The sequence below is a fragment of the Benincasa hispida genome, chromosome 4 (genome assembly GCF_009727055.1).
Source record: "Benincasa hispida cultivar B227 chromosome 4, ASM972705v1, whole genome shotgun sequence".
NCBI classification, from domain to species: domain Eukaryota; kingdom Viridiplantae; phylum Streptophyta; class Magnoliopsida; order Cucurbitales; family Cucurbitaceae; genus Benincasa; species Benincasa hispida.
In genome coordinates, this window is record NC_052352.1 from 60,643,888 (window position 1) to 60,715,976 (window position 72,089).

A 72,089-nucleotide genomic window follows, 5' to 3' on the forward strand; every position below is an offset into this window, starting at 1 on the left:
TAGATAAAGGAGAAAAGATCGACTTGATTTTATTAATGTCCTTCAAAAGTATATATATACAACAAATATAACTAAGCCCTATAAAAAATAGAAATAACAGAATAATAACAAATTATGGTTACAACTAATATTTCTCTCGCCCCCGTGGTATTTCATTCATGTCTTCACCTTGGGCTATGAAGTCCTCTCATTTTCGATACGTATGTTTGGAAGTGGTTTTTGAAATTAAATTATTTTTTCATGTTCAAAATCACTCACAAACACGCTTTTGATCACTGAAAATTAATTTATTATTAAATTTTACACTTTTAAATGTAATTTTTATATTATCAAAATCAAAAGCATTTTTCTGAGTGATCTTGAAAATGTCAAAAATGATTTTAACAATTTTAAAATTACCCTCAAACATACTTTTAGAAGGTAGGCAGTTGTGTCTTCCAAGTGGCCGAAACCTAAAGGAATTCAATTCTCCCATTTTTTTAATCAAATCCTACAACAACACAAAGAGAAGGATGAACTAAATAAAGATCGAAAGAAAAAAAAGAAAAAAAAAAGTAAGTTTGTTTTTTTTTTTTTAATGTCTTTTTTCCTTTCATTTTCTCAAATTTCCCTTTTTGGCTTACTAAAAGTGGGAATCTAATTCTTTGCTTGTTTTTTTTTTTAATCTCTTTTTCCCTTTCCTTTTCTCAAATTTCCCTTTTTGGCTTACTAAAAGTGAGAATCTAATTCTGTGTTTTGTTTTCTTTCAAGTTTATTGTTGATTCAATCAATTTGATTGTATGCTAGTTGTTACCTCCCACCATGGGAGACAGATGGGAATGGGTTAGAGACTTCTAACCTCCTGTTAACTATATTTAACTATATTTTCTTTTATTATTATTATTATTTGGACAATATGTGAGATAATAGATCGAATCTTATACTTCGTAATTTATAATACATGTTAATGTTGGTTATGTTAGATTCATGTTCTAATTTATTTTTGTTTCAAATGTTTATTATTTAGGTCTCATTTAAGATCTCCGAGTGTAGTAATTGAAAGGTTGTCGTGACCCTCAATCATATGAAATCTATAAATCGATCTACAGCTAAATACTTCCGGTACTTATTAGTGGATTGGGTCGAACTCAATTTCTCTCAGCTAAATTTATAAAAACAATAAAATAGGGGGTTTGGGTGATTAAACAAGGAAAGTAAATGAAAGATTATAAAGACACATAAAGAAACTGTTGGAAACGACAGAGCCCTCAGAACGACGAATTGTAAACCGTCAAGACACGACGGTCAAATGAAGAGCAACTCGTTATAGGCTGAGTCGCGGAGCTCGCTCTCTTAAAGACATTTCGTTTGTCATTGGGGTACAAATATAATGTTGTTCACAGTTAGGGGGAGCATTTAGTTTGCCATCTACACAAGTCTATCTACAGGTTGAAGCAAGCCTTTAGACAGTTGTTTGACAAATTTTCAAGTGCTCTCATTCACCTTGGCTTTACTCAGTCTAAATTAGACTACTCATTATTTGTTCGAGGTTTTGGAAATTCTTTTATTGTCTTGCTGGTGTATGTAGATGATATAATAATTATTGGTGCTTCATTGCCAATGTTGAATTAGTTGAAAGAGCACCTTCACAATGCCTTTAAACTAAGGGACTTGAGATTTCTTCGATATTTTTAGGTTCTTTCAAAATACTAAATGTCGTTTGATTTTGGGTTAGTTTTGACAAAACCTTATTGTGTTGGGGCTATAGATTCAGGTTGTAGCATAGTTTAAAAATTGGAAGCGTGTTGGGCGAGGTTGCAAAGGTTTAACTTTGGTAATTTGTTTAAATTCAATTAGACCCCAAGGAATAAGTTGAAAGCATTGGATTTATTGTTTGGGCTGGAGTGGCTAAATTAAACATCGTAATTTATGTTATAGGCGGGACTCTGGTCTTCCAAAAATATAAAAGGATTCATTCCTTGGATTAATTTTGGGGATTTCGAATCAAGGTAAGGAATCTTACTATTGGAACTGCCCATGGGCCAGGCACTAGATGTATGCTAGTATGATAGATGAATATTATGACAGAACGATGACATGATAGACTAATAGTATAGTATAACTGATGCATATTCTTGTAGGAAGAATTGAAAGATTTATTTATGCATGTAGATACTTGAATACTAGCATGAGATGATATTTGATTCCATGAGGTTGTATTTGATCTGTGAATATTGAGGCATATATGTATGCTGTAAAGCCGTGAGGTTGAGGCGTATATGCATGTCAGAGAACCTTATTGTTATAATTATGATGTTGAGACTATGATAGTGATTTTACTGATTAGTTAGATGCCCACCAGATATTGTGTTTCTTTCGAGATTCACCAGATTGTTTTTCCTTCGGGATTCACCAGATTGTGTTTCCTTCGGGATTTATCAGAGGTAGTGGTCATATTTAGCTACAGTAGGATAGAAATCAGTTTTTCATCTATGTATGTTTCCCATGAGAATTAGGGCAGTTTATATGTTCCACCAGAGGTAGGCATTTAGAGAACATAGATGCCTAACCTAACCTCAGTAATGGGGTTTCTTACTAAGTATTTTATACTTATTCTTTCTCATGTTATCGTTTCAGGTAACGGTAGAGATGCACCGACGATGGACAAGCAAAATTCGTGATCGAGCCACTGGGACCAGTTTTATGCTTCCGCTCATGAGACTTAGATTTCCTTTCATATTTTGCTTAACTTTCAGTTTTGATATTTGAAACTCACTATTAAGAATTGTTTTCAGACTTATTTATTAACATTTATGATTTATGGGTACCCTATTGTCGTTTTTAATATTTGCATTTAATAAAGAACTTTTGAACTTACCTTATTTATTTAGCATTTATTTCACCATAAAAGAGTGTCATTTTAAGTTCTATGCATGCATGTATTTAGTAACAGCCTAACTTAAGTCCTAGGGGGTCGGGTCGTTACAACTGATCCCTCTAATGAACAATAGGTCATAGTCCAACTATGACCAAGCCCCTCTCGAGCGAAGAGAAGGTGTGACGCCACATTATTCAAGTCTTGGAATCAGACCTTAATATCTACTTACCCAGACGTTAAGGAATGAGTGAATTCCGTCTTGTGTAGCTGTGTTCTTAGCTCTCTAATCAGAAGAATCCCCAAAATGGTAGGCTTATTGAGTCAACAAACTTGCCACTCTCACTCATACAAATCAAAGGACCACCTTCATAGGTAGGAGTTCATAATTCACTTAGGATTCAGGTCATGTCACCTATGGTCATCCTGGTGAAATGTAAGTCTTTATTATGAATGATGTTATATAATGAAACTATTCATTTCATGGTCTGGTCTTACACAAACTCTTTTGTATAGAACACCCTCGCTCACATGTCTCTACATAAATGATCAGGATCATATCATTTGTAGCACTTTACAAAAATTGTAACATCTACAAAGTGGGTCGTATTTGTAGTGTCACTAGGGTAAAGTACCTAATCTTATCCATTTACTACAAACCATTTAGGTTATCACTTAAACATAATTCACATGTATGTCTCTTCGTGCATGCTTAAGCTAGAGATGATAACCTTGAATGTTAGTTTATTGGTTTGTGGGTTAATGCTACTAAATATCGAATAAAAGATCTCATATTTTATTAAATAAATAAAATATTTGTACATTACAATTACAAACTACAGGACCTATGAGATTTAGGGCATCAACCCCAACAATATATACATATATATATATATGTGCATATGCATATATATGTATCCAGATATACATATATGTAGTGCATGTTCAACTTGTTCCACGACCGTTAAAAACGTGTTGTACGGTTGTTGATTATATAAATAATAGTATTTTGTCTACAATAAGTGCAATAATTACATATAGCAAATTGTAAAATATAATTTTATTTATTGAGCTCAAATGAGTATTAAGAATTTGGAAAAGTATGTGTGTAGTTGAATGGTGAAACAAAAAGTTAAGAAAAATAAACAAAAAAAAAAAAACCAATAAAAAATGTATGCTTTTTTGTTGTAAAATACTGCACCATATATTTATAACTAACTCAACTCGTACACTTCAAACATAGACAATCTGACTTATATTAACTTTGTTCCCCAATCACAAATAATTATTATCCATATATAATTAGTACTATCTCAACTCAAACCAACTCGACGTGTTAAATGCACTCTAAAGACATATATCATCGTTTGAAAAGAGATTCAAATGTTGGCTCTCATATGTTTGTTAGAATTAAAACAATAATATTAATAATGTGTCAAACCATTTAATATTTAATGTTGATATTGATATTGATAAACAATAATAATAATAATAATCTGTCAAACCATTTGAAGTTTTATATTGATATCAAGATTGATGAACTAATGCTATTGGACTAAAAAAGAGGAAAGTTAGGAATTTCCAAGGTCTTTCCCAAAGAATCCTTTGTTCTTCCACATATGGCTCAAAGTAATGGAGGAGAAGCATAGTTATTTTATTAGCCCAAAATATGAATATTTAATCATCCCACAAACTATTACTTTTTGAGTCAAAAAGTTTAGGCCTTTTTTGTTACACTATATAAACTTAAACTCAATTCATTTTTGCATAAACATTGCCTTAAGTTGAATTATATTACACAATGGGAGGCAAATGTTTCAAATCTACAAAGCCAAAAGAAGTGGCAAATGAGGGGTTCATACCAAAAGGGAGAAGGAGTGACCGACTTTACAAGTGGGATGCAATTCCTAATATCAATGAAAAAGCCAATGAGTACATTGAAGAGTTTCAAGAGAAACATGGCTTAAAAGGTGATTATATTGTCAAATCTATGTCATTTCTATTCTTGTTACTGCTATGTATCTTTTTGTATTATTCTTCCTTATTTACTAAACCCTTCGATTTTCAATTTGATTGCGTCGATACATATTTGACTAGTTTGATACTTTTTAGAATTCATAGATCTATTATAAGCAAAATTGAAAGGCTAAGATTCTATTAGCCACTAGGGGTGTTCAAGACACCCATTAAACAAAAAATTAAAAAAACTCGGTCAATCCAACCTATAAACGTGTTTCAACTGAGTTGGATTCATTATTTTATAAGAATTGTTTGTGTTAAACAAATTTACAACTCAAACAATTAGATTTGATATAAAAGATATCTCAGCTCAACTAATCCCACCCATAAACACTCTTATTATCGAGAGAATTCATGTTATGTCCAAAGATTGTTGATTTTTAACAATGTTGAATATGTCAATTAAATGACCTACTAAACAATAACTTATTAGTTTAAAAGTATATAGATTTAGTACACACTTTTTAGACAAACATTAAAGTTCAAATTTAAACATGTAAACTAACATTTTTTTTGTATATATATTTTAATTTTTGGTTGTGTTTTTTTTTTTTTTTTTTTTCTTTCCATTATAATATTTTTCAAAGGGTGAACCATCATGGATTGGCTTAATGATAAATAGGGAGACATGACCTTGATAAAGAGCAAAGAGGTAGTTCAATCCATGATAGTCATCTACCTAGGATACAGGTTTACTTGACACTCAAATGTTGTTGTAGAATATGTTGTCAATTTTGTTTCTAATTGATCTTTGAACTTTCAAATTTGCAAAATATATGTTTTTATTAAACATAAGATTTTAATTTTTTGTCCAATAAATCTTCAACCTCATCGGACATCCTTTACAATTCTCATATGTATTAAATACGAAATTAAGAGAATAAGGTTCAATTAAGCACAAAATTTATAAAATTTTAGGTCTAGTAGAACAATTAATTTTTCTTTAATAAATAACTTACTATACTCAATATCTATTAAATAAATACAAAATTGAAAAATCATGAATATATAAAATATTTTAAAATTTCAAGGATTTATTAAGGACAAAATTAAGGTTCATCAACCTATTATAAAATTTTTAAATGTCCAAAGACCAATTAAACACAAATTAAAAAAAATGTTTGGTAACTATTTAGGCCACGTTGGTATCCATCAATTTTTTTCTTAATTTTTAGATTTTGAAAATTATGCCTACAAATACCCTCTTTCATATCTAAATTTCTTGCTTTGTTATCTACTTTTTACTAATGTTATAAAAATTCAAACTAAGTTTTGAGGATTAAAAAAAGTAAATCTAAAAATTTATTTTTGTTTTTGGAATTTGGCTAAGAATTCAACTCTTTTACCTAAGAATGATCCAAACCATTATAAGAAATTGAGAGGAAATAAGCTTAATTTTCAAAAACCAAAAATCAAATGATTATCCAACAAGACTTTTGTAACGACCGGACCCTTACATATTATGGTCCAACCGCTACGACATGCATACTTAGACTTTTCTATCATAAGATGAGTTTTGGTAAAAATCTCAAAAGAACATATCTAAGATTTTATTAATTAGGTAGAAAACTATATAAAAAGTTTATTTTACAAAACATAAGGATCCATAAAACATTAGTGTAGTGATACAAAAATGCATATGCCTATAATAGTGAGTTTGATGGTTGGCCATTTGAGCGACATCCAATTCTGCCACCTACGCTGTGTCCTTACCTACAAAGTCTGTAAAATAGGATGAGTATATAATATACCCAGTAAGTAGTTCTCACATAGGGTAGTGACCAAATGTACAATCACATGCAACATATCCTGAAAACATATGATTGGGACCGAAGACATATAATAACATGTGGTGGTCGGTTATGCTTCTAACGTAAATTTCTCCGCTCTGATAGGAAAATGAGGACTTAGGCGGAAACTAACCTATTTGATGATTAGCGGGTCATGCAGTCAGTAGGGCCAAAGTCGCATCTAACATCAACCATTAACATAAACATAAGATTGGACTAGAGGGGTGCAACCATACATACCCTGTTATTCCTTAGCATAATCTTGACATACAATTGGGTCTAGAGGGGTGCAACCATACATGCCCTGCTAGCCTTAGAAGTATAACCTTTATCTAATTAAAATTTAATCGTATTTCATCATTGTGAACAAATATAATGCATGGGGTTCCTTGTCGATAAACGTATTTTAAACATGTAATGCAACCTAACAATAACATAATTATGCAACATATTAAAGGTACACTACCATGAAACACTTAAAGAGAGGGTGGGATAAACTACTTACCTTAACTACCATCCTAGTTTTTCCTTATTATTCCTTATGGTTTAATCAGTAGAGCTTTCCCTTTTAAACCAGAAGGAAATTTGGGCAGTATTTCCCTTGCGTTTCCTTCTTCAAACTAACAAAATTACTTTATCCTTTTCACACGATTTTTACTACTGAGTTTTGTTTGAGAACGAGTTTAACTTCCAGCTCAAAGCCTCCTATTTATAGCCGTTTCCAGCTCTTCTCTGTGTGACAACTCATCCTACAAATGGCTTCTTTAAAATTACTTAGGTTTAAGAATTTCTCTTAATAAAACACCTAATTTTGGCTAACGTTTGTTCTTACGTCTTCAACCTTTGTTTGTATTCAATTTTAGGGTTCTCCATGTATAATATATAAGATCATGGCCAAATTCACCGCATAATCCATGCTTCTATCCAAATCTCGCTCTCTCTCTGTTCTTAGAATTTCATCTCTCCAGCTTTCTTGCTGGTTTGGCTCTCATGGCTCTCGCTCTCGTTGGTTTTACTCTCGTGGCTCTCGCTCTCTCCCACTTTCTCGCTGAGAATCTCGCTCTCTCCAATTTTCTCTCCAATCTCGCCAGTGTGGCTCTCTCCTTCTTTCTCTCTAACTTTGCTCTCTCTCAGTTTTCTCTCCAATATTTCTCTCCACTATTTCTCTCCAATCTCGCTTTCTCCAGGTTTCTCTCCACCAATCTCGCTAGTTTTACCGCTTGTGACACGTGGATTCCACTTCCTTTTTTTTTTTTTTTTTAACTCTTTCAAGTTTTAACCGTATAATTAATTCACCTCCAATTCTTTCAATGAGCAGTGCTCAAACAAAAAGTTATCTAATTTTGTCTCTCGAATTAGCTAGCGTCCAACTTCTAATTAATCCTCCCTGATTTTGCCCCTTATTCATTATTTTTGGATAATTAATAAATTTCTTAATTTTTTTTCCAATTCTAAATTTCGACCCGATTTTCCTATTAAATTTATATATTTTCCATTTTTAATTATATATTTTATTTGTTTTCCTGCTTTCTAAATTAGGGTTAGGGTATTACATTTACCACCCCTTTAAATAAAATTCCATCATGCTTAACATTTGATATTTAATTTCCTGTAGTGTATGCGTACAAATTTGAGTTGTTACAACTTTAGTTTTTTTTGGTTTTGGTTTATGAAAAATAAGTCTAAGTTCTTAAAAACATTTTTTAGTTTTCAAAACTTAGCTTTGTTTTTTTTAAAATAATAGTAAAAATTATATGACAAAGCAAGAGATTTAGAGATGGAAGAGATATTTATATGTTTAATTTTCAAAAGCCAAAAGTCACCAAACGACTCTTTTTTGTAACCTCTTAGGTCCCATTTGGTACCCGTTTCGTTTTTTATTTTTGGTTTGTGAAAATTAAGCCTATTTTCTCCCCATTTTGTACAATGATTTACATTTTTCTCAAGTACAATTATTGAATTTTTAGCCAAATTCTAAAAATAAAAACAATTTTTTAAAAGTTTCCTTTTTTAGTTTTCAAATTTTGACTTGGTTTTTTTAAACCATCGATAAAAAAGTTGATAACAAATGAAGAAATTTGGAGGTGAAATAGTGTTTATAGGTTAATTTTAAAAAACAAAATGGTTAACAAATGGGGTCTTAGTTTTTAGTTTTTAGTTTTTGAAAATTAAGCCTATAAATACTTCTTTCACCTCTAAAATTTCATGTTTTATTATCTACCTTTTACTAATATTTTTAAAAACTAAGTCAAATTTTAAAAATTAAAAATAATAGTTCTTAAATTTTGTTTTTATTTATACTTAGAAAGATACAAATCATTATAAGAAATTGAAAAAAAAAAACTTAATTTTTAAAAATGAAATGGTTACTAAAAGAGACTTAAATATAATTTAATCTCTCATTTTTTCATAGCCATCTATAAGTCAATCCTCCATATTTCTAATCGTGGTTAGTTTTTCTATATATATTCTCATGATTACAAAAAGTTAAGGGGGAGTTTCAAAAATAGAAAAATAAAGGAAAAGTATTTACATAAAATAACAAAATTTTAATCTTCTTTAATAGATGTTGACTTTTATCCGTGTTTTTTTTTTTTTTTTTTACTATTTCTATAAATAATTTGACCATTATTTCTATTTAGTGTAATAGGTACCTAACTATATAGCAACTATGATATATTATAAACAAAAGCCAACAACCAAAAGAATCCATTTGAACTGTATTTTGTAAACCTGCTTGATCGAATCTCTTTATCCACCCATCCTTTGCATTATATATTAGTTTAATCAACCTGTCATATGTTAGCATTAAGCTCATACGACAACTCTAACTGACAATGAAATTAATTAAGGCCATATTTATTTTCCTAAAAATATGATACTTCAATACTAATCCAAAAAGTAGATCATATTTGATTATGTTTTTTTTATTATTTATCTTTATTCTGTAATCGTAATGAAATATGAGGTTTACAGCCAAATTCGTAATCAACAAACACAAATCAATTACGAAGTTAAAGGTGATCAATCTGATTGTGTTTGAAAAGTGTTTGGGACCCACTAGCTCTTTTCATATACTTTTGAACGATTTTCTAATTTTTACCCTCGGATACCGTTACCATATAAATACTATTGTTACTATTATATAAGGAGAATTATGAAGCTGTCACAGTTACTGTTACCATTACAGATACCATAATCGATTGACCTTAAATGATAACGATAATGGTAACGGGAACAGTAAGAAGACAATGATACTAGACAAGGGCAAAATAAATAACCTCAATTGAAACTAAATACCTTTGCAAAATGGCCAAGTAAACGTGATCAAAAATAATTGAATTACGTTTGCAATTGAGACCCTTTACGATTGATGGAAACTACAAATTAGTAAATATGACCTAAAGTCAAAGAATTAAAGATGTATTCAACATTTAGAATAAATAGAAATAAACAATAAATTTTAGTTAGAACAAAATTTGGATGTTGTCTGGGTTGCACTTATCTTTGTGTAGTCCAAGTTGTGCAACTCGGGCAAGCAATTGTTCAATAAAAAATTGTTATGTGGCATTTTTTTAAAAAAAAAATTGTATGTAAAAGAAAAGGATGCATAGGATCTCAAGTGCAATCTAGGATTCACCTAGTCATTGTCTTTTTAGTTATATATGATGCATGTTGACATGTTTGGTGTTTTTTTTTCTTTTTTTTGTATTTTTTTAATTATTTGTTTCTAACTTTCTATTTTCAAAAGATACGTGACATGTTTGGTGACAATTTTTAGTTTTCTATATTTCAAAAATAGATTATGATCGAAATAAGGTCGAGAAGGGGAACAAGATCACTACTCGAGACTACCATGAAGAACATCGCCAACAAGTTAGAGTTCAATTACGTTTAGAGACCAATTAGATATCGAGGACAAGGGGAGGGAATATGGGTGAAAATGGGAAAGGATTCTACATCTTCATGTTTGGGAAAAGATTTATAAATTTGGACAAGTTATTTCCATGAATGTTCATAGTAAATATATGCATTATATACTCTGGTAAAAGTGAATTACTTGTTATTATTGTTACTATTATTTACAATATGTTTTGTAAAGCAATGTGGTTGAGTTAGGGAGGAGTGGCAAGTCTTCTTTTCAATTCATTTTGATGTTGTAACTTGTCACCTAATTAAGAGAGTGGAAGGAATTGATTTGTTTAGCGTAACGGATTAGGGAGTTATTTGTATGTAGGGATGGTGTTAACACCCTACATCGTTTATGAAAATCAATTACAGTATTTTGTCTTTTATATCCAAATTCTCAAATAAATTAATGTCAATTTAAAAATATTTGATTTTTAAGTATCTCATTTATTGGAGACAATAACCCTTTAAATATCTTTACGATAGTATGATATTATCTATTTGGGCATAACCCTCATTACTTTACTTTTAGTTTCACTCGAAATGTATCATCTCATTGGAGATAGTTGACCTTGCTTATATACTCATAGTCTTTCTTTTATCTAGTCAATGTGAGACTTTAGTTATATTCTCAACATATCATGCTTACTATTCTATATTTTAAAGATAACATATGAATTAATAATTTTGGATGAGACACATTTTCTGCATTTAAAGGATATTAGAACATCATTCTCTTATACATAGTTATCTAGTTTCTGATTTTTTGTTTTGAAAATTGTGTTGGTTTTCTTGTCATTTCTTTAGGATGAATTTCTTCTTTCTTAAGAGAACATTTAAATTCATAACCATTTGTAAAAATCAAAACAAGTTTTAGAAACTAATTATTTAGGCTATATTTGATAATCATTTAGTTTTTGATTTTTTGTTTTAATTTGAAAATTAAATCTATAAACACATTTTCCACCTATTGACTTCTATGTTTTGTTCTTTATATCTTAAAAGTGTTTCCAAGCTGAAATTTAAAAGGGAAAAAAAAATAGTTTTTTAACCACTTGTTTTGTTTTTAGAATTTGACTTAAAAATACAAATGTGCTTATATAGAAAAAAAGAAAATCATGATTAAGAAATTGTGAAAAAAAACAAGCATAAATTTCGAAAACAAAAAAGCCAAATAGTTAATAAACGGGATCTTAATTTTTAAAACTTGACTCGGATTTTGGAAACATCCCTAAAAGTGTATGCCCAAAAAAAACCAAAAACCAAAAACTAAAATCTTGTTTAACAACGATTTCATTTTTCTTTTATGTTTTTGAAATTTATGTTTTCGTTTCTTCCAAGGTTTTCAGTTATGATTTCCACTTTTGTTAAAGAAATACTTGAATTCTAAGTTAAATTCCAAAAACAAAAGGTACTTTTTTTAGTTTTCAAGCTTGATTTTTTAGAACCTTAAATAGTTGAATGTTGATAACAAAACCTATAAATTTATAGGTAAAACTAGTGTCTATAAGTTTAATTTTCAAAAATAAAAAATAAACTAATTATCAAACGAGATTTTAATTTTTCCAATTTTTTTGTTTGGTCCTTATCGGAAATTCTTTACCTTTAAGAAATTTAATAAATTTCTAAAAGGAAAACATGCCTATAAGGATAGAGAGATAACATAATACATTACTTACTAGGTTTTATATCACAATCCCAAAGTGATATCTTTAACACTTATTTTAAATTTTGAGGTTGAAATAGTGAATTTCACAGCATGATTTGTAAGATTGGTAGGTTTCAAACATTCTGAACATAATTCTATGTCAATGTTAAGGTAATTGAAGATGATTTAGAGCTTTCAAATCACGAGAAGAAGTGTTGCAACTAAAAAATCTAAGAGGACAATGTTCACAAATTGACAACAACGTCTCAATGACCCAAATGCTAGGGGTGTTTAAATAATCCGACAACCCAGACTACCCAACCAAAAATATAAGGGTTGGGTTGAATTAGTTTTGTTTTTGGGTTGGGTTGGGTTGGGTCATGGGTTGGCTAAAAAAATTTTGGGTCGACCCAACTCAACTCAATTTTCTATATATAAATAAAATATCATATATATATTTTTCTTTGTTTAAAATTTGATTATTTTGTATTGATTAATTTGTGAATTTTAAATATATTTTTTAAAAAATTATTATGATATTTGTCTTTATTTGAAGTTTACAACAAATATCTTAGATATAATTGATATTTAGCACTTGAATTTTATGAGATTTTAGTTATTAGTTATGTGTTGTATATAAATTTACATATTTTTTAATTAAAAAAATAAATTATAACCCGACAACTCAACCTGAAATTTAAGGGTTGAGTTGGTTGGGTTAGAGACTTTATTTAGGTTCTTTGAGTTGCCAACCCAACCAACCCGAATTTTTGAGTTAGTCCAAAAAATACCCTCAACCTAATCCAACCTAACCCATGTACACCCATATCAAATGCATCAGTCCAATAGACTTGACTTGAGGCCACTGCATCGAGACGGAATATAATTTTTGAAAAATTCTGAGAGCGTCTCAACACTGTAACCTTGTTTTCCAACTAATTTTAGAGACTTAACCCTATTTCAATTTCTACACTTTTTTTTTTGTGAGTTTAAGGAGACTTTTCATTCTTTTATTTACAATAGTTTTGAAATTTTGGATTAGATTTTGTATTTAAATATTGTGTAATTTTGTTAGTTCCTAGAAATAGTATATCCATATGCATTTTCAAATAATTACCATGCATTTTAATTTAATATCCTACCATTTTTTAGATAAAAACTGTATATATATTATAAATACTATACAATAATAAATGTCATACTTAGTGTCTAATGTCAAATGTCATTGTCTCATTATCACATGTGTTAATTATGTGTCATTCAACCACTTATGCATAGTGTTCAAGTGTGACACTTTTTACTTGTCAAAAATTTTCTATAAATAAGTGGTCATTTGTGGATTTTGTAGAGATATATATACTGATAGTGGAGATTTTTTTAAGAAATTTCTTATTTTTTTATTATTTTATTTATTTATATATTATATTTATTAATATTCGTGTTTCCGTTCATTTTTCTCCAACAAATTCATAATAATTTAAATATCTTTCAAAATTCGAGTGGTTTTACTCATCAATTTGATGTTAAATAACTCTTAACTTCAGATGTGTTACTACATTGATACTTCATAACTCAAACACGGGTAGAGAAGGAAAAAGAACCGCGCGTCATCATTTCACCTCTCGCCTGCGATCACCCGATAACTCCTCCTCCAGCCGCTGCCCTTCGCTGGTCGCCGCCCTTCACCGCCTCCACCGATTGTCGCCGGCCACGCTTCGCCCGCTGACCTGGCCATCGCCTCCCGTCACCGGTAACGTCGCTGCTCTGCCTCTTCTTTCTTTCCTTCTTTTCTTTCTATCTTCTCGATTCTTCTCTTTCTCATTCTTTTCCTTTTCTGATCACGCAATCAGACACCACAGCCGCCACTCTCACCCATCCTTTCTGCCATTCTCTGTTCAGCGCTGTTTTTGGCACGTCTCCAGTCGCTGTTGCCGCTGATCGTGGCTGTAGGTAAGGGTTTGGAAGGAGTTTTGAGTTTGTTAATTTTAAAATACCCATTAAGTTTTAGCCTAAGTTTTGCTTTACCATGGTTTTTGGACGTTAGATTTGTGATTTAGAGGAATTTAAGGCCGCTGTCCAGCAAGGGATTTATATTGGGTGACATTTCGGTAAATTTTAAAGCCTTCAAGTCCTTTAAAATCTTATATTGGTTGCTGTATTTGGGTGATTAACACTTAATTCTGCGTTCTTGCCTAGATTCAAATTTCAAGCTATATAATCAGTAGAATTTGGTGAACTGGATAAAGGGACTTTTGGGCGGAGCATGGTTTTTGCAAGCTAAAGGGAATTTACCTTGATAGTTTTTGTTTCAATCTAAGGTAAGTGGTTCTCTGATGATGGATTTAGAACTATTGTTTTTCCATGGAATAGCACTATATGCCAACCTAATGTCCATATGATATCATATTGTGATACTGATAAGCATGTTTGATTATTGGTTGTAAGCGTGTCGTGTACATTGACACTTCGTGTGACGCAAATGTCCATAACACGAGCTCTGTGTGGGTTATGAGTTATGTACACCGTATCTGTGTGATGTGTTATATCTCATGAAATATTAACTATTATGGGTTATGTACACCATATCTGTGTGACGCGGGTGTCATAACATCTAAGCTTATGTTTTGTACCTTGTATGTGTGCCATATGCATTTGAACATTTGTATGATGTGTCTGTGTGACGAGTATTTATATAATACTCACCCTTTACGCTTTTGTTTCTCTCCCACATAAGGGCCGTGTTTGAGGCAGTTGATAGGACATTGCTAGTTGTGCCATGGGGACAGGGTGTCATGACCTTCCGCATCACTAATTTATCTTTACCATTTTCATCGAACTATTTAAGAGTATGAGGGCTAGTCTTGATTTGAGACATATGTTTTTATTACTAAAAGTTTGTTTTGTTTAAATTGTTATTTTAAAGGGATCCCTTTCAGCATCTCAATTTCCAGAATCTGAAATAGCACAAAGGGAAGATTATGGAGGAAGGAAACGAGGAAGAGAACTTACAGCAAACCGCTCACAAAAAGAGTAAGACCATTATCAAGATACCCTCTTATCAAGAAGTCATCGAGAGCTCACAGCCAAAGTCACAATCCTTCTCCCAAGCCTTTGCGTTCCTCAAATCCTCTGAATTTTACTCTCCTCCTCCAAAACCAGCATCTGCCTCCTCCTCTCAATCCTTGTCGGCTTCTGAGATCACAAACCCAAGGTGCCTGTTTCCCCATTTCCTTTTCAAAGTCACTGTTTCATTCATGGCATCCAGAATTTAATTTCTTTTTCTGCCCTTTTCGTCTTTTTGTCTTTTTATCTCTCTCTCTCTCTCTCTCTTTTTTTTTTTTTTTTTTTTTTTTGTGATATTGTCTTTTGGGTTAGTCGGATTTCAATATGCTTTTTGTGGTTTTTTGTTGATTTCAGAAAAAATGATCAACTAGATACCTCATCTTCTTCAACATCAGCTTCTACAACTACTCCAAATAATAGCTCGTCAGTGCCGAGCTCTGTTAGTCACAATGCTATTCTTGTGAGCAATAGACAGGTGAGGTTGTTAATATAAGGAACTTGCTGGAACTCTCTTAATTTGAATTGGTAGTTTGGTCACCGTGTTTCTCCATTGGTGGATTTTGTTGGCAGTTTATAAATGGTTTGGATCATAATGTGGGGATTATGATACGCGATTTCATTGGCTGGCTGTCTTGTAGCTTATCTTTGCATGGTAGATGCGTCAATTAATTACTAGGAAGATTGAAAAATATTACATGATTGTTAAGTCATGACTTACTAATATCAAATTTAGTGATGATACTTCTAAAATGTCACCATTCTATCAAACTAGTCATGAAAGTAATATTGTCAGAATTGATTCTTGTGATGAATGTTCATATAGAAGGGTTCAGAGACATGATGGAAGATTTTTTATATGATAACCCTAGCAATTTGAAAATTAGGAACTATTTTGTCGAACCTCTAATATCAAATTCTAAAACCCTCCAAATCAATTTGACGTCAATCTAAAGGGAAAGATTAAAGTTGGATTACCTTTTGATCGAAGATTAAGAGATAAGGAGAACTAGTTCCTTACTCAAAGTTTCGAACACTTCACAAGCAAGTTGATCAATCCCTCTTGAGTGTTCTTGGCATGCAATCTTGGCTCAAGAATTGCAAAGTGGTGATGAGGCTCCTTCATCTGCTAGAAGGTTTTCATTTAGAAAACCCTAACAACTTCAGAATTTCGAAAATTCAGTATTGTGTTCCATTTTACCCCTTAAAACCTATCTTGTTTAACCAAAGGGACTTAAAAGTCCATTCTACCCCTAACTCAAAAATACTAAAATCCCAAATAAGACATATATGGGTCCAAAAATGAAAACACCAAAATAAAATATGCTTGCAAATAAAATAACACTAATGAGATTTTATAAAGCTCAATCAATTTTATCTTGTAGCATCAAATGGAACCTATCATAGAGCTTCTGATTAGTTGTAGTTGTTTGAATCCCCTCAATTGAGTTTATCTTTATTTGTATGCAAGAATTCAATACTACTAGTTTTTTGGCTATTGAATGGGCGATTGGTCTTGAAGGTAACACGAGAATGTCCTGGTTCATATAAGTTTCAAGGTTGGTGAAGGCATATCTCAAGAATTTGCTCCTTGTTGATGATAAAACTCTTTTAAGCTAGTGGTGAGAAATATTTTGGTAATCTTAATGGAATGTGGATGGTCTCTGAAGAGATCTATTGGGCTAGCATTAATAGATTGAAATCCTCAAGCCAAGCAGTCAAATTGTGATGTGCATAAATTAGCAAATAAAGTCAATTGGTTGGTTGTAAAATGTCCTATTCCTCCTTTGTTATTTTGGTTTTCCTTTTTCTGTGACACTAGGTAGAATTCCTTATTGGGTTGGTGAGAGTGATCAAGTACAAAAGAAACTTCCATGTTAATTCTTGAAAAAGGACGTAGACTTAGTTTAAGTCTATGTTATGGATAATAAACATTCTCCAATTTACCGTTAATCTATGTTATAGATACTAAATATTCTCTGACTTATTATTAGTCTATGTTATAGATAATAATAAATATTCTCCGACTTATTGTCAGTCTATGTTATAGATAATAAATATTCTTTGACTTACTGTCAGTCTATGTTATAGATAATAAATATTCTCCTCCATTTCCCCTTCCCTTTTTTTTTTTTTAATGTAAACAACTGCTTTCATTGGAAAAAAAAATGAAAGAATACAAAGGCATACAAAAAACCAAGCCCGCAGAGCCCCTAAAGAAAGGGCTTCCAACTAAGAGAAATATTTCCAAGGGAATAATTACAGAAAGTGTTCGAAATTGAAGCCCACGGAGAAACATGAAACCTCACCAAGGACCAAACCTCACTTTGGTCTCTCTCCCTACACTAAACACTTTGTTGTTCCTCTCCCCCCAAAGATCCCACAAAAGAGCACACACCCCCGCAAGCCAAATAAAACGACCTTTCCTTTAAAAGGCGGATGAAGGAGGAACTCCCCAAACATCGAACAAACAACCCTTTGACGAGCGAGCACAAAGCCAAACTCTTGAAAAGAATCATTCCACACAGATCTTGCAAACAAAGGATGCAGCACCAAGGACCGATAAGCGAAGGCATCTTTCTCAAAAGCCTTTCCACTGTCAAGAGCCTTTCCATTTTAGAAACTTTGGTGTTAACTGAAATTTCATTTTGAAAGTCTTCCAGAGGACAATAGGTGTCATCTTGTCTAATGGGAGGTTGTGCCCTTATAAGTCAGCGATGGGGTACAGGTGTTGGGAATTTAGTGAAAGTTCTTGGAAATAAAGATTACGAGGATGATTAAATTATTCACTTGGTTGGTTTTGTTAGGGGAGCTAATACTGTTTGCACTATGGGGTTCTTAGTGAAAGTTCTTGGAAATAAAGATTACGAGGATGATTAAATTATTCATTTGGTTGGTTTTGTTAGAGGAGCTAATACTGTTTGCACTATGGGGTTCTTAGTGAAAGTTCTTGGAAATAAAGATTACGAGGATGATTAAATTATTCACTTGGTTGGTTTTGTTAGAGGAGNCTGTTTGCACTATGGGGTTCTTAGTGAAAGTTCTTGGAAATAAAGATTACGAGGATGATTAAATTATTCACTTGGTTGGTTTTGTTAGAGGAGCTAATACTGTTTGCACTATGGGGTTCCGTCATTCGTTATCTAATAGGGAAACAAGGGATATTGTTGCTATACTCTCTTTATCTTGGGCTTTTTGGTTTTCTGATGGGAGAAGGGACTTTTGTGTGTAGTGCCATACCCCTTTAGAGGGCTTTTCTTGTAATTCCTTTTTCTTTGTCTAGACAACCCTTCTCCCTTGAGAGATTCAGTCTATGCCTCGATGTAGGGGATGAAAATCCCCAAGAAGGTTAAGTTCTAGTTTTGTCACTCATTATTTGATAGGGAAATGGGGATACTGTTGTTCTTCTCTCTTTATTGGAGGATTTTTAGTGTTTTGATTGTAGAAGGGACTTTCGTGTGTGGTGCCATAATCCTTGGGAGGAAGTTTTTGGTAATTCTACTTCTAGTTTTGTTGCTTGTTATCTGATAGGGAAAGGGGATATTATTGCTCTTCTCTCTTTATTGGAGGGTTTTCAGCCTTCTGATGGGAGAAGGGACTTTCGTGTGTGGTGCCCTAATCCTTCAAAGGAAGTTTTTGGTAATTCTTTTTTTTTTGTCGGTCAAGCCTTCTCCCTTGAGATATTCGGTCTATGCCTTGATTGGAGGATGAAAATTTCTAATTATGTTAAGTTACTTATTTGGCTGGTTCTTCATGGTGGGTTAATACTTTAGACAGGATGTCGAGGAGGATGCCTTCCTTGATTGGGGTTGTGGTGCTCCATTCTGTTTAGGAGAACTGAAGTGGACCTTGATCATCTTCTTTGGCATTTTGATTTTGCATATGCTATGTGAATTTTTCTTTGATAAGTTTGGTTTTTTCTAGCTAGAGAACATGATTGCTAAGAGGTGATTGAGAAGTTTCTTCTTCATCCTCGAAAGGAAAGTTCTTGTGTTTCGCGGGAGTGTGTTATTTTGTTGGGTCTTTGGGGTGAGAAGAACAATAAAACCTTTAAAGGGCTTGAGCAAGCTCCTTATGATGTTTGGTCCCTCGCCAGTCGCTAGGTTCCGTATTTCCTTGTGGGCTTTGGTTATTGAAGCTTTTTTATAATTATCCGCTTAGTTTTATCTTGCTTGGAACTTTGGTTTTTTGAAATTAGAAGTAAAGGATAATTACATTTATATTTAAATTACGAGCAAAGACAAGAGTTAAAACACCCCAATTTCTAAACATCAATTCATGAGCTTGCTCTACTGTTCTTGTATTTCGTCTCATGTTCCTTTCCAGCCACACAAATCGAAGTATGGCAAAGACTCTAACCTACCAGAGATTGCAGGATGTGTTTGTTGGGATATTGGCTTCTGTTTATTCTATGGAGAATTTTGCTCGTGGGGGAAAACAGGATATTTTATGGTAGGAATGTCTTTAGAGATAGCTTAGAGCATTCACACTGCAGCACCTCACTCTAGACTTTTACCCTCTCTTCAAGAGGATCTGTTTAACTACGATTCACTTTATTATTAATGTTTTTCTTCCTTTCTTCTCTTTATCAAATGGATCGAACCTGCAACGTGGAGCATTGGACCTAGCTCAGCTGCCTACTGCCCCACTAAGCCAACAAGCTACCAAATTATCTGGGTTTTTATTTTATTATTATTATTGTCTTTAATGTTGCCAACTTGCCCAATGCCTAAGGACATCTATCGTCCATCTTTTTTGTGTTACTTAACTATTGGTATTCCTCTATTCTCAATGAAAATGTTTCTTAATCTAAAAAAAAAAAGAGAGAGAAATAATGAATATAAGCTTTTTGGCTTATTACTTCAAGTTTATTTTATTTGAAGTTTATGCCATTGGTATGTCGTTAATAATAGTGAATTGGTTCATCTCATGTTCTCTCAGAAGGGAAATCCCCTTCTCAAACACGTCAGGAATGTGAGATGGGCTTTTGCAGATGTAGTACCTGATTACTTACTTGGACAAAGCTCTTGTGCTCTCTATCTAAGGTTTGAGTTTCATTCCCTTTCTATTTACTCTACTCATGGTATCAAAAGAAATAAAATTGAGCTCTCTAGATTTAGAGTGTCCAGTGTGCTATGAGCTTGGTTTGTCTGACTTGTGTGCAACACTGGCACTCATAAACGGTAGTTTCTGAACCCTTAAAGACGTTCCTACTAGGCTTCTATTAAATGTGGTTGTATTTGCATATTAGAGTTCTGGTATGATGGAAACATTTTATTGTTTTTATAAGAACCAAACTTTCGTTGAGAGAAATAAAAGATTGTACAAGCCATACGAAAAACAAGTTCACAAAGGAAGCCCAACATTAACTACATGAACAAACCCCTGTCCACCAAAATGAGATTCAGCTGGTAATTACAGAACACCCAATCATTGGGCGTCTATAAAGAAGACTTAGACCTGACCAACTCCCAAAGCCCCTCCCAAGATCCCTTATCCCCTCTAAAGATTGTATTGTTCATCTCCAATCAAATTCTCCACAAAATAGCAAAAAAAAAAAAAAAAAAAAAAAAAAAAGAAGAAGAAAGGAAAACAGTCTAGATTGCCACAAAACCCTTCTTTATCCTGAAAAGAAGCGTTCAAGAGCACCTCCTCGATCATAGCAGCCTCTATTGAAAGCCAAAATGAACCTGACATCCTGAAGAACCGTCTCTAAAGGGAGAAAGAAAAATGAAAATACAAAAGTAAAAATCAAGGTCCCCCTGGCTCCTGTTGCTAATTGCAAACAACGCTGCACTAGAGAGCTTTAGCATTTGAATGTACAACTTTAGTACTGGTTTTGATCTCTCACACCATCTTATCCGGGCAAAACATTATGCGTCAATCGTTTAGTCATCTTCTTAGTTCTTCCATATGTTAGAATATTTCATTGATTAGATTAGTCCTTTTTTGCAGTCTTCGGTATCATCTACTGCATCCGGACTACCTGTATTACCGTATAAGAGAATTGCAAAAGAATTTCAAGCTTCGTGTAGTTCTGTGTCATGTTGATGTGGTAAGAAATCATACTGGCTGGCCCGGTTTTTGTCCTGATGAAGACTTCATATAGTTAATTTAGTTACCAAAGTGTAGTCATTTTGATGCTTGTGTGAAGTAATGGCATGTTTTAGTTTATTTCAGGAAGATGTTGTGAAGCCTTTGCTTGAAGTCACCAAAACAGCTCTACTTCACGATTGTACCCTTCTTTGTGCTTGGAGGTACATTTTTTATGCTCGTGTGAAGTTATTTTTGGCTGGCTTATTTACTTCTTTTTTTCTTGGTTGAGGTAAAGAGTAGCGACCCCATGCCAGGAAATTGACTTTTGGATTTTATTTCTGCTTTTTATTAGTTTGGAGGAGTGTGGTCGCTACTTGGAGACTATAAAAGTTTATGAAAACAAGCCTGCAGATCTTATTCAAGGCCAGATGGACACCGACTATCTGTCACGGGTATTGATTTTTTAAAGCTTTTTACCTATTGAACATTTATTTCGTTTCTGTGACACCAATATCATGTGGCCTTATATTTACATCACCTCTTAGCTATTTTTTCCAAAAAGTCAAGTCCACCACAATTGATTTTACTTTCTTAGCTCTTTAAATATGTTCTGAATTAAAATTCTCGTTTTAATTGTAGCTAACTCATGTCCTGACATCAGTTCGGCATGTTAACAAGACTGATGTGGTCACCCTTGGAACGACATTTGGGGTAACCCTCTGCTGTCTTTCACTAAGGTTCTTCCATTCTTGTCTGTTATGTCTTCTTCGGTGTAAAACTGCTAATTTGTTTTCTGTTGCAGTCTCTATCTCATATTATGGATGCATCCATGGAAGATCTAGCTCGTTGCCCTGGTATAGGTGAGCGCAAGGTATTCCCTTTTCCAAAGCAGGACCCTTTTCCAAGTGTTCTTAGTTCTTGTTATACTCTTTTTCATTGGAATCGTAAATTTCTTTTGAAAATATCCCATGTCTTTGATGTCATCCATAATATTTTGACGTGGTTTAAGCTAGAAGTATTCTATATCATCGACAATACAATAACATGCTTTTAGTATGTAAGTAATAATAGAAGCATTTACATCCATACTGCGTGGAAACATTTACATGGTTTGAAGGAGGTTCGGGAGGATTTGGGTAATGAGCCCTCTGACCTGTAAGTTACTCCGACGATGATTCATTTCTTTCCTCTTTTTTCGTTCCCGAGCGTAGCCTACCGTCGGGAGGAAGACTTGGATCATGTTCTTTGGCGCTACGAGTTTGCGAACTGTCTGGAATTATTTTCTCTAGACGTTTGACTTGACGTGTGTTCGCCATAGGGGTGTTAGAGATATGATGGAGGAGTTCTTCCTTAATCTGCCGTTTGGGGAGAGAGATCGATCCCTCTGGCTTGCTAGTATTTGTGCTATTGTTTGGGTGCTATGGGACGAGAGAAATAGGCGGGTGTTTAGGGGAATTGAGAGGGATATTAGGGATGTTTGGTCTCTTGTTCATTTCCATGTTTCTCATTGGGCTTCGATTGCAAAGGCTTTTTGTAATTATTCCATTGATATGATTTTGTATAGCTGGAGTCCCTCCCTGTAGTGGGATTCCCCATTTTTTTGTTGGTTGAGTTTTTTTGTTCACGTGTGTATTCTTTCATTTTTTTTCTCAATCAAAGTTGTTCTTATTATAAAAAATAAATAAATAATATTAAGGGGGTGTTTGGCTCACCAACATGAGTTGAGTTGAGTTGGTACGATATACCAACTCATTGTTTGACCCACCAACTTTAAATGTTGGTGGAGTTTAGTTGGTATATTTTACCAACTCACCCCAATTCTCCTTTCTTCCTATGTTTTCAATGGCTCCACCCATCGACCACTGTCACACATTGAGAACTAACTTTGGGCTTCGACAACCACCTTTGATGACAACTCCGACGACCAACTCTGGTTCTGACAACCACTTCTGATGGAAACTCCGGCAACCAACTCCGGGCTCCGACAACTACCTATGATGACAATTCCAACGATGAAATCCAGACTCCGATAACCACCTCCGATGACAGCTCCAGCGACCAACTCCGAGCTCCGACAAACTTTGTGCGACCAACTCCGATAACCAATTCTGGCCTCCGATAACCACCTCCTGTGACCCAACTCCGACGACCAATTGGCTCCGACAACAAATTCCAATGACCAACTCCGACATCTATCTTTGTAGGCTCCGACAACCACCCCCGACTACAAACTCCGATGAAAATCACCTTTGATGATCACTTTTGAGCGATCAATTCCGACGACCAACTCGAGGTTTCGACAACCACCTTCGACGACAAACTCCGACAACCAACTCTGATACCATCTTCATGTGACTAACTTTTGGCTTCGAGTCACCTCCGACTACAATCTCCAACGAAAATCATATTCGATTAACTTCGACGATCACTTTTGCCTGACCAACTCCAAGATTCGAAAACCACCTCTGATGACAAACTTCGACAACCAACTCCAATACACCTTTATGTGACCAACTTCAGGCTCCGACAACCATCTCCGGCTACAAACTCCAGCAAAAATAATCTTCGATAATCAATTTCGACAACCACTTCCGATTACTATAAGACTGATGACTGTTAAAGTATGTTGTAGGGTGGTTGATTATATAAAAAATATTATTGTCTACATTAAGTGCAATATTTATACGTAATGAATTCACATATTATATGAGCGTTAAGAATATTTAGACGAAAAATATGTATGTAGTTGAAAAGTATGCCACATATAAAAAAAAAACCATAAAATGAAAATTTTTTTTCTAGAATATTTTCCAGCAAGAATTAGTGAAAAATAGAGATTTGTTCTCTAATGATCCTTCAAATTTAGTGGAAATGAAAGTGAAACAGTTGAAGAAATGTGGTGACATTCCATTAACTGTTACGATGATGGGGGAGATTAAATTAAAATAATACATGATATAGTAAAAATATAGAGCAACAATAGATAGAAGAAGAAAAAGAAGATGATAATGAAATTCACGGAGAAGAATTGGTTAGAAAGTTTTGATTTCGCTTTAGTTTTTCATTTTATTTAACCATATTTCTACCCGAAATGTAATGGGTTAATTGTTGTTTATTGCCAAAAAAAGAAAGAAAGCAAGAAAGAAAAGTTCTAAAAATGAAAAGAAAAAAATTGCAGTCAATATTTTGTTCAAACAAAGATGGGTAGAATTATTGAATAAAAAAGTTTTAAAACAAAAATAGTAATCATAAGAGCATATTATTTAGAGTTAAAAAACTGTATCAGATACCCAGATATATGAACTCAACTTTGCATCTCAAACACAGACATGAACTCAGACTAAATAACTTTGTACTCCAAACACAAACATACAAACATATAAACTCTCAAGATATGTGGGAACTCCACAGACATGTGAACTCCAGACATAACTCAACTCAGCGTCCCAATCAGTTTTTAAGTCTTCAACTGTGATATAAATAGCTTGATGTTATATTTTTCTAAAAAATTTCACTCATAAATATGATATCATTCTCCTTAATATTCTGTGTATGATCTTGGTAGATTTTTAGGTTGTTGATAATTCTATTGAAACTGGCATTATTCATCCTCCACAGCTATCTAAATTTTGTTGTCAGGTGATTGAGGTTATTGCATTTAGAAACTTAAGAGTGATTTTTAGTTTGTTATTAAATTCCTCTTACTTGTCAGGTAAGGCGGCTGTACGACACCTTTCACGAGCCATTCAAGCGCATTGTTTCAACCCACCCTGGTGCTCCAGAAACTCCAACCCAGAATAATACCAAACCTCGCTCAATGGATGAAGAACAAGATGTGGATGAGAAGAGAACAGAAGATGGTAGCCAACACAAAAAGGAACCTGAATTAAATATCAAATCAGCTCTCTCTGCTGCTTTTGCCAAATATGCTGACAAAATTGGTAAAAATTGTAGCATGCCACGAGGAGAAGAAAGAGGAGAACCTGAAAGTAGCAACTTGCAGTAATTTTCAGCTTGTGGCCACCCAAATCCATTTAAAATGAAGACCAGCTGATAAGAAGTAGCAACTGAAGGTCTGCTTGTTCATGTTGCTGTAGAGTACGATCATGTTGCTACATCCTTCAGAACACAATCTGAACGCGCTCGTGTACTGTTTACAAATGTTGCTTCGCTATCAGTTGGAACACAAGATTGCAAGTGAGTTTTAGTAGTCCGAAAAACGACATGTAAATTATATTTGCTTTTTGTTATTGGTTGTTTTTAGTTGTAAAGCCTGTAATGTTTCCTGGACAAATGACAACTAAAGATGTTTATTTCCATGAAAAATGTAATCCATCAATGATAACCTGAAAAGTAAATTTTATTCGATTAGTTTGCCAAATCTATTGCAATTTGAGTGCAAGATCAGCTAGCATTTTTTAGATAGTTTTGAACAATTTTTTAATTGTGTCCACAAATATCATTATCATCACGATTATTGTTACTGTTATAATAGGGGAACTACCGTTATAGATATTAGTACTATTACTGATTGATCCTAAACAGTACCAGTAAGAAGATAATATAAAGTAAATATTGTAAAGTAAACAATACTAATGGTAATCAGATTGCGTTTGCAAAATGTTTAATAAACAGGATCAACAATTCAATTACGTTTGTGATTGAGACCCATTATGGTAATTTCACCAATTTAATTTTGATTAGGATTGGTAAGCGTGGCCTAAGATCACTAATAAGTTGGCTCTGTTTAGACACAACGAGGTTTCCATTTGCTGATTTAGCCTCAAATTATTTTTACAAAAGCAAAATTGGAACTTCCTTTTTATGTTTTTATATTTTTTTAATCATCAATTCATAAGTTTGAGTAGTAACTTCTTGTAGTTGAAGCCAATTTGTTTATATTTGGTGAGAAAGTGATCAACAAGCAGCTTTATTGCTTTTAGTTGGAAGGGAAAGCAGCATTTTGGCATCCTTGTATTAGTTTGGTGCTAGTTTTCCCAACTTGGTTCCACTGTATGATATTTTATTGGGTTTTATGGAAGGTAGACTTTTCCTTCCATTACAGAGTTTAAAATTGAATAATATTTGAAGTATAGGATCAAAATGATATTTTAATCTTTAAAAAATTTATCAAATTACCCGTTTCAAGAAATGGTTTCGGTCGATAATATTTTGTTTTGAATATTTCTTATTTTGTGTTTGTTGGTTTTTTTTTTTTAATATATTATTACACTTTTGATTTTAAGTTTTAGTTTAAATTGTATTTTGGTATAGAGTTTTCAAACTCAATAATTTTCCCTATCTATTCGGCTGCAACCAGCGATTCCATTTTTGAATTCAATTTGACACAAGACCACCTCTTGCCATCAATTTATATTTTGAGATCGGAGATTCCTCTTTTATCTTTTATCTGTTTTTGTTTTTTAATTTCAAGTATAGAGTATACCCAACATTTATAAAATATAAACCTAAAAAGAATGAACAATATTATTTCTCCTACTATTATGAAATGTAAATGTATATAAACCTCCAAAGGTACAAAAACGTATAATTTGTTTCAAGATTTTCTATGTGAGAATTGCATTATAATTAAATATAGTTTCAACCATGTCGTTAGATTTTACAAAAAGGTACTTTTACTTTTTATAAAACTGACTTTCTTATGTTATATTAGACTAAGAGTCCAGGATTATATGAATATCTAAATGAATTTATGAATATTTCCTAATTTTCCTTTGGATAATTGTGTGGCAGTCTACTAAAGAAAATTAGATCTCGAAGTGATTGCAATGTGGTTGAGATTCCGATTATAGCTGATCTTCTTCTTCATCTTGATCGAAATTCCATCGAAAAGTTTTTTTAAAAAAATTAATGATTTAAACTTGTGAGGAGTTAAATGGAATATATATACTGTCTCTTATACACATCTAGATGTGTATAAGAGACAGCAATGTGGTTGTGAAATCGTGAACGAGGTCCATGAGTTTTGACTCAGCACATAAATCGTGTACCCGTCCACGATTTAAGGCCAACAAATTAATACTAAATATTTTATTTTTTAGTTTTTTTTTTTAATTTCCGGAGAATGTTTTACTGTGAAATTCAAATTCTTAAAGGACGGTAAAATAAAAATTAAATCAAATTTCTAGCAGCGAATTAAGGGTAAATATATTTTTTTCACATTTTTCCCAACTTCCGTCTTCTTTTATTTTTTAGTATTCTTTTTATATTTTTGGAGAATTTTTTACTGTGAAATTCGGTAAAATAAAAATTGAATCAAATTTCTAACCACGAGTGAAGGCTAAATCTATTTTTTTCACATAGATTTGTTTTAGGTGAAGTATAGGGTACACTTTACATTTATAATTTCTTTCCTATATATCCTATTTTTATCATTACTTAAAAAAAAAGACATTATTCTTGAACTTACCCCTCCAAATGCCTCCGAGAATAAAATATTAAATTATTTTCCCCTAGTCTTTCTAACTAATATTATATTTTTCCTGTTTTTACATTTTATTTTTCTATTTCTGCCGTTGAGTAAAAAAAAGTCGATGCTCTGATTCACAGCCGTCAGATTCGGCATTCCTCTTGTTCCTTTCATCCAACGGCTGTCATTTATCTCCAACAATATAACTAGATTTTTCCTCCTCTCTTTTCCTTGTCCGATTAAGCCAAAACAGACGACAGAATTTCCTCTATCGACATTGTTGGAGCTGGGAGAGCTTCACATGGCGACCTCCATTTCAACTTCAGCTTATCCTCTACTCACCTCAGACCGCTCCAATCGCTTGCCTGCAAATGATTCTTCTTCATCCAGATTCTCTTCCTCCTCCTCTCTACACCTACCGCTTCAGCTTCGACGTGTCCGACTTGGAAACACTCGGATTTCAGCTCCGTCGCGATCTCGATCCTTTCCTGTGGTAGTTATCTCTTTTCATAGATTTTTTTTGTCGTTTTAAAGGAAGAATCTAATAACGAAATTGGAATCCATGGTCTTCCCCTTTTGTTTTGCGTCTACTTATTGATTTTTGGCTTTCTTCGCCTAATTCTAGCTATAAACATTCTGGAGAACGAAGCTGATGTGATTTAGTTGTTTTTCTTATACTTATGGAATTTCTTTTATTTGAATTTTAATTGTAACCGTGGTTGCTGCCTTCTTACGCAGAACTAGAACCTACGTGGTTCGCTCATCTAGTTGCAGATTAGGATTTTGTTTCTATCTGGTTCTATTATTTTTCAGAGTCATTCGATATTTCAGTTCTTAGGTAGTTTTCCGCGTTATTGTTCACTCTGAGTAGTTAGCGCTCTGCTTCATGCTCTTAAAATCACAACTGCTGTATTCATATTTTTTTCTGATTCTGGAGTGGGTTGTTTAAAAATGAATGACGATTTGAGTTCAAACTGCTGTAATGTATAACGATGGACTTGTATGTGCAAATTAACTTCTGTAGGTCAAAGCGAAGAACCAAACATTTTCTTCCTTTGATGATCTACTGGCCAACTCTGACAAACCTGTGTTAGTCGACTTCTATGCAACCTGGTTAGTCTCTTCTCTCTTGCGTGCACACACCTATTTTCAAAGTACTCGTTCTATAAGAGCATTGCTGTCGTAGTATTATGTATATTTCATCACATATCACTATCACAATTTTTTTTATGAGAAACAATAATCATAATTTCATTGATGATATTAAATTACAAAAGGTAATTAGTGCAGTAAGAGATTACATAGTGCTACTCCATTGTGAGATGAGAGAGGTAAGATTGTAATCACAAAAATAGGAAGTGAATTTACACCAAGATAGAGATTTATACTAAAGGGGATCAAACAAAGGTATGAAGTCTATTTCATTGTCGCCTAAGATGTGATGGTTTCGCCTCGATCCAAATGGACCATAGATAGGCTTTGATGATGAAAGTCCATTAAATCTCCCTTTCCTTCTTGAAGGGGTGACCAATGAGCAATATATTCTGTAGGATAAGGGGATCATTTGGGAGGACCATGTGATATTTGAAGGCACATCTTGATTCTATTCCAAAATGCTTGTGCAAAATCGCAATGCACCAAAATGTGCATAAGAGATTCTTCATATCTGTGACAAAGAACGCACCAGCTAGGGGCGGACAAAATCCATGGAACTATTTTTTTTTTTTTTTTATCAATGCGTTGGTTGTATTGATGCCACCATAACTAACTTCCCAAAGATGTAGCCAGATGTTCTTTGGTATTGGTCCTTCACTCTCACAATGGTATTGGTAATCTGTGGGAATTATATTTTGAAATTATAATTTCAAAATAAGCCATTGTTCCTCCGGAGCAATGAGCCAGTGCTCGACTGTTGAGAAAATGAGTTGTAGAAAGTAGTGTAATGTTTTTAAATGATGAGTAAAATGTGGTATGCCGGTGTATTTGTTCACTTTTACTCAATGGTTTCAATAATAATAATAATAATAAAAATGATGAGTAAACATAGCTCCTCTATTGCAGGTGTGGTCCTTGTCAGTTCATGGTTCCTATTCTTGAACAAGTTAGTGCGGCACTGATTGACAAAGTCCAGGTGATCAAGATTGACACTGAAAAATATCCTGCGATTGCTGATAAATACAGAATAGAGGCATTGCCTACATTCATCCTCTTCAAAGATGGAAAACCCCTTGACCGATTCGTAAGTGAAAGCTTTGTATTATTTATAGCCATTTGGAGATATATCAAATGTATGACTAACTCTCTATGCGTGAAGAAATGACATATATGTTTCGGAATCTTATTCAATTTCATTTAAGTCGAATTGAAATGGGAAGCTCTTCAAATGATTAGTTGTGTCAAGAAAATTTGTATTTATACTCGAAGTTTCTATTAAGATTTATCCTTTATTGCTTTGAAACCATTGTCTACTGTATCTTTACTCTGCTTGTGCACCCAGTTTATTTCAAAGAGTTAAAAAGGTATGCCCAAGTTTTCATTGTGCAGTTTGCTCCCGTTTAACTTTAGCACATGCTATCTAGTCTTTCTTGCTAGGCTACAACTATTTTGCCTTTTCTTTTAGTTTTAGTGAGATCTCATAAACAATGTTTTAACATTTTAGACCTCCCTATTGAAATGTCAGTCAAACGAATGTTTAGTTTTTTGTGCTTAATTTATTATTTATTTTAAACATGCATGCGAATTATATATATGCAGGAAGGAGCTTTGGCTGCGCGTGAACTCATCCAACGCATTGAAGATTCTCTGAAGGTTAAGCAATAACAGGGGTGAGATTCTATAGCCAGATTGAGGAGTTTATCTAACTTGCATGCTTAAAAGATTTAGCATCCCAAACCAAATCAATAACGGGTATATGTGTCAAAATCAATTTTCTGCGAGTAATTTCAGATTCAAGTTTTGATAAAAATGAATAGATGAGACTTAAATAAATTATTTGTTTATAACTCATTTCTAGGAGTGTCATTAAGCACACAACTCACTTTTATAGGGTCTATCAAATTTGAGTCAGCTCGTTAATGTAAAAGGGGAAATTCTGGTGATGATAACCATACCCAACACTAAGTTGGGGTCTTCAGCCTCTTGCTTGTTAGTAGACCTAGACGTTACCTTCCCTTAGTAGTTTCCAATTCCTATTTATGGGGCAATCGTCCAAATGCCCTGTTTTTTTCCATTGAAAGCAGTCTCCTATCACTCTGTTACACGTCTGATGTTGTTTTTGTCACCAGTTTTGCACTCGGACTTTTTTCGTCCATTCTTTCCAACAACCATCTTTTGTTTTTCGTTAACTAGAACTCCGGTCTCCCTTGAGACTTTCTTTTTTGACCAGTCTCTTAAGGTTGACCCTTCAAAGTCCAAATCTTCTTTTAATGTTTGAGTTCTCTGCAGTACCCCTTTTTTTTCTCCACTCAGTTCCCGCAAGGGTGGTAAGAAAGCTCTAAGTTTCCTTTCAATGCTCTATTGAGTGTAATCTTCCTTGCCTAAACTTCGTAAACTTATCTTAACCTTCGTGGATTGGTCTAGTGGTAAATAGGGGGTATGACCTTGATAAAGGATTAATTAAGAGGTCATGAGTTCAATCTGTGGTGGCCACCTACCTAATATTTAATATCTTTTTGAGTCTCCTTGACACTCAAATGTTGTAGAGTCAGGCGATTTCTCCCCCTTGTTAGTCAAGGTGTGCGTTAGCTAGCCCGGACACTCATAGATATCTACGACCTTACTTGAATAGGATCTATTCTATAGGTTGTACAAATGTGTTTTTGAGTTCTAAAGAGATATGTCTAGTATGATATTCTGAGTGTTTTTTTCATCTTGAACTTAATTCAATTTTAAAATTAAATCACGTACTAAATCTTTGAAGTCGGCATAAATTGATAGTTTCTTGAAGTATTTGAATGTCGATTGATAATTAATAATATCAATTATGCCCATTCACATTAATGTATTACTTTTGTATGAATTGGCTTGCATGACAGGAATACTCTATAAAGAACTTTCCTGATACTATAAACTCAAAATTTTGAAGAAATCTTGATTTATCCTTCTCAAATATGGAATGTTAAAAACATGCAGGGGAGATCTGACTGAGAAAACATGGAAATGGAAATCAATGTTCGACAGGAAAACTCTGGGTAATTGTAGATCACTGTGTAAACTTGTATCTAATTGAAATATTTGAAGAATGTAACTATAGACGTTCGTATTAATCACAATTTTTATTTATTTTATTTTCATAAGATGCTTAATGTTCATGATAAATTAACATTTTGCGGCTATGTTTACAGAGTCGGGCGAACCAATTAATGAGTTGGTGTGAAATTTTTATAACAAGAACTAAATAGGAGTTGTTGTGTATTTGAGTTTTTAATTTGAGTGGTTATATTCTTTTAGGGTCATGAAATTGTTGCAATTATTCAATTAGATCATATTGACTTATAATTTCGGTTTTCAATTGCAACATTTTTACAAGTTTGTTGCAAGATCTGCAACTGTTTGGTAGGAATGCTATCAGGTATTCTCAACGAGTTTTGAAAGGGTATATTAGTAATTAGATAGGGATTTATTATCAAATTTGGTGTAAATAAAGAGAAGAGAACGAGAAAGAAAGCAATATTTTGGTGAGTGATTTAGGGGCTTGAGAGAATTTTCAAAAGGAGGGTTCAAGAATCTCGTTTTAGGGGTGTGCATTGGTCAGTTGATGACGGTTTTGGGAGAAAATCGACATCAAAAACCGCTCAAAAGAAGTGCGTGAAATCCGATCGATGGTCGGTCGGTTTTGTCGGTTTTTCTTTTTCAAACAAAGCCAAAGTGAATGAAAACAAAGATGAATTGATGAAGTGTTATTGTTAGGTTAACATAGTTTACAACTTTTTTAAATTTAAATCAATCATGTATTGAGTTTGGAATTTAGGCAACATAAAAAAAGAAAATATTAAATCAATACTAAGGCAATAGGTTTGAGCTTGGGTTGATGGTAGAGGCTTATTTTTTAGATCAATTTTTTTTAAAAAATAATATTTATACATCGGTCGGTCGGTAGGTTTTTCAATTTTTTTTTTGTGTACATTTAGTTTTATTTTGTAATTACGTTCTTGTTTATCTTTTAATATATTTTGGTTCTACCATTGTCTTTGAGGTTTAACTGTTAGGCTAGATTATGCTTTCTTTTAATTTGCAACTAATAGAGTTATAAGACAATTGTAAATATAGCAATCAAACTCAAAGTATTATCACTTATAACACAATGCAAAATAATTTGCATATGTAGCAAAATTTAAATTTAGCTCTCGAAGTCTATCGGTGATAGACTATATTATTGAAAGAATCTATCAGCAACAGAATGTATCACCCGGAGAAATCTATAGTTGATAAAGTCTATAAGTGATAGATTTTGTTATATTTATAATTCTTTAAAAATGTTACTATACATTTAGTTATTAGAATAAGTGCAATGGATAACACTTTTAGAATTAATAATTAAGTATATATTATATAGTAACATTTCTAAAGAATTGCAAATATAGCAAAATCTATTAATGATAAACTATATTGTTAATAGACTCCTAATAGTGGTAGACTCTTTTTGATAGACCTATTTCCGTGATATAGTCTATCATTGATAGACACTGAGAGTTAAATCCAAATTTTGTTATATATATAGGTTTTTTTGTATTGTGTTATATTCGCTCGTACTTTGGGCTTGATTGTCATAAAAGTGCTATCCATTGTAGTTACTTTAGAGTTATATAATATTTTGTTGTTGTTCACTAATATTATATAATTGTAATGTACTATGAACCCTAGAACGAAATTTGTAATCTCCATCCATAATCTGATTGTGGAGGTGAGGGTGCTTAATCTGATTGCATTTTAAAATTGTGTGGGCTCACCAATCTTTTTATGTGGACATTTTAAAGATTTTTCAGATTTTGTTCTCATATGTCATCAATTACTATTCCAACGGTTAAAATCGGTAACAGTAGTTGTGGTCTAAATGGTCAGTTATCGTACGATTATAAATATTGATTTTACCATTTTGTTCGAGTGATAATGACAATGATGACTGTTAAGTCTTTTTCTAGGGTTCCTTACTTTCTGATTACATGTTCTTTTTTTTTTTTTTTTTTTTTTTTTTTTTTACAATTGCAATATACCGAGTATCGATACTATAAACGTTAGATTTTGTTTAAATTCTTTTTGATGTGTTTATAGAAAGGTGATGTGTTTTTCTAAATTGAAATTTTAATTATTGTGAGAGAATTGATGAACTAGCATGTTAGCAATCACGAACTTTGTAGTTCTATTATTTGTTAAAATTATGCATTTTTAATTTTAATTTAAGTGTTAATATTTTAAAATATAAAAATTTGAATAGTAAATAAAGTTTATTAAGGGTGTTTCAACTTTACAATATATTATTTAGTTATCATGTTTTAATTAATTCGAAATATGAAAGGATATCATGGTAATTACTTATAATTCATTAAGTTTCCATATGAAGTAAACAAGGCTAATGAAATTCTTTATGACGATTGCATCAATTTGTCTCTTTGTGATTGCACTCCTATTTCTCTTTTTTGTCTTCAAACATTAGAAGTAGAGCAAATCCTTGCATTTCTCCCTTAGATCCCCGTGCTTGTGATAAACGATTGGAAGGTGGATATAAGCACGGGCATGTAGGATTTGTCGGAGTAGGTGATAAACGGTTGGTTAGTTGCTTGAAGTGTGAGTATAAACATTCATTGAAGCAAGTGATGAATAGTCGAACAGTATCAATACGTTTTTAAATTATTGATTTATCCAGAAATTTAAGTTGATAGATGAAGGTAAATTACATTATATAACAAGGTTTGAGGCTTGATTTGTAAATATGAAAAAATTCAAATTCAATAAGAATTTTAACAAAAGAGGTGGCCTACACGTGTAGGAACTTTGCATATTTCTGGTTTGCCCTCCACTAGTTCTGGACATGAACTAATCAACATTTACAAATATAGGGTGATTGTAATATTGAGTTATGGGGATCAATTAATCAACATTTACACATACACCGTATTTGAAATATTGAGTTATTAAATTTTAAATAACCTTATTTCTAATTTATATCAAATATTGTTTCTGATTTAAATAAAATATTTTTTTTCTAATTTAAACTAAAGATTTCTTTGATTTTCCTCCGTCAAAATCTGTTCGAAACTACTTTTTTTTTTATCAGATTGTTTTTTGAATTCTTCATACATTTTTTCGTTTACATTATTATTGTTTACATAGTTTACACTTTTCAAAATTTAATCTAACAATCTAATAATATTGTTTTACGTTCTTTCTCAAATAATAGGTAATTTAGTTTACTTTTTAAAATTAATTTAATAATATAGGATTATTATATAAACCATATTTATATAACTATTATATTAATAATAAACTTTTGTTCTTAACGATTTTAAGGTTCTTTTTCTGTTGATCGTAAATCTGAGAATCGATAATAGCTATTGTTTAATAATAAATTGTCTACCTTAAATTTATTATTAGTGTTGTGGCTCTTCAATAAATTAGACTTTTGTTTGATGATAGATGAGATGAAAATTTTCAGTATCATGATTTTCGGCTTCTTAAGGCTTTTATATTAGAAGTGGAAAAGGCCAAAAAGTAAATAAGACTTTCTCTCTTATTATTCCAATGATAGGAAAAATACATTATATATATGTACAACCAATGAGGAAAGGAGTAGTTAACTACCAATGAGAATATTAACAAAAATAACAAAATTTGTTACAACTAATATCCCCCTCAAGTTGGATTGAAAATGTTAGACAAATCCAACTTGGATTTTATAGCAGAAAACAGTGGAAAGGGAAGAGCTTTAGTGAAGCTATCAACAAGAAGCTATCGACAAGTTGATGTATAGATCGGATGGGCAGTAGCTTAACAAAACCATCAGCAACTTTATCTCGAACAAAATGATAGTCAAGCTCGATATGTTTAGTCCTCTCATGAAAAATAGGGTTATTGGCAAGGTGAATATTAACTTGATTATCACAATAGAGCAAAGAAGGTTGATGAATAGGGAGGAGAAGATCATGAAGAAGAGATTGAAGCCAAACAAGTTCACAGGTTGTGGAAGCAAGGGCTCGATATTCAGCCTCTGCAGGAGATCTTGAAACCACATTCTGCTTCTTAGACTTCCATGAAACAAGAGAACTGCCCAAAAAAAAAAAAAAACAATAACCTGTTGTAGACTTTCGTGTATTAGGGCAAGATGCCCAATCAGAGTCAGCAAAGGCGTGTAGCTGAAAAGAATCAGCAGGGGAGATCAAAACACCTTGGCCAGGAGCTAATTTCAGATAGCGCAAGAGTTGATATGCTGCAGATAAATGAGCTTTGCACGGTTTGGCCACAAATTGACTAAGTTTATTAACAGCAAACACAATGTTCGACCGTGAAATAGTCAAGTAGAAAAGGCGACCAACCAGTCTTTTATAGGGAGAAGGATAATCAAGAACTTCCTGGTCAGAATGTCAAAGCTTAACAGTCAAATCCATGGGGAGATTTACCGGCTTAGCACCAAGAAGACCAGCATCTTCGAGGATTTAAAGTGTATAATGCCGTTGAGAAATAGAAATATCTTGAGATGAATGAGCAAGCTCAAGGCCCATAAAATACTTCAACGATCAAAGGTATTTGAGCTTAAAAGCAACATGTAAAACTTGTTTAAGTTCATCAATAAGTTTGACATCTGCACCAGTAATGACAATGTCATCAACATACACCAATAAAGCAAGAAAACTAGAACCAGAACCGCGAACAAACAGAGAGCAATCGACTTTAGACTGTTGAAAGCCAAGAAAAACCAAAACATTAGAAAATTTGGCAAACCATTGCCTTGAAGCCTGCTTGAGACCATATATAGACTTCTTTAATCTGCAAACAAGCTTGCCTTTGTGATGAACCTTAGGTGTATATCCAAGTGGAAGGTCCATATATACTTCTTCAAACAATCTCCATGAAGAAAAGCGTTGTTGACATCTAGTTGAACCAGAAGCCATTGATAGGTGACAGCTAAAACAAGAAGAACTCGAACAGTGACTAATTTTGCCATAGGAGAAAATGTCTCAAGAAAATCCAAACCCTCATGTTGAGTATATCCTTTAGCAACAAGCCGAGTTTTGTATCTCTCAATGGAACCATCTACACGATGTTTGATTTTATACACCCACTTGCAACCGATGCTATGTTTGGATGGAGGCAAAGGAAGAACCTCCCAAGTATCGTTGTCTTCCATGGCTTGCAGTTCAAGCTTCATAGCTGTCTCGATGGTCATAAGGTATGGCTCGATGATAAAACTACGGTTCATAATGAGAGGAGATGGTAATGGAAAAGGTACGAAAGACAAGGGAGAGGTGATCATAAGAAAAGGATGAGTGTATGGGATATCGAGTAGAAAAACTGGGAAGAGAAGTTTGGGTTGTGAGGCTGCAGTGATAGTCTTTAAGGTAGGAAGGGGGTTTGAGTGGTCTGGATGTCCTTATAGATGCAGCGAGGGGTAGAGTATTTAGGTTGGATGAGGGGGAAGGCTGCTGAGATGAAAGATCAGTGGAAAGGGAGGGGGATGTGACAAGTGAAAAGACTGAAGATGTAGTTGTAGGAGGTACCAAACAAGGAATGGATGGGGAAGGATTGGTAGAAGAAAAAGGTTCAATGGGAGTGGGAGGTAAGGTGGGTGCAGTGGGAGGGTGGGCTGAAAAATCATTATCAAGGGCTATAGGAAGGAAAATATGCTGAAAAGGGTCGGTTCAAGGTCACTTTATGAAAAGGGAATAAATGTTCATGGAAAACAACATCTTGGGAAACAAAGAACTTGTTACTAGTGATATCAAAAAGTTTGTAAGCCTTTATGGGGGATAACTAATAAAGACAACAGGGACAGCCCTTGGAGCAAACTTGGATCGACCATGAGACAAAGTAGAAGCAAAACACAGGCACCCAAAAGTTCTGATAAGAGAATAACCAGCCAAAATACCCTGCAACAACTCATAAGGTGTTTTCCAACCCAAAATAGGTGAAGGTGTTCTGGTAATAAGATATACTACAGTCAAAACATATTCATTCCAAAATTTGAGAGGGATTCTAAATTGAAAGAACAATGCTCTGGAAACATTTAACAAATGTTGATGCTTACGTTCAACTACAAAATTCTATTATGGTCTACTCACACAAGAATATTGATGTAAAACCCTTATTTGTAAGAAAAACTCAACAAAGGAAAGCTCAGGAGCATTATCAGAACGAAACACTTTGATTTTCTTATCATACTGAGTCTCAACATAAGAAAAGAACTGAGGTATAATCTTCAAAACATCAGACTTGGATTTTAACATGAAGACCCAAGTGAAACAACTGTGATCATCTACTATAATAAGGAAAAATTTATGTCCAGCATGACTAGGTGTAGAAAACGGACCCCAAATATCAGCATGAATCAAATAAAACACAGCAGATGATCTATTATTATTCGATTCAAAAGACAATTTCTTTTGTTTTGCTAAAGGACAAATATCACAAGGAAATGTGCTATACAGAGAAACAGAATCAAGATGTAAAACATGTTTCAAAGTAGATAATCGAGATAGGGATGGATGTCCAAACCTGGCATGCCATAAGGAAGAATTATTGGAAGAAGCAGCATTAATAACGTGAGAAGGTACTGTACTGATGTGAGGTTGCTCAACAATATACAAACCATCACGTAACCTACCCTTGCCAATCGTCTTCAAAGTGGACTTTGCCTGAGTATCACAAGAATCAGTGGAGAAATGGATAGAGACATTACCATCGGATGTTAAAGCACTGATAGAAAGTAAGTTGTATTGAAATTCTGGAACATATAGAACATGATGAAGATGAAGTAACCCAAAAAGTGTGACGGTGCCAAAAAAAGATACTGAAATTCTTGTGTTATCAGGCAGAACAATAGTAGTACTAGTCGGTTGTAGCTCGTGAAATAAATGCTTTTGGAAACATATATATGTAGAAGACCCAGAATCAATGATCCATTCATGATTAGAGAGAATTTGAGAACAAATACCTGCTACATGTGTGACTGAACCAGTATTGACCTTGGCCATATTAGGCTTGGACTGCAGCATAGTGAGGAGTTGCTGAAGTGTGTCATTGGTAATCATATTTCCAGATGGAATAGGGGATGAGGAAGAGGTAGAATCAACAGGATTAACAGATGAATTGGAGGAAGAATGTTGCTTATGAACCTGATTGGAGCATCCTTTATGCTTATAACCTGGTGGATATCTATGGAACTTATAGCATTTATCAGCAGTATGACCGGTGATGTTGCAATAGGTACAAACAGGACGACCTTTGTTCTGCTTCGAAGAGGGCTGATGATTACTCTGTTACAAGGGGTTATCATTTTTCTGCACAGCCAATGTAACAGCAGGAGAAGGGGGATTAGCAAGGGATTGATGTTGTTCTTGTTGAATAACAAAAGAAAATGCCTTGTTAATAGGCGGGGGTGGGTCCATGAGAAGAATCTGAGAACGGGTGTGGTTGAAACTGTCGTTTAGCCCCATCAGAAAACAGAGGAGATACTTGAATTGAAGAAAATCTTCCATGGATTTGATGTCGCCACAGGTACACTGCCCACAAGTACAACTAGGGCGATAGGAAACATATTTATCCCCAAAACTCTTCATTTTAGTAAAATACATAGGGATGGAGTCTTGATATTTCTTGAGGCTGGATAACTCTCGTTTGAGATGAAAAATACGAGGTCCATTGCGTCTTTGGAAACGATCTTGAAGATCAAGCCATATTGCTCGAGCCGACTTGGTGAAGAGAATACTTGAAGAAATACTCTTAAAAACATAGTTTAGAATCCAAGCAACAACAACATTATTGTTGTGAATCCATAAGGGAAGAAAATCACCTGTGGGTTGAGGGAGAGAACCATCGATGAAACCAAGTTTGTTTCAGATGGAAAGGGCAAGAACCATCGATCTACTCCAAGAAACGTAGTTGTCGTCGGTGAGAAGTTCAGAAACAAGAACAAGATTGGAAGTATCACTGTGATGAAGAGCGTAGGGAGTGTACTGATCTGGATGAGAGAGGTGAAGCCCAGTAGCAGGAAAATCGGCTGAGGAAGATGGATCGGTCGGAGGACGAAAAGGCGTCTCGAGAAAGGTCATTTTGACTTCGCGCGGGAAGGAGAAGGGAAAAATTTAGGGATTTGAGGAGTTTTCTCTCCCCGATACCATATTAGAAGTGGAAAAGACCAAAAAGTAAATAAGACTTTCTCTCTTATTATTCCAATAACAGGAAAAAATACATTATATATATGTATAACCAATGAGAAAAGGAGCAGTTAACTACCAATGAGAATATTAACAAAAATAACAAAACTTGTTAGAACTAATATCCTTGTTACAACTAATATTTTGTGCAATACATTCAAAATAAGCTTTTTTCCTCTATCAATCAAAATATTTCTCGTTTAACTATGTATCGATGTTCGGATCGGGGATCGATGTCGTTAATTTGACTCCTAACTGAAACAAAAGAAATTTTTAAGTACCAAATTACTCCTATTACTACTAAAACGTAGCAACTGTGGTAAGTCCGAGTCGATCCGCAGAGAAGCTCGATTGGTTTCGTTAAGTTAATTTTCTAACTAGAGCGATAAATGAGGGGTTTTGATGTGGAAGAGATAACATGCGTGAAATTGAAATAAAAGGGTAAATGTAATCTAGGATAGGAGTCTATCTAATTTCTAGAGCATGGGAGAGTCCTTATGCAATTTCTTTCATTAGGCATCAATTAATTATACTGAATCTATCAACCCCTAGAAATGGTTCAATTGTTGAGACATACTACAAGCCAGAAAGTCATATCTTGTAGCATGATTTATTTGGAAAATATTATATTAGGGCATACATGCATTTGGTCAGAAAAAGTCTAGGCTTCACACATGCGATCCTAATGTTACATCAATCAATATTGCATAGGCTATGACGATTTTGCAAACAAGAATTTCAACAAATTAATTTGTCATAAGAATACTCTATTAATATTTAAAATGAATTCAACTTTATTAATATTTAAAATGAATTCATCCAAAGAATTCACAAGAGTATAGTTAAATTAATTAGAAAACCTTCAAGAAATTAACATAAGGATCTTGCTCAAAGAAATTAGATAGAGATTACCTCTCAATTCATTGACAAATCAAGAACGAACCTCCAATCCATCAACTACAACCCAAAATAAAAAGCAAAACTAACCTAAGGATACTAAAAACTAAAGGGAATAGAAGAAGAAGGAAGTCTGACTTCAGCCTCCATGAATTCACCTCCAAGAATCAACATTCTTCAACCGAGGGTCGAGAAGAGGAATTTATAATGATCGACGCAGCGTTGCAACACTGATGCGGTGGGAGGGAAGCATCCGACAAGAAGTCCAACGCTCACTTGCACGCGCGCTCAGCTCCATGTTCGTCATTCTTTACAGCGTTGCAATGCTGATGCTTCTACCTTCAAGTGTTGGAGTTCAACGTTGAGATGTGTTGGGATGCTGGCGGTGATGCAACATCGGAGCGTTACGACGCTTGGAGTAGTGTTGCAACGTTGCGTCCACTACCAAATACTCGCTACTCGATGCTCGACGACTCGATACTCAATGCTCGTTGACTTGGTAGCATTTTCTTGATTACTTGACAGCCTTTTACTCGATGGTACTCGATGATGCTCGATGGTTAATCATTCTCGGTGGAACTCAATGGCATATTTTGGTCTTTTCAATTCCTTTGAAGCTTGGATATTCAAATCAACTCCAAATTGTTTCAAATTAACCCCGTTCTTCACCAAATGATTAATTTTACCTCTACAAAATAGGGAAATAAACACATAAAATCCACTAACGAGTCCGAATTAAGTTAGGAATAATAGCTCTTTTTGAGAGCTAACAATCGGGATGGTTCTTAGAAATGGAATATTATTAGGATCATTGAAGATAAAGATATATTATGGTTGATGTTAGTTTTATATGACTCCCCCAAAATGAGTTGTAGGTGGTGAATGATGTCTCATCGAGTCTCTTGATTATGAAAAGACACTATATTTGAATAATATACACCAGATACATATCCTTCTTTTAAACCTTCTAATTACATTATTGAGATGATTGAAAGTTGATTTATGAAATTAAAGAAATGATTGCGGCCTATGGTAGTAAAAGTTGAGAAGATAACAGCGATTGAAAGGATTTTACTATGAAAGCTATCATACAAAAGATTAAATTACCAGCATTTGACAACACAGATTCAACAAGCATGGAGTTTAGTTTCTAAAGCGGATCAATAATGTTTCTAGTTTACTTTTTAGGTTTTAGTTGAGATTTCAATTTTGTTTGCTTTGAAAATGATTAGGTAAAGTGTATTTGTTATTTCCAAGTTGTTTTTGAAGCATCACCCCTTTGCATTCTCCTTTAAATTCAGTTTTATTTTTCTTTGGATAGTTTGGTCATTTACTAATTAGTATTTTCTATTATTTAAATTCGTTTTGTTATGTTTAAAATTTTGAAACCTTTTTGCAATTTTTCTAAATGAAATCTTAAATTTGTTATTTCTCTTGTCACCCTTAAATTTAATTATTTATCATTTAATGTCCGTTACTTGTGGACTTGAAGCATGAAGAAGGTCTAATAAGTGGTAATCAATATTAAGAAGGTCTAGAAAGAGGGAAGAAGGGAGAAGTGAAGGGGAAAGAGAAAGGAAAAGGGAAATTGGCATTTTTACCCTTTAGTGGATTTTTTTTTTTTTGGGAATTTTGAACACTTTTTGAAAAACTTGTTTTTTTGGACTTCTTGATGATGAAAATGATGTAAGCATTGAAAACTTTAAATGTGTAATTTCTCTTGTATTCTCACTACTTCATTAAATTCATCATACTTAATTCAACAACCAAATTCTCAAGAAATTAACTGTTTTACAACCCTACCTAACAATAATCCCATTACCCACAAAAAAAAAAAAAAAAAAAAAATTCTCAATAAGGTTTTCACAAAATTCTCTCCACAACCCAAAATTTCTCCTCTCAAAATTGTCCTTCACGAAAGTTGTGATAAATGGTATTATTTCATTTTGTATTGTAGTCGATTATTTCTTTCATGTTATATTCATTCACTTGTTTTCGTTTCGAATTAACGATACTTGCTTGTTTATCGTTTATTTTTTCTAATGTCAATTAGTCCTCACTGATAATTATTTGATTCAACTAGTAATTATATACCTACCAAATCAATGTCTTTTATAATAATTGCTAAAAAAATAGTTTATTTTTTTTTTAAAAAAAATAAAGATATCAAATTTTTTGAAGAAACCCAACTGGGCTTCTTATTAGAGTTACTAGGTCGAGACCGAGTAAGTATGATGAGTGGTTGACATTGGGCCACGTATGTGTAGGCCCAGCCAGGCGAGACTGGGTGACTAGTGGGGTTAGCCTGGTACGGGGGAAGGTGGAGGCAGAGGCGACTCGGTCGTTTCCTGGCCGAGTATGGATCAAGCTTAATGGGAGAAAGAGTGGCCTAGTACCAGGTGAGGTGGAGGCTACCCGATTGTGCCCTGGTCAAGTATGGACTGGACTTAATTGGAGAAAGAGTGGCTTGGTACAAGGGAGTTGGAGGTGACCCGTTCATGCCCTGGTTGGGTATGATTGGGCTCAATGGGAGAAAGCGTAGCATAATATCGGGGGAGGTGGAGGTGACCTGGGCGTGCCCTGACCGAGTCTTAGGCCGGGTCCATATTTTACTACGCTACTATTTTTTGGCCCGATGTTTGCTGAACTAGGTCAATGACATGGTTTTTATTTTTTTTCTTTTTTGTTCAATTTTTTAAATTTAATTGTATTATATTACCCATTTTAATGTTATTTTCTTATAAATTATAGGGAATGTCTTACGTTTGGATTTGTTTTGATAGTGTTTGGAATGAAAGAGAAAATACTACAATGGAGGAGAGTTGAGGGGGTTTGACATAGAGATTGGAAAGATGTACAATGAATTATTGACCGAGGTTTACAGTATAAGCAATATAAATTCAGTTGAATAAAATCTTGTTATTAGATGTATACTCCAATCGAGGTCCAAAGCTCCTGCATTTGTCATTTAAAATAATGAAGATCTTCACACATTCCTGACATGGGAAGAGGCCTCAGTACTACCTTTTTACGTATCCATTCTTCCAAAGTGTTCAAGTAATTAAGGATTTCATCCCAACAATTCATCTATCTAACAAACTGAAGAAATCCCATCAACATCTAGGTCAGTCCCTTACAAGATGAAACAGGACATTCCATCGTCCCCTACATATCTCGGTCTAAGCCCATCACTTAGTTTGTTGCCTACTAATTTGGTGACACATAACTTGGGAGATGATGTTGACCATACATCTCAAACTCGATATTTCAATGATTGGTCTTGGAGGGAGACATGCGATGGTGTAGATGTAATGGTTGATGGAAATAACACTTACGGTGATACACATAATGCAGAAGAACAACCTGTTGCATATGCAACATGTCCTAACTCACATCCACCCAGTAACACAATTGTCATGCCATGTTAGTCTTATTCTTATGAAGATGTAGAAGTTGGTGACATATTTTTATTTAAAAAGGATTTAAATATGTGGTTGTCTATGTCAGCAATTAGAGGTAATTTTCAATTTATGGTGAAGAAGTCGAACACTAAACTATACAAAGTTAGATGCATTATTGAAGAATACAAATGGAGATTCAAAGCCGTTAAATTGTAAAGTTGTGAAATATTTAGGATTTCTAAGTACGATAATATCTATACATGTAAAAATGAAATCTTGACTAACGGTTATAGACAAACTTCTAGTTGGGTCCTTAGACATTCAACAAAGTCAAAGGTTAAAGATGTTAGTCGTTTGTATATATTGAAAGACATTGTGATAGACATAAAATAGAAGTATGGTGTAAGTTTAAGTCATGACAAGGCATGGAGGGCAAGGGAAGAAGCGTTTACGCTAGTTAGGGGGTCACCAGAAGGATCTTACAAAATGTTACCCAGATTCAGTGAAGCCCTAAAACTTGCAAATCATGGTTCAACCTTTGCATATGAACTGTAGGAAGATAGGTATTTCAAGCATGTCTTCATAGCTTTGGGTGTTTTCATTAAGGGGTTTTTGAATTGCACTTCACCATGTTTTAATTATGGATGAAACACATTTAAGGGGTAAGTATAGTGGTAAACTCCTGTTGACAATTGGAGTTGTTGGAAACAGTTAAATTGTCACATCCCTTCCTAGACTACTCTCTGAGCCTAGGAAAGGACATGATTGTAATAGTTATCAACCCTTTTGTTGACATTTACTGCGTAATAACTCTAGCGGAAATAATCTAATACCAACATGCAATCTCAAACATAGGGGCTGTCTCTATGGTTAAACAACATTAAGTGTTAAACACAAAACATTTATTGAGATTACATTATAAGTTTTATAAGTCTTGATATCCAAAACTTAGTCCTTATATGAATATCTATAACATGTGTACAATATTTACAGTAACCACCTAGCAGACGGGTTATAATAACTTTTGTCCTTGACTGACAGAGCAGATGCAGAGCTACCTCCTAAGGATTTGACCGCTACCTGGGGGAAAGAAAAATATTTGAAAACGGGGTGAGCTTGTTAGCCCAATAAGTGACTTAAGAAAGAAAACTGATTCTCATGCATAAGTCTCAATAAAGAAATCAAACTGAAATATAAATCTCTACAGTAATCTTGTACTGAGATATAAACATTTTCCAAGCATAAAACATGTAAAGATGTTTTTATCATAAAACATTAACTGTTACTTAGTTGAGAATAACCCTGCTGTGGTTAAATCCCAATATCAATTGCTTAATCAAGAGAGAACCCTTTTGCTTAATCTCTGACTTAGTCAAGAGAAAACTCTTTTGCTCAATCTCTGACTTTCACTACCTACGTGCACGTGATCATAACTAAGTACCGTCATACCTTAGATACTTATGCTCAGACACTTTTTCAAATGTCCCTTAGTATCGAGCTGCTCGAATACCTTCTCAAATGTCCTTCAGTATCGAGCTTCAAGTAAAACTAGTCATACTATGATTTTCTCTTTAAAGTATGTAAAGCATAACACATAGAAAACATGTCTTTAAAGGTACTAACGTATGCTTGGTGTATTTAAACACACATAAATAGTTTTTCAATAAACTTTCATACATGGCATGCGTTTAAAACATAACTCATGGTTTGCTTGGAAACTACTTTGTAAAACTAACTAGCATGAGAATCATCTTTCTTAAAACATGGTTTCTTTAAAACATTATAAATATTTAGTCATTCATAACTTTTAGGACTACTCCTCAAGGGTCGATATGCTTCTATCACTGGTGTCAATCCTGTGGACACAAAAGCATATATTAACTACTAGCATAGGTCTCCTTTTTGAGACTAACCCTTAAGTAAGCCTTGTGTTTAGCCTTCCTCTAGAAGACTTTTACTCAATGCATACCTTGCTGTAGGTTTAACACTTAGGAATTTCCTTGAGACTTTGGCTCATGCAATGCTTCCAACTGTTCCTCACAAATGCATCACCACTTATACAACCAACACTTTCCTCTAAGTGTTCCTTCAACTGCACATGGTCGTCCCCAAGGTTGCTTATGCATACAAGACTTCCATGCAAGCTCTCCTCAGCCCTCACAATAGGTCCAATGCATAGAAAAGCTCAGCCCTTGGTCAGTCCAAGCGTTTTACTTCGAGCTGCTAGCTTACTCAACTCAAGCAACTGCCTGTTTGTTCATGAAATTCCAGATTCAACTTACGAAATTAATAACTCGAATTATAGAGCTCATCTCAAGAAATTTCCTTCTACAAACTTGTTAAGAATTATCTCAGAAAGCTTACCTTTAAATTTCAGCTTCAAACTTCTTGTGGTTCGTTCTGGAGACTCAATTATTTATCTACAGCCCGGATTCACTCGTGAACAGAACCTCTGGTCATGTTTTCCCTTCTTCAGCCCTATTCCGGCAAGACCTTCTTCCGGAAGTTCACCTCTGAATGTAGACTCTCAGATATTTCCAATGACACCAAGATCTCTCAATTTTCACGGAGGAAATGATCAAACTGATTATTTGAAATTTAGACTCCCCTTTTTATACTGCTTCCTACCGTTTACCATTAAGTCTTAGCACGACACCTTCAGCTTTCATAGAGTTAAATCCGGTACTTAGGACAGTTGGTGCTCTTAATCGGTGGTTAAGACTAGTCAACGCATGCTACAATCATTTAGCTCACTGTCCCCCATCGTGTAACCCATCGTTCAGCTCATCGTTCAGTGACCTCTCACTGATGCTTGTCACCCAACGATCTCGCTCTCGCCCATCTTATAGACACAGCCTATCCCACAGCTCTTGCTGCCGCTCATCATGTAACGCTGACGCCTATCATCTAATGCATCACGCTCATCGTCTAGTGCTCACATCTATTGTGTAGCGCCATCATCCAGCGTCATCGTCTAGCGCTGATGCCGATCGTTTAGTGCCATCGCCCCATCGTTTAACGCTATCGTCTAGCGCATCACTTCACATCGTCTAGCGTCGCGCATAGCTACAATATTGTCTAACGCATTGCTTAACGCTACCCATAGCTACACGATTGTCTAGCGTGTCGCTTAGCGCCACTCGCTGCTACACGATCGTCCACGCGTGCAACTCCAACGCCCAGCGCACACCTGAAGCTGCCGCATGCATGCTAACCTCTCAAGACTTGGTTGCCGCATGCCTTGTCCACACATAGCTTTTCCTCTTGGCCCCACTTTGGCTTCCTTAAATGCCCAACTAACCTCTCAAATGAGCAAGGCCAACGCCCTTGGCTAAACTCCAATGCTTAGCACAAGGTCAACGCATGGGCAAACACTTAGCCATTTTTCTAGCTTCACTCAAGAGTCAAGCTTTCTAACTCAAACTTTTCATCTAACTGTTTATCCTTTTCTCTAAAATTACACATTAATTATCACATCAACCTACTCACCATACTGGTCTTAGTAGGAAACATACACAAGTAGGGCTCAGGGTTCATACAAATATACCCAGTCGCTTTTGGTATATCTAGGGGAGAAACTGATGAATATTGATTGTGGTTTTTCCAACAAATAAGAAGTGCATTTGGACAAGTTCGTGACTTGGTTATCATGTCAGACAGATACCCAAGCATAAGAAAGTCAATTGTAACGGTCTTCCTAGAAGCGTTTCTTGGTATCTGTATCCATCACTTAGTTGAAAACTTATTGACAACTTTTAAGAATAAGAATGTTTTGTTGATTTTCAATAAAGCAGCTAAGGCATCATGTCTTAGAAAATTCTGGTGCCATCAGACACTAAACGTGAACAAACATTTTTTAGATTGAATAATAAGAACTAAAAGCTAGGACATACCGTCACTAGAAGGTCAGCTATGGCAAATTTTTTATAGCATAGTTCTGGACTGATTTGCATTTTTTTCTTAATGAATATTACTATAGTGTCTATTACCTATATGATGTTGTTGAGTGTCAAATAATGAAATAGTTGCATAAATTGATTGCAATAGTTAAATGATTCATACCATGTTGTTCACCTGTTTATATGGCGTCAGTAGATTATCAAACCATGCTTTGTACAAATAAGCATAATTATTCCTTTGTACTATAGTAGTTGAATCTGTGTTGACCATCCATTTATTGAATTTTATGTGAAGTTCTTCAGGTATGTCGATGATGCGATTGTAGTGCTTAATTTTTTTTGTCTCTTACCATCCTTTCTTTTGTCTTTCTAGGGCGCCATTAATTTCCAAACTTTATTTTTTCCTTCGATCCTCACGAACTTTTATTATACTTCCAGTATCCTGAGAACTTATATAAATAACCTACGTGATAAAATAAAATTATCTAACCATCCAAAATCCATGAAATTCATGTAAAGTATCCATGCAATCCATGCATGTAACCATCGAAAATCAATGAAACCCAACCCAAAACATGACCCAATTCTTCCAAAATATACAAAACTAGTGAAATTCCTCCAAAATATTTAAAATTCATCCAACAATACAAAATCCATGCAATCCATGCAAACTAAATAAGAACCATCCAATATCGTGCAAAGTATCCAAACGAATCCAAAATCAACCAAAACAATCCATGCAAATTAAGAACCAATGAATATTCATCCAAAATCATTCATATACTAAAATCCATGAAAATTAATCCAAAACTAACTAACAACCATAAAAAAACCATGCAAAGTATCAAATATGAATGATTACAAATCATGAATTGCAAATATAAGGAAATTTTATTTTTACAATAATATCTAAAAAAATCGAGAAATTTATTTGTACAATAACCAAAATTATTTAGTAACTATTGTTAATTACATACTGAACCAAAAATATTCTACAACATAAGAACATAAATAACCCAAAAACATTAATGACCTTATTGTTGCCCCGCTCATACCTTGTCCCTCCAGTCATGTGTATTAGACCTCCAATAGTCTATTTCAACAACCAAGAAAGTAGGAAAGATTAGAATCTATCGTATAGACTGGTGCTTGATCGTTTAGAAAAGATAAACGATCGTTTAGGAAAAGCAGCTTGATCGTTTACACGATCGTTTATTGAATCTTGCTCAGGCGTGCGATCGTTTAGTAAAACAACACGATTGTTTAGACAGATGCGCGTGTACATGATTGTTTAGGAAACACTTGAGGCTATCGTGTAGCCTCTCGTGAGCTAAACGATAGGCAGTGTACAACCAATGAAGCGATAATATGATCCTTTCCAAAATGAAAACATTTTTCATTTTATCCTCCAGTTATGAAAACTGAATACAACCTCCCACTTTCACACACGGTTATGGAGAAAACCACCAATAATTATCTCATAATTGTTTAATTATAAATAAATATAATAACTAACTTATTATATTATATTTATAACCTATAGTTTTAATATCACATCATATGCAACATATAAACCATAGTCATTTTCTCCTATACTTGATATAAATCATATTTACATCAAATTCCTCCAATTAATGTATCTCATACATCATGTCAAATATATCATATATAATTGAACCAGTTTAATCATATCATATATAATCAAACTTCCTCTTGTCAATTTGAACACTTCAAACTGACCAAAAAACTGATTCTCAAATTGAATTCATTGAGCGACCAAAGGGACCTTATGGACCTGTAGCTTGAAGCTCCAACGGTACGTGAATAGCTGACTAAACTCTTCAGCCACGAGATCCACCATCCGTTAAATTCCGGGCGCTCCATTAAAGATCGACAACTGCACTCTTCTCACTACAGATATATTTCTGTGTCCATGGATATAACCAGTTAATAGTACGATAACCTTTCACAGATGCTCATAAGTACAGTTAGACCAATTTACCGTTTTGCCCCTGTAGTTACATCTAACTTCTTAAGTATCACTGATTCCTTTAATGAACAATATCTCATAGTTCTACTATGAGTGGACACCTCTCGCGTCATGAGAAGGTGTGTGACACCACATCATTCAAGCTCCAAAATCAACTTTTAAGGGAGAAATCTATCTATTTACCTCTGCTTCGGGGAAGAAGTGAATTCCATCTTGCGTAGCTGAGTTCCCAGCTCCTCAATAAGACAAATCCCCAAAGTGGTAGGTTTGAGTTGGCAATCTGGCCACTCGCACCTATGCAAATCAAAGGACCGCCCTTAAAGGCAGGAGTTCCCAACTCACTCAGAATTAAGGTTATGTTACCTATGTCATCCTAGTGAAGTGAAGTCTCTATCATGAACGACGTTATATAACGAGATTAAACACTTCGTGGTCCGGTTTTATACAAACTCCTTTGTATATGATGCCTCCATTCGCATGTCTTCACATGAATGATCAGGATCAGACCATCTGTAGCACGTCACAACACTTGTAACAATCTACAAAGTGGGCCGCATCCATAGTGTCACCAGGATGATCTACTTGTATGTCTCCACATATATGCTTAAGTTACAACGACAACCATGGATCTTAGTTTATTGGTTTGTGGTAAAGCAAATAAAAACATCTCATGTTTTATAGACAACAGTTAAGAAAATATCTCATATTATTACATCACAAGCGTTTGTTCAATACAGGTGTTTACAAACTATAGAACCCAACGAGAATTTAGGGCATCAACCCCAACAATCTCCCACTTGTCCTAAAGCGAGTGGGGTGTAAAAAAACAACTAGTACAAAAAAAATAAACAAGGGCACTAAGGCCTAGTACAAAAATCTCCCACTTGCCCTAGTCCAGCCGCGGGCAGTCTCGTAGACCCATGCTCTGAAGGTGACCTTTAAAAACTATAGCCATGAGAGCCTTTATAAACGAGTGAGCAACGTTGTGCTTTGAAGCAATCTTCGTGACTATCACGTTCCCTCGATGCATAATCTCGCGGATGAGATGATACTTCCGCTCTATATGTTTGTCGCGCTTGTGACTTATGGGCTCCCTGGAGTTCGCCATAGCACCACTATTATAACAATAGAGGGTGATGGGCCTAGACATGTCTGGAATGACTTCTAGATCAGTCAAGAACTTCCTGAGCGAAATGGCCTTCTTAGTAGCTTCACAAGCCGCTACATACTCGGCCTCCATCGTGGAGTCGGCGATGCACCTCTGCTACTACAGCTCCTTCGTTAATATTGAACACTGAGTCTGAAGTGGATTTCCAAGAATCCTTATCAGTCTGAAAGTCAGAGTCTGTGTATCCAGTATGGATCAAATCCTTAGATCCATACACGAGCATGTAGTCCTTCATTCTCCGAAGATACTTGAGGATGTTCTTGACGACCGTCCAGTGACCCTGTCCTGCATTAGACTTATACCTACTGACTATCCCTACAACGTAGCAGATGTCTGGTCTAGTACACAACATCACATACATTAAACTGCCAACAGTAGATGCATAGGAGACCCGTCTCATCTCCTCAACCTCTTGAGGTGTCTTAAGACACATTTTTTTGGACAATGTAATCCATGCCTGAAAGATAGTAGGCCCGTTTTGAATTTCTACATCGAGTACTTGAGCAACATCTTGTCAATGTATGATGCTTGAGACAGTGTTAGCACTTTGTTCTTTCGATCCCGAAAGATCTGAATACCAAGAACAAACTGAGCCTCTTCCAAATCTTTCATTTGGAATTGGGTCGCTAGTCAGTTCTTAACTGATGTCAGTAGACCTACGTCATTCCCAATGAGTAGGATATCGTCTACATACAACACTAGGAAAACTATTAAACTGTTGATGATTTTTTTGTAGACACAAGGCTCATCAACGTTTTGGTCAAAGTTGTACGATTTGATCGCAGTAACAAATCAAATGTTTCAAGATCGAGACGCCTATTTTAGCCCATAAATGAACTGATTAAGTTTGCAAACCTTTTGCTCTTGACCTTGGACAATAAATCCCTCAGTCTGCACCATATAAATGGTTTCCTTAAGATTACCTTTCAGAAAGGCAGTCTTGACATCCACTTGTCATATCTCATAATCATAATATGAGGCAATGGACAGGAGAATGCAGATAGACTTTAACATGGCAACAAGCAAGAAAGTCTCCTCATAGTCGACTCCCTCCACCTGGGTATAACCCTTTTCCATAAGTCTAGCCTTGAAGGATTGCACCTTCCCATCGGCACCCTGTTTTCTCTTGTAGATCCATTTGCAACCTATAGGTTTGACCCCATCGGGTTGTTCTACAAGATTCCATACTGAGTTGAAGTACATCGACTCCATCTCGAGATCCATGGCTTTGACCCATTCATCCTGGTCAACATCCTCCATTGCCTTTTGATAAGACAACATATCCTCAATGTCGCCATTGGCTACCATAACTAGGATTTTCGTGAAACGCATATAGTGAACAGGTGGGTTGTCAAGGTTCTCTCAACTCTTGAGGTGGAATTGGCCTACCAGATGAACTACCATCAACAACTCTTGTCCATGGAGCACGCCCTTCAACAACTCTTGTTGAAGTTTCAGTAGCTGTTGGAAAGTTCATGTAACACGATCTTACTACGTGGATTGTGCTCCTTAATATGATCCTCCTCCAGGAAGGTAGCGTTCGTAGACACAAACACTCTGTTATCTTTAGGATTATAAAAGTAACCCTCTCGTGTACCTTTGGGGTAGCCTATAAAGAGGCACAACCTCGACCGTGGTTCCAATTTCTTTAGATTAGCCTCAAGCACATACGCTGGGTAACCCCATATGCGGAAGTGACGCAAACTAGCTTTATGCCCATTTCAAAACTCCAAAGGTGTTCTCGCAACACTCTTGAAAGGAACACAGTTGAGGATATACACTGTAGTCTCCACTACAAAACCCCAAAATGAGTTCAGTAAGGAAGCATAACTCATCATCGATCGAACCATGTCCAACAAGGTTCTGTTTCTCCTCTCTGCTACACCATTCTGCTGAGGTGTACTCGACGTTGAGAGTTGGAAAACAATTCCATGTTCTATCATCTAGTTCTGGAACTAAGAATCCAAAAACTCTCCACCCCGATCTGATCGAAGTGTTTTAATCTGTCTATCCAATGCGTTTTCAACTTCAGCCTTGAACTTTTTGAACATTTCAAAGGATTCAGACTTCTGTTGCATCAAATAAACATATCCATACCGAGAGTAATCATCAGTAAAAATGATGAAATACTCATAGCCTCCCCTGGCTTGCACATTCATCGAACCACAAAGGTCTGAATGCACTAACTCTAGAGGCTCTTTGTCTTGATAACCTTTTCCAGTAAAAGGTCTTCTAGTCATCTTGCCCTCAAGGCAAGATTCGCACACCAGTAAAGAATTTTCATCTAATTCGCTTAGAAGGCCATTCTTCACCAACCTCTCAATCCTATTAAAATTGATGTGCCCTAATCAAAGGTGCCAAAGTTGAGCATTTTCCTTTGGAGAAACCTTTTGTAGTTTAGTTTTAGTTACGACAGTTTTAAACATCTATATGTTATGGAGTGAACTTGTTGCTAATGACCTTAGCACATACAAGTTGTTTTCCAGTTTTGTTGAACAAATCTCAACACCATTTTTATGAATAAACATTTTATTCAAATCAAAATGAAGAGTATACTTACATTGTATCAGACACTTTACAGAAATTAAGTTCCGCTTTAACTTGGGAACTACATACACATCATTCAAAATGATAAACTTCTTGTCAACTAGAGCCCTCCCACTGCCACAGCTGAGACGACGTGCCTGGTGTCTACTCGCATCGTCATCTCTCCAACCAAGCTGCAGCTAGGATCTAATCCCCTAAAAAGAAGAACAAACATGATTAGTGGCCCAGAGTCCATCCTAGTTGCAATGGAAACACTTTCCTTTGTCAACGGGTACTGGTCGCCTTAACCCTGGGCGAACAGTTGTGGGTTAGCAGGTGCCTTCCCTTCCCCTTACCACCCTTCTTCTTCTTCCACTTGGAAGTGTTAGAAGTAAGAAGGTGCAGACTTAGTTTCTGAGGTCGAAACCCTTATGGAACTTCTTTGATGACGAGGCAAACATTTTGCCTCACCCAACATTCTCTCCTTACTTTTCAGCAAGGATTGGAATGTCTACAACTCGTTGAGGAGAGTTGTAAGATATAGTCCACTTTGTTCAGTATAGCGTTACTAACAAAGTGCAGGAAGCTATCCGGCAACGAGTGTAGGATGATGCTAACTTGGTTGCCCTCATCGATGCGTGACCTAGCACATGTTCATGAACAGAGGTACCTTCTATTGAGATTGGTGTCCTAATTCTACCAGAGTCCCGTTGTTTTGTAAAGATACACGTTGTTCAATGAATAAAATAAGTGTTTATTTAATTGTAGCATTTACTCATATCCAATAAACAAAGCTCCTTGGTTATCTTATGTGAACTTAAGCATGTATATGTGATATACAAGTGGATCATGCCTTAAGTGATAACCTAAATAGGTCTGTAGTATAAGGATTAAGGTGGGATCCTGATCCTGGTGACACTATGGATACGACCCGTTTTTAGAGGTTTTCAAGTATTGTAAACTAGTACAGATGGTTGATCCTGACCATTCATGTGGAGATGTGCGAGCGGGGGTGTCCTATATAAAGAGTTGTATAAGATCTGGACCACGAGATGACTAGACTTTGTATATAACGTCGTTGATACTATAGAGACTTGCATCTCTCCTAAACGACCATAGGTGACATGACCTCATCCTAAGTGTTTTGGGAACTTCTGCCTTTGAGGGCGCGTCCTTTGATTAGAATGGGTGAGAGTGGCTAGATTACCAACTCAACATCCTCACCTTTTTGGGGAATTGTCTTGATCTGGGAGCTGGGAACTCAATCCACAAGATGGAATTCACTCATTTCCTGAAGTAGGGATAAGTTAGAGAGATTTCTCCCTTAAGGGTTGATTCCGGGGCTTAAATATAGTGGCCACAGCTTTTCTTTGGAAGAGAAGACTCAGTCATAATAAGACTATGACTTATGTTCATTAGAGGGATCAGTGGTACTTAAGAAGATAGATGTAACTATAGGGGCATAACGGTTATTGGCCCAGTTGTATTTACAAGCGATCTGTGAAGGGTTGTCGCATTGCTGATTGGTTAAGATGGACACATAACATATCTGTGGTAAGAAGAGTTTAGCTGTCGGTCTTTATTGGAGTGTCTGACAGTTAACGGATGGTGGATCCCGTGACTAAAGAGTTTAGTTAGTTATTCACGTACCGTTGGAGCATCGAGCTACAGGTCCATAAGGTCCCCTTAGTAGCTCAATGGATTCAATTGAGGATCAGTTCTTGGTGTTGATTTGAAATGTTCAAAATGACAAGAGGTATTTTGATTATATATGATATAATCGGTATGATGTATAAGACACATCTGGTAGAGGATTGATGTAAATTAGATTTATATTAAGTACCATGAAATAGAAAAAGAACTATGGTTTATATGTTTCATGAGATGAAATATTAAAACTATAGGTTATAAATATAGTATGATAAGTTGGTTATCATTTATATTTATAATAATATTAATTATTGGATAATTAATTCTTTTTCTTTAATAACCAAGTGAGTGGGTGGTTATTGAATTCATGGTAATCGTGAGTTTAAAAGGAAAGTGGTTTTCCTATTTTAAAAAAGAGAGAGTTTTACAAACATTAAAAAGTTTTTTGAGTTTTCTCTCTCCTGCAAAAGAAACTCACGGGGTCGTCAAGTAAATATAGATTTAATAAACGACGGCTGAGCGAGCTAAACGATCGTGTAGTGGCGAGCTAATCGATCGTGCAGTATTTACTAAACGATCGCATAGTTTTGCTAGACGATCACTTGCCCACAGTAAACGATCGTGTAGAGTTTGTAGGCGATAGACCGGGCTAAATGATGAGCTAAACGATCGCATAGCTTTTGCTAGACGATCGCTTAGCTTTATCTAAACGATTGGGCATCGACCTCTACGATAGGTCTCCGCCATCTTCCACTTGCCCAGTCGAGTACACGATCTGTGTTTCCTCCTTCGTCTGCCTTACACCAAGTTCGAACAAAGCCCACCCTCTAGATTCTTACACCGAGAATACCAAGGTAGCCTTGTTGGTGGTGTTAGAGTCAACTCGACACCATCAAGGTTTTCTAGAGGTCGTTTGTGCTGTTACTGAGGAGTTCGTGGCCGAGGCGATCGTTGAGGACGAGCGCGAGTGTTCGTGCGATGTTCGTTGCATTGTTGTTGTTGTGTAGATCGCGTGTTCGAGGTTTCTGTTGTTCGAGCAGCCGTGCGCAAAGAAGCATGGAGACACATCTTCAAATATGCGTAGAGTTTGTTCTTTGTGCATTTGAGTTTTCATGCTGTAATTTTTGTATTATTTGTATAACCGTTTGTTTTGAAGTCGACTGTAAATGTAATTGTTCATTCATGATTGTGATTTGAAATTATCTTTCTTCCGCTGCTCATGGAAATCTCAGATCCAATTTCCTTCACCTTTCTCCATTTTGGAGTTGAAGATGCATTTCAGAGCTTTATGCTTGAGCTGTCCAGATGGTTGTCTGAACATTCCTCGTAGGGATTTCATGATCTCATGTGCTGAGACCATAGGCTCATGCTTCTTGGCCAAAACGTCATTAAGACTGGCCAAGATGTAAGTTTGGGCCTTCTCATTCGCCCGTGTCCAATGCTCATAGGCCTCCCGAACATTTCGAGTGGCGTTTTGAGGTGGAATAGGAAGACACTCCTTCGTAAGGACGAACCGTAAATCATCGATGATTAAAATGGTTGTCATCGTGTATTTCCAACTAGCGTAATTCTCGCCAGTCAATTTGTCGGCATTTAAAAGAGCTAATGTGGCTGTAGCCATATTTACGTTGCTGAAAATAGAACAAACTTAATGAGTGTATACAATACCACTTTTAACACCAATTTTAGTTTTAGCAAAATAGTTTCCATGTACCCCAAGTGAAAAGACATCTATTTCATAATGATGCCCCAACGAGACAGGAAAAATGTCACCGGTGGGATGATCAGATACATCTTCATTGGGATGAGACACTATCAACCATTAGGTATAAACAACTCTTGTAACTGACCCTAACAGTCACCATTTTCCGGTCCAGAACTGTTAACCTTTAACAATTTCGCTTAAGTGTAACCCCTCATTTTCGGCTCGAAAGTCCCGCCCTAATGCACACACCATAAAGAAAAAGCAAATTAGGACAAGAGACTAAAGCGACCTTATCCTATACAGGAGATCAGATAAAGAGTCGTGCAAAACTACCATCCTATAGGGGAACACTCCCAGGGTGCCTTGAGGTGATACACATAAACGTTATCCAACCTAATGAGAGAGACTGTAGGATATGCTGTCGCATGTCCTACTCCCACTTACTATGAACATTCTCTCTATTCACCTTGATGTTGACCTACTCAAACACTATCCTTTAGGGGGATACTCCCATGGTACCATGAGGTCGAGGATAGATCTAACGATGTGAACATAAAAGGAGAAATGTGAAGAGGTTTAAATGAAGTATCATATACTCCAAGTACCTCCCACTGAATGTTCTACCTAGTTTTTCATTAACTTAGAATCCGGTAGTGAGTTTAATTTGCTAAAAAACAACACTTGTCTTTAAAATTAAACAAGTTCAAGTAGTCATGTTAAACTCTTTAACGAACTGTCATCAAATTTTCATGCATGCATAAAATCTATCTAATTCACCTTTCTAGGTAGGTTCCCAGGTAGGGGTGTTTCGTTTCTGTTAGCTTAAATACCTCAGCCTAGATAGAACCCGCCTTAGACAAAAGGTCCCTTATAGATAAATTTACTACATATTTAATCTTTTATTAGTAAATTTAATCCTATTAAACTGATTAAAAGATTAAACCTCAGGTTATTAATCTCATTAGAACCGTGATCTTAGGTCTATCTCCACCAAGTTTTAAAACTCTTTTAAAACCATGATTCAAGCTTAAGTTCGCATGCATGTCTTTCTTATTGATTTTAGTTGTAATTTCCCTTATATCACTTATAAAAAAAACAACCAAAACCCATACACATTGCCATGCACAACTAGATATTTATAACTCTTATAAATTTAACCTATGTGTCATGCTTCATGCAATGTCCATTCATTACTATATATAACTCTTATATATTTGATAATGAACTAAGCAAACATGCTTCCATACACCCTTATACTATAACACTTATAATATAAAGATGATTCATGTCTATGCTTAATGCATGCATAAATATAACTCTTATATTATATGATGTATGAGCATGCTCATATGTAATTTGAATCATGCAAAAAAAAAAAAGAAAAAAAAAGAAAAAAAAAACTATATCATAACATTTACAATATAGAGATGATGCATGACCAATGCATAACCTAATGTGGGATTTCAACTATATGGCATACCATATGACATATAATCAAACATACATTCCACGTACATTCACCACAGACTAATGGATCGGGATTATTTAGCCTAAAAAACCGAAAATTAAAATTCTATCTATTACATAAATCCATCGAGCAAATCGGTTCACAGGCGAACCGGGTCTTGAACCGCCCGGGCGGAGCCTCCCTGATTGTTTAGTAAACTGGCCGAGTATCCATGATCGCTTAGCAATGATTGAGTACCATTTACGATGCGATGAAGCATGAGGGCTCAATCACTTAGTGCACTAACATTAGACGCGCAAGTCTAAAAGATCGTTTAGACGACGACGTTGCTGTGAAGCACGATCGTCTAGCCGATCATAGAGCAAGCGCTTAAGTAACATTCACTCCGCGATCATGTAGTCAGTGACTAAGCGATAAAGCTTGCTGAGCTACACGATCACATGTTCACCTTGCTGTTGAGTATCCCATACTCAACGAGCGACTCACTCTGACTTAAACTCTTTGAATTACAAACTCGATAGCAAGTTAATATGACCAAAAACACAGGGGCCCTTACAATTAACTTTTAAATGTAAAAGAATTAAATAACCAGAGGAAATCATTCCATAAAACTCCATTAATCCATATCCACAAACATATTTAAAACTTAAACATAATGTAGATATGCTTTACTTACCAAGAATGCAAATGTTATTCTATACATCAATGGATTTGGAATATCTGAACCTGGCTCTGATACCAATTGAAGGAACTTTTATCAAGAGTACCTAAGAATAAAAGCAAGATCGTTCCAAATTCATCGTGACAGAAATACAAGCATTCACACACATACATACAAGTTATGCATTTCAGAACAAACTACGACATGCTTTGAAAACTTAATACAAAGAAACGAAAGACTCACCTTTGAAGAACTCTCCTTTTGTTTATCTCTCGCTCTCATTTGGATCAAAACCTCTCGTTGTCGTTGTAATGACAACTCAAATCTCTCGTTGTCGCTTCGCACACGGACAGACTTCCCCACGAACAAGCAGCAACTTGGACACCACCACTTAGGGACCTTGATATTCACGGAGTGAGAATCCAGGAGGTGTGGGCTCTATTGAATTTTGTAAAGGGCAGGAGGAAAGAATGATCGTCTTCAATGAACAAGCAAGTAGGAAAGGTTAGAGACCGATCCACCATCCTCGGTACGTGAATAGCTGACTAAACTCTTTAGTCACGAGATCCACCATTCGTTAACTATCGGGCACTCCACTAAAGACTTACAGATACACTTTTCTGACTACAGATATATTTCTGTGTCCATCGGATATAATCAGTTAACAGTACGATAACCTTTCATAGATGCTCGTAAGTACAGTTGGGCCAATTTACTGTTTTACCCCTGTAGTTACATCTAACTCTTTAAGTACCACTGATTCCTCTAATGAACAATATCTCATAGTCCTACTATGAATGGACACCTCTCGGGCCATGAAAAGGTGTGTGGCGCCACATCGTTCAAGCCCCGGAATCAACTTTTAAGGGAGCAATCTATCTACTTACCTTTACTTCGGGGAAAGGGTGAATTCCATCTGCATAGTTGAGTTTCCAGCTCCCCAATCAGACAAATCCCCAAAGTGGTAGGTTTGAGTCGGCAATCTGGCCACTCGCACCTATGCAAATCAAAGGACCGCTCTCAAAGGCAGGATTTCCCAACTCACTCAGGATTAAGGTCATGTTACCTATGGTCATCCTAGTGAAGTGAAGTCTCTGTTATGAACGATGTTATATAATGGGACTAAATATTTCGTGGTCCGGTCTTATACAATCTCCTTTGTATAGGACGCCCCCGCTTGCATGTCTCAACATGAATGATCAGGATCAGACCATCTGTAGCACGTCACAACACTTGTAATAATCTACAAAGTGGACCACATCCGTAGTGTCACTAGGATAAGGTTTCCCTCTTATATCCATATACTACAGACCATTTTGATTATCACTTAAGGCATGATCCACTTGTATGCCTACATACATGCTTAAGTTACAATGATAACCATGGATCTTAGTTTATTGGTTTGTGGTAAAGCAAATAAAAACATCTCATGTTTCATAGATAACAATGAAGAAAATATCTCATATTATTACATCACAAGCGATTGTTCAATATAGGTGTTTAAAAACTACAGGACCCAACGAGAGTTTAGGGCATCAACCTCAACAATGAATCCGGATCACTTCGTTTGTAGTATCTTTACAACAACTTGTAACAGGTATAGAGTAGGCTACATCCAATAGTGTTACTAAATAAAGTACCCAACCTTAATCATGTACTACAGACCGTTTTGGCTATTTACTCGAACTTGATCCATCTTTATGTCTCCACATAAAGTTCAAGTATTCATGTAATAGCTATGAATCTTAGTTTATTGGATTTAGACCCTATGAATGCAATTAATAGATTCAATACCTTTATTGAAGATAGGTGGGTTGTCAAATAACAGTGAAGTGATTTATGTGTTATAAAGCATGAATTAAAAGCAAATAACAATATAAGTATGGATTTGGCGATGATGATAATTACATGCGCAACGTGTAAGGACTCCACCTTTCGGTGAGCACATAAAAGAAACTAGATAAGAAGATGGAGTTAAGATGATTAACCTTGAATCCTTTGAACTTAATGGTAAACCTCCTTTCATGTTCATAACCTTTAAGGACTCCACCTCTTGGTGAGTTAGCCACATAAATCATATTTTTATGATGCATGCTTACGTTACTTGGAACATAAGGTTGTATCTCTAAATATACTACTTACTTGATTTATGAGATCCACAATTACTTGCTCTCTTAAGTAGTTAATTGTTACCACTTGATCCGAGTAGCTAGATAGAATCAAGAGTTGGATTTAAGTGCACACTAAATCATATCAACTTTCACTTATCATTGAGCTTACTAGAATGAGGATTAACTCATATCAACTCAATGGATTAGCTATTCATGGAGAAATAAATAAAAAATGGAAGAAATAGAGAGAATGAAGTGATAGAAATCATGATATGAATTAAACAAAAAAAAAAATAATAAAAAAAAAATAGCCTGTTACAAGATGAAGAAGGAAAGTGCAAAAGTAAAAATGTAAAAATAAGAAGCAAATTAAAGAGATGAATGGAATGAAAAGTCGATCGCCGATAACAATTTCGTACTTCCCATCTTTTTGAACTAGTAGGTATGCTATGCTCTGCGGTGGAGTGGAGGAGAATGGACTCTCTCGAGTTTTTCTTCTTCGATAGTAGCGATGATGGTCCTTCACAAGGAAGATTGCCTCAGGAAAGGGGTGGAATGCTCTTCACCAAATTTGGGATGAAGAATGTTTTTCTTTCATTCTTTTAGGGCTCACATATATATAGAGTTAGATGCAAGGATCACTTCTGCCACTTAGGACCGTAGCATATGCGTTAAATAACTTTTTCAGATTTGTTGTTGCAGTTGTTGGTAGTCCTCTCAGATGCATTCGATTGCTTCTTTGCAGCATAGATGCTTTGGATTGCTTTACCGCATGATGAATTCAACACGTGGCTCCTTTTATTCTTGTTTTCATTTGTATTTTGTGATGTAAATTTACTCGAGCTCTTCATTTGAATTCACTGAATGCATGGAAAGAAATTTTGCCCTATTCTATTATGATTTCAATGCTTGTCATAAATTATTTCTAAATATTTTAACTTTACGAGACAATAACTTATATAAATATAAGTTACCACTAAACATAAAAGAACATCTCAACAAATCTCAAAAACATCTATTTTAACCCATACAATGATTTAAAACCCAACAGAACATCTCAGAAAAATCTAACATCTCAGAAAAACCAATAAAATGAGCGAAAACAAAGGGTAAATTTGAACCTGATGTTGAGATGAGAGATCCGAATTATCTTCAAAATTATTTGACGAAATTCGGCCGAAATCAGAGTAGAAAATAGCAAGGAAAAGGAATTTGAGAGGGTTTCAGTCTCAAACGTGAAGGGAAGAGAAAAAGAGTTTGGAGAATTTTTTTTTTTTTTTTTTACTTTTGAAATTCTAAAGGGCAGTAATGTAATTTCATATTTTGAAAAGTTGAAGGAGTAAAAAAAACCAGTTGACGAAATTCGGCCGAAATCAGAGTAGAAAATAGCAAGGAAAAGGAATTTGAGAGGGTTTCAGTCTCAAACGTGAAGGGAAGAGAAAAAGAGTTTGGAGAATTTTTTTTTTTTTTTTTACTTTTGAAATTCTAAAGGGCAGTAATGTAATTTCACATTTATTGAAAAGTTGAAGGGGTAAAAAAAAAAAAAGTTGTCATTTCTCAAGAAGGTCCAAATTTTAAAAAAATATATATAAAAAGTTAAATTATAAAAAAAGCCCCCAAACTTTATGCTTTGTGTAAAAATTACCCCGAAGTTTAAAAAATTTTTAAAATACACTTAAACTTTAAAAAAGTGTTAAAAAAATATAATTGATATTAGTTTTTTATGGAAACCGTTAAAGTTTTGTTTCAAAAATACCTCAACGATAGTATTTGAAAAAAAAAAAATTAATTCTTCGTTATAAAAATGACTTAAAAATAAAAAAATTTAAAAATGCTCGAACTGATCAATTTTGTTTGAAGTTTTCTTAAGTTCGAAAAGAACCAATTTTAAAATCAATTATATGGATATCCTCATTTTTTTTTCATATAGGTACTCTCATATTTCTCTTAATTTTCTAATTCTTAGTTTACATCAATTTCTCAATAACCAAAATCTTAAGTTAAAAGATAAAATACCACAAAATTTTACAAAATTCTAAAATCAAAATTTACTCTTGAAACATACCAAAATGATAAATAGTCAAAATAAAAAAGTATTCGGTTATTAATATACGCTCAACTATTAACGTTCAATTTTGTTAAAATATTTAAGTCTTTAAATCATTTGGTGATTAATTTATATATTTCTTCTTATTATAGTTCATATACCCTAACTAAAGTGAACAATTTTATTTATTTAACCTCTTACTCTCCTATTTGTTAACTATTTGATATCCCTTTTAGTTTTTGTTACTATTTGATACTTGTTTATCTAAAATAAATAGATAAATAAAATTACATTTTTTAGTTAAGGTATATGAACTATAATAAGAAGAAATATAATAAATTAAGCACCAAATGATTTCAAGACTTAAATATTTCAACAAAATTGCACGTTAATAGTTGAGTGTGCGTTAATAGCTAAATACTTTTTTATTTGACTATTTATCATTTCAATATGTTTCAAGAGGAGATTTTTATTTTAGAATTTTGTGAAATTTTGTGGTATTTTATGTTTTAACTTAAAGTTTTAGTTTTCATCTTGGTTGTTCAGAAAATTAGTGTAAGCTAAGAATCGGAAAAGTAAGAGAAATATGAGCGTACCTATATGAAAACAATGAGAATATCTATATAATTTATTTTAAAATTGGCTCCTTTCGAACTTAGACGACTTCAAACAAATTGATCAGGAGCATTATTTATTTTTATTTTTTAATTTTTAAAGGCATTTTTGTAGCGAGTAATTAACAATTTTTGTTCAAATATAACGGTGGAGGTATTTTTGAACTTTTATTATGTTAAGAGTAATTGAAACGTTTTGAAAGTCCAGGGATATTTTTGAAACAAAACTTTAACAATTTTCATCCAAAACTAACGACAATAATACTTTTTGAATTATTTTTAAAAGTTTAAGAATATTTTTGAATTATTTTTAATATAATTTAGGAGTTATTTGGGGCATTGAGATGATATAAGATGTGGGGAGTTCTAATGTGTGGAGAGTTCTGATGTCTGGGGAGTTATGATCGAGCATGTTTAAGCATTGAGATGATATACTATACATGAAAAATAACGGTGAGATACAAAACATAATTCGAAAATGGGTCACAAACAATTAAAATCGATAAGATATGATAATAATAATGGACCTTAAAAAAAAGAGATGGTATAGAATGTGTGGATATACGACCCAAACTAACTCTCTACGTAAAAGAAAAAAGGTTGTGTATGAGAGAGAAAGAAGGTGCAGAAGCGAGAGGAAGAGAGGAGAGAGACAGAAATGGAGATGGAAATGATAGCAATGGAAGACATAGAAATGGCGGAAGACATTACTCCGCCATTGCTTCCTCTCACCTCCGCTCTTCACGATTCCTTCCTCTTCACTCACTGCTCTTCCTGCTTCTCCCTTCTCCCAAATCCCCCAATTTCTCACTCCAATCTCCTCCGCTACTGTTCCCCCAAATGCTCCCTTTCCCATTCCGATCCCCTCACCGCCGCCTTCTTCTCCACCCATCCCTTCCCTTCCCCCTTCTCCTACACCTCCGACCTCCGCGCCTCCCTCCGCCTCCTCCACCTCCTCCTCTCCCACCCCCCCGCCTCCCTCTCCCCTCCTCCCGAACGCATCTTTGGCCTTCTCACCAATCGACACAAATTGATGTTCCCCCAACACGATGCCGAGCTCTTCCCCAAGCTTCGCGAAGGGGTCGACGCCATAGCCGCTCTCTTATCTGCCGATATTCCCCATGGACACACCTTGGCAGAGGCTGCCCTCTGCCTTGTCTTCACCAACGCCGTCGATGTTCACGATTCCACCGGCCGCACCATCGGAATCGCTGTCTACCCTCCTACCTTTTGCTGGATCAATCACAGTTGTTCTCCCAACGCTTGTTACAGATTTGAAACCTCGTCGGCTTCCACCACCACGAGGTCGCGGATTGCTCCTTCCTGCACTGATCTTCTGACGGGTCAAGGAAGTTGTAGTCAAGTAATTGTTTGACTTTGAACTACCTATAATTTTTTAGTTTATGGGGGCTTTTTCTTCTTCCTTTCTTGTGAAATTAGTGTGAGCTTTTGCTTGAATGTTTCTGGCAGATGGGTACTGTTCGTAGCAACCTTTCGGATTTCATAACAGAAGGTGCGTTTCTTCACGTTTTCTTGCATTCAATTTGCTGCTGTAAGTTTGGGCTCTGTTTGAATATTTATGTGAATTTTGACGAAGATTTTCAGGGTAATGGCCCAAGAGTTATGGTTAGGAGTATAAAGAGTATAAGGAGAGGTGAAGCAGTCACAATCGCATACTGTGACTTGTTGCAACCTAAGGTATTGTAGCTGTACCTTAGTTTTGTTAACTTCTCTTCATGATATTTCAGTGGGAATTATTTTCTGACCTAAGTTCCACATAAACATGCCAAGTTTCATTATGACCTTAATCCCATTGGATAACTATTCTATTCGGTTTTTTATTTTGAAATTTTAGACACTACTTCTACCCATAAGTTTCTATATTTTGTTATCGATTTTCCACTCATGAAAACGAATCCAAATTTTAAAAACTTAATAAAGTAGTTTTCAAAAATAAGTTCTTGTTATTAGAATTTGACAATGAATTAAATGTTTCTATAAAATAAGTAGAAACCACGAGGGAAACAAACATAAATTTAAAATATATAAAACTGCAAACGAAATTGTTACCACGTCAGTTCTTAGTATATATTTAACTCAAAGATTTTCAGAGTAAATGAATGTGGTTCTTGTGGAATATCGTTGTTGATTGCTTCTTCTTGATGAGGAATTACGATGAAATGTCTGGCTATAGATATGTGAGAAATTTGTTGATTTTGTCTCAGGCAATGAGGCAGTCAGAGTTGTGGTCAAGATATCAATTTGTCTGTAGTTGCCAGCGATGCAGTGCCAAGCCCCTAACTTATGTCGACCATGCTTTGCAAGTAAGAAAAACTAAAAAGCTGTTTTTGTTTTTGAAATTTGGCTTAGAATTCAAATCTTTCCTTAACAGTAAAGATGTAAAGAATATGGGGAAAACAGACAATTTTTTAGAACTAAATGGTTATCAAACTGAGTCTTGACGATTAAGATGAGTTTGATCTCACTTTTGACATATAAGTACGCTTAGAACACCTTGAAAAAAAAAAAAGAACTCAAGCATTTAAAAGCAGTGTATAGTGAGAGTTTCATACTAATTGAGAGAGGTAAAAGTGCTTTTAATTAATCAAAAACACTTTTCCAAATTTGCATGGTGGATTGTAACATAAACAGTGTGGTTTAGAAAACATTCTAAAAACACTTGAAAGCATTTCAAAGTTTTCCACTTAGAAAATATGATTTTAGAAAACTCATTACAAACTAAAACCTATTCTCAAATTGCGGGTTACTAGATTTCTGGTTAGATCTGTTATTTTGAAAATTGTGTCGTTGTTTTTGGAGCTCTCCCTTATGTGTTCTCTTATTAAGGAAGACGTAAAGTGACATGCATTATAAATTTCTTCAGGAACTCTCTGCTTCCAAAGTTGAATTGCATGATTCAACTTCCATCAGCAACTTTGATCATGACAAAGCAGTAAGAAGAATAGATGATTATGTCAACAGTGCTATCACCGAGTACCTGTCTATCGGTTCTCCTGAATCATGTTGTGAGAAGCTTCGAAACTTGCTTACTTTAGGCTTCTATGATGAGCAAGCCGAAGACGGGGAACAAAAACAGCCTGTTAACTTGAGGCTCCATCCTTTACACTTCCTATCGCTGAATGTATACACTGCTCTTGCATCGGCTTACAAAGTTCGTTCATGTGATTTATTGGCTTTGAGTTCCGAAATGGATTGTGACAATGAAGATCAATGCAACGCATCTACCATGTGCAAAGCAAGTGCAGCATACTCCTTGTTCCTTGCAGGTGCTACTCATCATCTTTTTCTTTCTGAACCATCTTTGATTGTTTCTGCTTCAACTTGTTGGGTACTTGCTGGGGAGTCTTTGCTTACTCTTGCTCGACACAGCTTATTGTGGGCTACTACTAACACTTCAAAATGGGGTTTCCCTGTGGGAAAAAGAATGTGCTCTACCTGCTCATGGGTCGATAAGTTCAATGCGAGTAGAATCCATGGTCAACCTATTGAGGCTGATTTTCGCGAGTTTTCAATCGGTATTTCAAATTGTATTGCTAACATGTCACGGAAATCTTGGAGCTTTCTGACTCATGGATGCCCATATTTAAAGGCTTTCACTGATCCCTTTAATTTCAGCTGGCCAAAGATGATCCCGATGTATTCGAGTGACCGAGATATACGGGCTCATAGCATCGATCGTTTGTGTGCTTGTAGTAACTCTAAGGATGTTTGTTTTCAGTGTGAACCTCAGCATTCTAACCAAGAGAGAGAATCTATCCTGGGGCTTGGCATCCATTGCTTATTCTATGGGGGCTATTTAGCAAGTATTTGTTATGGTCACCATTCACATTTGGCATCTCAGATTCAAAACATTTTATATGACTTGAATTCATAGACTCCTTCCACTTCATTTTTTTTTTCTTTGATATATACTTTCTACTAATGTTTTAAAAAATGAGATAAATCTTTTTTAAATATTTGTTTTTTTTAAAAAAAAAAAAATTTTGGCCAAGAATGCAATTTTTGTGCTTAAGAAAGATGCAAATTGTTATGAGAAATTTAGAGAAAACAAGCTTAATTTTTAAAAACCAAAATCTAAAAAGAAAATGGTTACCATCTAGAGTTTTAGTTTCTAATATCTTTAAAAAGTAGATTATAAATAGTAGGGTTGGTAAGCATGATTATGAAAAAAAAATAAAAGGCTATCAAACAAGGATTTAGTTATTGTTACATAACAAAATAAAGATATTCACCAGTGGAATTATTGTTTATGGGAATAATTATTTTTTTAAAAAAAAAAACAATGGGCAAATACAGTAATAATTCAATCCATTGGAACGATCAATAATACATCAACCTGTAACCTAACCCATACCTCAGAAATAGAGAATTTAGCTACTCATGATTCTGTAGTGCAAGGATCACAGAGCCATAAAATAAAAATTAAAGAGATAGGGAAGGAAGAAACAATTAGCTGAATGACCGTCTCTGTGTAGATCAGATCGTCCACCGAGCTCTTGATTTGCACAACTCGAGCTCCTCAACAGCTCCACTGGCTCTTACATCCTCTTCAATGTCGAATCTCAAATTAGTCTGAAAACTCTCTCTTCTACCTCACCAAAGACAATTTTGTAACGGTTGAAGTAGCGTCACGACACCTTTGGAGTGCACAACAGCGTTCCAAGACGGGGCGTTGAATTTTTTAAGCATTGCAACGCTTTCTAGCAACATCAAAACACTTTCTCTCATATCCTAAGGGACTGTTTGGGGTGCGGCGCTGAATTGTTCATATATCTGTGTTTGGAGTGCAGAGTTATTTGACTTGAGTTTATAGGAGTGCAGAGTTGGTACATTTTTTTTTAACTCTAAATAATATGTTTTTACTATTTTTATTTTGTAACTTTTTTATTTAGTAATTTTACCACCTATCTTTGTTTTAATAAAATATAGATTACAATTTTTTCTTTTAATTATTAAAACTTTTCTTTCTTTCTATTTTGGGCAATGAACAACAATTAACCCATTACATTTATGGTAGAAATATGGTTAAATAAAATGAAAAACTAGAGAGAAATCAAAATTTTTAATTCCTAATTTACTATGTAATGATTTTTTTTAATTGGATCTCTCTTATCATCTTAACAATCAATGCAATATCACCACATTTCTTCAACAATTTCATTTTCAATTTCTCTAAATTTAGAGGATTGTCAGAGAACAAATCTCTATTTTTCACTAATTCTTGTTGGAAAATATTTCAGGAATTTTTTTTTTATTTTGTTTTTTTAATATGTTACATATTTTTCAACTACATACTTACTTTCCGTCTAAATATTCTTAACAGTAATTTAAAATGTGAATTCAATTAAATAAAAAAAATGTTTTACATTTTTTACGTATAAATATTGCACTTATTGTAGATAAAATAATAATATTTTTTTATATAATCAACAACTCTACAACATACTTTAACAATCATCAGTCCTATAATAGTCGGAGGTAGTTGTCGAAGTTGATTATCGAAGATGTTTTCACCAGAGTTTATAGTCGGAGGTGGTTGTCGAAGCCTGAAGTTGGTCGCATGAAGGTGGTATTGAAGTTGGTTGTCGAAGTTTGTCATTGGAGGTGGTTTTGAAATCCTGGTGTTGGTCGGGGGAAGGTGTCTGTCGAAGTTGGTCATCAAAGATGATTTTTGCAGAAGATTGTAGTCGGAGGTGGTTGTCGGAGCCCCAATGTTAATCGCATGAAGGTGGTATTAGAGTTGGTTGTCGAAATTTTTCGTCAGAGGTGGTTGTCGAAGCCCCAAGTGGGTCGTTGAAGTTTCTTGTTCAAAGGAGGTCATTGAAGGTGTTTTTCGCCGGAGTTTGTAGTCAAAGGTGGTTGTTGGAGTCTACGAAAGTGGTTGTCGGAGTTGGTCATTGGAGTTTGTTGTCGGAGCCTGAAATTGGTCATTGGAGTTGGTAGCGCGAAGGTGGTTGTCAGAGTTGAGTCAATGAAGGTGGTTGTCGGAGCTCGGGATTGGTTGTCGGAGTTGGTCGTGCGAAAGTTGTCGAAGCCCGGAGTCGGTCTTCGAAACTGTTATAGAAGGTGGTTGTCGGAGCTCGGATTTTGTCGTCGGAGTTGTTATTGGAGGTGGTTGTCGAAGCCTGGAGTTGGTCACCAGAGTTTTCATCAGAGGTGGTTGTCAGAGCCCAGAGTTAGTTCCCGAAATGTGACAATGGTTGATGGGTGAAGCCATTGAAAATATTGGAAGAAGGAAGAGTTGGGGTGAGTTAGTAAAATATACCAACTCAACTCCACCAACATTTAAAGTTGGTGGGCCAAACAATGAGTTGGTATATTATACCAACTCAACTCAACTCATGTTGGTGAGCCAAACACCCTTAAGTGTTTTGACGTGTCACTTTTGCACTTATTATTTCTTCTTCCACCTCTTCGTGCCTTGTTCCCTAAAATACAACCTAGAGCTTCATTTTGTCCTTTTTACTTCAACATGTTGGATATATATAATGAAAGAAAGTGAAGGTTTGGTGAATATTTGAAACATAAAAATGGATTTAATTGTGTAGATTAAATTCATCGTTTATAAACTTTCAAATTGGATTGAAACTTCAAATTAAAATGATTTTCATGTATAAATTTAACATGTGTGAAAGTTAAATTTGTAGTTTCTTTAATTTGATTGAGTTGTGTTTGATTTTTGTCAAGTAACAACTCAATTGAGTTAAATTTCACAAATTTTTCAATTTTTTCATTTGCTTTATTTTAGTATTTTGAAGAGTTACTAAGTTGCTAGCTTATAAATAGCAACTTGGTTCTTCATTTTTAGCATCCCATCTAATTTGAAGAGTTCTCTCCTTTCATTCATTCATTCATTCTTTTGTTCTTGAGTTGAGTTGAGAGCAAGTATCAAAGAGTTCTGCCAAATCCAAGTGGTTCGATGTTGCAGTTCTACTGGAGTTATTCATATTCTGCTGAGATAATCACTATAGTCTGCTTACAGCTGTGCAGAGCGAATAATTGTCTTCAAGCCAATGTTTATCAGAAGCATGCCTTAACTACGTTTTGAGTCTCCAAAGGTTATGAGATTCTTTCAAGTCTCTGATTATTTCCATATCAAAGCTTGGTAACATCATTTGGTTTAGTTTGAGTTTGAATATTATATTTGAGGTGTAATCAGTTTTTGTGTATTCATTTCATATATATATCGATTTTCCCCAACACAACATTCTCAATTCTTATCCATGCTCGGTTCCTATAAAAATGCTAAAACAAACTGCATCAGAGCATACATTTTAAGCACAAAACTAGCCTAATAAGAAGTCCTAGAATAGCACTTTAGATTATATGAAATGTGTTAGATTATATGGAATGTGATAGATCCTTATGCTTATCTTCTCTTTATACAGGCAATCTTTGTGTTTTAATTGCCAAAAAATTGGAGTACAATATGCCAATGGCGAGTTAGTTGAATAAGGACTTGTATTATGAAACTAAATTCCTTGCATTTGTTTCCTATTTTATTTCTCAATAAAAAGGAGTTCGTTTTTTAAGACGAAATTTTGTCTTTTTTTCTAGATGAAAGTTGTTAATTTTTCTAATACACATGTGCTCATTTTTCACTTCGTACTTATTTTTCATCTCTATCGTTCTCTCCTATCCATTATAGAGACATCTAGACTCTTGAAATGTAAACAATATCATTGTTTCTTTATAGAAGACAAATGTAAAACTAACAAACTATTGACAATCTTTCATAGAATGATCCAAAACTTGTTTCAAACCAATATCAAAATACTTAAAAATAGATAATGCTCATGATTTTAACTCTACCATGGGTC

General features: G+C 34.8%; 3 protein-coding genes across 5 annotated transcripts; all 3 read left to right on the forward strand.

Moving 5' to 3' along the window:
- Positions 1-13,750: 13,750 nt before the first annotated feature.
- Positions 13,751-25,682, forward strand: LOC120075356 (DNA excision repair protein ERCC-1). Of its 3 annotated transcripts, none has more exons than XM_039028666.1 (13): positions 13,751-13,970; positions 14,071-14,170; positions 14,265-14,328; positions 14,417-14,538; positions 15,144-15,431; positions 15,638-15,758; positions 20,222-20,325; positions 21,236-21,335; positions 21,461-21,537; positions 21,669-21,768; positions 21,956-22,027; positions 22,119-22,176; positions 25,029-25,258. In XM_039028666.1, exons 5-13 carry the CDS (start codon positions 15,199-15,201, stop codon positions 25,115-25,117), a joined length of 954 nt encoding a protein of 317 aa, XP_038884594.1. In that variant the 5' UTR covers positions 13,751-13,970; positions 14,071-14,170; positions 14,265-14,328; positions 14,417-14,538; positions 15,144-15,198; the 3' UTR covers positions 25,118-25,258. The 3 variants fall into 3 exon arrangements, with proteins under 3 accessions (XP_038884594.1, XP_038884592.1, XP_038884593.1); XM_039028664.1 differs by having other exon boundaries at positions 13,762-13,970; positions 22,119-22,187; positions 25,029-25,682; XM_039028665.1 differs by having other exon boundaries at positions 13,762-13,970; positions 14,120-14,170; positions 22,119-22,187; positions 25,029-25,682.
- A 2,286-nt stretch (positions 25,683-27,968) lies between these two features.
- LOC120074985 (thioredoxin-like protein slr0233) lies at positions 27,969-32,063 on the forward strand. The gene is made up of 5 exons (XM_039028111.1): positions 27,969-28,239; positions 28,771-28,859; positions 29,808-29,985; positions 30,501-30,571; positions 31,878-32,063. The coding sequence occupies exons 1-4, from the start codon at positions 28,048-28,050 to the stop codon at positions 30,564-30,566; spliced, it is 525 nt and encodes a 174-aa protein (XP_038884039.1). The 5' UTR covers positions 27,969-28,047; the 3' UTR covers positions 30,567-30,571; positions 31,878-32,063.
- A 32,660-nt stretch (positions 32,064-64,723) lies between these two features.
- LOC120076605 (protein SET DOMAIN GROUP 41) lies at positions 64,724-68,225 on the forward strand. The gene is made up of 5 exons (XM_039030483.1): positions 64,724-65,611; positions 65,719-65,761; positions 65,846-65,946; positions 66,474-66,572; positions 67,133-68,225. The coding sequence occupies exons 1-5, from the start codon at positions 64,907-64,909 to the stop codon at positions 68,141-68,143; spliced, it is 1,959 nt and encodes a 652-aa protein (XP_038886411.1). The 5' UTR covers positions 64,724-64,906; the 3' UTR covers positions 68,144-68,225.
- Positions 68,226-72,089: the final 3,864 nt, after the last annotated feature.

Excerpts from the sequence above, each read along its gene's own strand:
- LOC120075356 (XM_039028664.1), top strand. The coding sequence starts at position 15,199 with ATGGAGGAAGGAAACGAGGAAGAGAACTTACAGCAAACCGCTCACAAA. Across the intron at positions 15,432-15,637 it reads TCTGAGATCACAAACCCAAG|AAAAAATGATCAACTAGATA; the intron begins GTGCCTGTTTCC and ends TGTTGATTTCAG. Across the intron at positions 21,538-21,668 it reads ACCCTTCTTTGTGCTTGGAG|TTTGGAGGAGTGTGGTCGCT; the intron begins GTACATTTTTTA and ends GCTTTTTATTAG.
- LOC120076605 (XM_039030483.1), top strand. The coding sequence starts at position 64,907 with ATGGAGATGGAAATGATAGCAATGGAAGACATAGAAATGGCGGAAGAC. Across the intron at positions 65,612-65,718 it reads GTCAAGGAAGTTGTAGTCAA|ATGGGTACTGTTCGTAGCAA; the intron begins GTAATTGTTTGA and ends TGTTTCTGGCAG. Across the intron at positions 65,762-65,845 it reads TTCGGATTTCATAACAGAAG|ATTTTCAGGGTAATGGCCCA; the intron begins GTGCGTTTCTTC and ends ATTTTGACGAAG.
- LOC120074985 (XM_039028111.1), top strand. The coding sequence starts at position 28,048 with ATGGCGACCTCCATTTCAACTTCAGCTTATCCTCTACTCACCTCAGAC. Across the intron at positions 28,240-28,770 it reads GATCTCGATCCTTTCCTGTG|GTCAAAGCGAAGAACCAAAC; the intron begins GTAGTTATCTCT and ends TAACTTCTGTAG. Across the intron at positions 28,860-29,807 it reads GTCGACTTCTATGCAACCTG|GTGTGGTCCTTGTCAGTTCA; the intron begins GTTAGTCTCTTC and ends CCTCTATTGCAG.